Source organism: Trichogramma pretiosum, unplaced genomic scaffold, assembly GCF_000599845.2.
Source record: "Trichogramma pretiosum strain Unisexual culture from Peru unplaced genomic scaffold, Tpre_2.0 scaffold5, whole genome shotgun sequence".
Classification (NCBI taxonomy): Eukaryota; Metazoa; Arthropoda; class Insecta; order Hymenoptera; family Trichogrammatidae; genus Trichogramma; species Trichogramma pretiosum.
In genome coordinates this window covers 434,009-503,865 of record NW_019641672.1, presented here as the reverse complement: position 1 = coordinate 503,865, position 69,857 = coordinate 434,009, and the positions used below count along the sequence as shown (strand labels likewise).

Sequence of the window (69,857 nt, the reverse complement as noted above, 5' to 3'; positions counted from 1 at the left end):
TTATCGCACATTGGCACCACATCCGCTCGAGCTCGATATATATATATAGAGCGCGCGGCACGTCTCTATAAAACATAATAACGCATGGTACGAAGGAGAGAGGAAGGGAGAAAAAAAAGGACAGAAAGATCGATATCCGATCATTAAATACATCATACCTATTCTTTTTTCTCGTGCGCTGGCGCGTCGTTATATGTGGCACGCGCGCGCGCGAGGCCTTAAGAGGAGATTTATGATGGCTTAAACTTTTCGCTAACTAAGCGCCGCCACCGCCGCCGCCGCCACTGTCACACACGCGCTTGCCTTCCGATATTTTCCCACGAGGAAACTTGCCTTCAACTCCGAACATTAATTAATTTCCTCTATCTATTTCTCGCATTTTAGAGCGGAGCTCGTCGTTACGCTGATACGTAATTCTTTCTTCTTCTTCTTCTCCTTTTTCTTCGCCGAGCATTGTAAGCGCGCCGAAACAATCGCGCAAAAACACGTCGCTCGCTCACTCGAACATGTAAGCTCGCTTATATTGTATTAGCTCGACACACACACACTCGATATAACTGCGCGATGTTTCTCGAGCAAAATCATCGAAATGCGCCGACTCGCCCTTAAGAGGGCGCAGAGTTTATTGTTCGCTTAAGACTTTCGATTGCATGTTTCTCTCTAATAAATAAGACACTCAAAAACGACTTGGCTTTTGCGTGTGCAGAGGCGCCCGCGCGCGCGCACGAGTACGTACGAGCAAAGCGTGTGTATATATAACGCATTTGTACGTGTGTAGGTGTGTCTATGTAAGCTTTCCTATATTATATAGTACACTTTGACTTTCCTCGGCAACACTCCAGCTTCTCTTCCAGCGCTGCTACCACAGTTGCTGCTGCTACTTCTCCGGGTCGAGAGCACTTGCAGAGTTTCAGAGTGTTCTCTCTCTCTCTCTCCATTTCTCCTCTCTCTCTTTCTGTTCTCTCTCTCTATCTCTCTAATCATAGATATAGATATACGTTCGTTCCGAGACGTTCTACACCTAGCTTTGTATGTATATCTTTCTTTTTTCACCTATCCCCTGCAAAGCGTGCTGAAATAAAATTTAACTTTTATATTTTCGAAGTATTATATTAAATAAAGTAAACAAGCTTGAAAATTCTCTGTATGCTATTAGTTTTATTCCCCTATACGATCTGACTCGTGAAACGTGAAACGAGGATACCATCGAATAACACCCCTAAATTCCATTTAATTTATCTCGCTCGCGAACAAAAAAGGCGAAATAAATTGAATAATAGACATCAAATCGAAAATCTATGCTGCGATCTAATACTTATCGTAATATAGCTCGTAGATGACCTTTTGGTAGCGTTTCTTTTTTTAATGCGCATCATGTCAAAGGCCTCTACATGTAACGTAAAATATAAAGCAATTCTGGGTTTTCTCTTTTTTCCCTTTCTTCTTATTTTATTTTATTTTATTTTATTTCTGACGATTTTTCGAGAATAGACACTTGGCGCGTTTATCTATAATGCGCTTTACGTAGACGACACGAGCGCGCGCCTATAAGACATAAATGAGACAGATGGTATATAGATTAAGCGACGCTCGAGCCGAATTCGAAGAAGAAAAAAAACAAACGATAAAAGGTCCATTATAAGAAACAAGAGGCCAAGGTTCTTTTTTTCCATTCAGCTACCTCCATATATACGTATAGTAAAACAAAGAGCGATAAAGATAAAGACGGGATAAATTACGTTTGGCAGCTGAGGTGGCCGAGGACTTTTATGTATATAGAGAGGTTGAATTAAGATAAGGCTCGAATTGAAGTCGCGCGCGAATGAGCAACGTCAGTCAAAACATAAGGTAATATGTATGGAAAGTCAGGCGAAAAACTTGACATTTATGGAATGGCAAGGAAAAGGAGCTTTTTCTCACCCCTGCCTGTACGCTATACCTTTTATATTATACGCAGTGGAGAAGAAAAATGAATTCGTATATGCAGCTCGATAAAAGTATGTGCGCAAGTATATAGAAAAGTCGGGCGGGACAAGAAACGGGGGTGGGAGAGGAGTTCCTTTTTTAATATGTGAGCGTTTTTTGTGACTGCGCGACCTGTATAAGCGCAATTTTCCCCCAAGCTGCTGCGCAGTGCGCCTGACACCCATATTCGCGTTATATTATTTAAAAAAATAGCGCAAAAATGGTACGCAGCGGCAGCATCGAAAAGGAACGAGGACGTATTTTTTACGCGCCGAGGGGAGAGCCGAGACGAGAGCTCGAGACGCCCCCGAATCGAAAAGTGGCCGGCTTCGCGTCTCCTCCCTCTATATAATAAGGTGTGCAGTTGGAATATATTGGTATAACAGGGCGCACGTTGCGACAAGCTCGACGCGTTATATAACGATTATAATTAATTCTACGCACCGGTGTGTGCGGAGCCGAGACTTGGTAATATACGATCGGCCACTTGGAGCCTCGGCTTTTATGTCATTTATCGTGATTGATCGTGGTTCTGCTTTATTAACGACTGGTTTTTTTTCTTGCTACTATAATCGCTGTGTGTATGTGCTTCGTGGAATTATTTATTCATTGATCAAAAAGAGCCTCATAATAAATAATTAATAATAAACTATAAGCATAGTCGATCTAATTTAGCTCCTACCTTTGGGTAAGTGCATATAGTTTCATCGAAACGCACCTCACGACTTTGATCGACTTTTCAATTAATACGGCGCACTGTACACAAATATGTACACTAGAATGCCAAAGAAAGCTCCAAGCTTATAACCTATACCGCCTAATTTCCTCGTGCATTATTATAATACGCAACGTATGCAGGCGCGCGCGGCATATTCGTCTTTGTGGGCCAGCAGTAGCAGCAGTATTATGAAATATTTTACGCCGGTAGCAGTACACTGTCGTGGCGCGACTCGCTGTATATAATACTAATTCAAGCGCGCATTAATAGGAAAATATTTAGCAGCGTTTGCGCGTGACCTCTCTCGAATTCAATCTCATTAGTTAGAACGAATTATGCGCGGCTGCATCCACTGCGTGTATATGTGTATGTGTGTACCCTCGTTGCGCTGCGCCCTATACACTCTACTGTAGCCAGGTGCCATGTTTGTCTGTGTGTGTGCTTGTGCGCGCCTCGTTGTTGCATATATACAAGCTGAATACGCAGTCGCAAAGTGTGCGGCAGTTTCGTATAGCGATCGCAATAAATAAAGTCCGCTGCTGCACCCCTTGCTCCGCCGCCGCCGCCGCCACTACGCTGCAGCCATGCAACGTTGCCGCCGTATACGCAACCGTCAGACTTGCAAATATCAATATAATAAATATCAAGCCGGGCCCCCCCGAAAAAGGAAAGGAGAGTAAAGGGGTGAGGAGGCGGTGAGGGAAAAAAAAAACACATCGACCCAGCTACGCCACAGCTGTTGCGAAATTTTCGCTCGCTTATGAAGCTCAACCAGAAAACAAAACTTATGTATATAATATACGTATACGGCCTCGAGTGGCGTGAAGATAATTAAATTTACGTAAAATAGCAAGCTTTATAGCGATACCTATATCTATGTACGCGCGCGCGCGCGCGCGATGCAGGTAGACGTGTGTTTTCGTACTGGCTGCAGCGCACTTTTTTGTGCGCGTTAAGTCGTCGGAACTTTAAACGCGAATGATATATCTGAAAAGTAGCTCCATCTCTCCCTCCCTCTCTCTCCCTCTTTCCGTCTAGAGCTGTAGCCCCCGCGTGTACCAGAAAGATGGCACGGTGATATAATTAATCTAGCAACTATCAAGGAAGGCGCGATGCTACTTTCTCTTTCTCTTCGTATCTGCGAAACACGTACGTACGCGTGCGTGTGTGTGAGATAGTATACGTGCCTGTATGTGTGCGCGCGCAATGCTAACAAAGTTTCAAAATTCTATTTCCCCGAGCTTAGCCATTCTCGCTCGCACACGTTTACACACGGCTGTATATAGAGTTCCACTTCATCTACACGACTTGTATAATGCACGTGAACACACGTATTCACTGGGGCTGCTGCTGCTGTGTGCGCACTAGCGCACAGTGGTAGGCAGCTCGAGCTTACTATAGATATACATAAATTCCATTCTCATCGCTCTCTCTCTCTCTCTCTCTCTCTCTTTCGGTCTTTTGGCAAAAGTGTGCGCTAGATTCGCAGCCCCGGAACTTTCTTCCTCGCTCGCCTCTGCTACTCTCTGCTCTCTGTGCATTACTATATGATGCTGCTGCTGTTACTGCTACTGATGCTGTGGCAAAGAGTTGGGACAGATAATTAGCTGGCAAAAAACTCCCTCTTTTCAGCTGCTCGAGAATTTATAAACATAACCCACCTAACTCTTTCTCTCTCTCTTACTCTCGTCATACCTTCTTGTCCTCGTGCGCGTCTTCCTACTCTCCTCTTTCTCTCCTGTTTTTTTTTCTCGTCTCTTTCTTCTTTCCTCTTCATGCTAATTATCTCTATACCGACAGAAAAATCGTGCAACTACCTCAAGCAGAAATGGTATTGCAGACCATGGTGTAGCAGCAGCAATGCCAGCAGCATGCCACGGCAGAGCTTTATGTAGTTGTAGGAAAGTAAGAGTACAAGTAGTAGTGCGCGTTTGCTCACGGTAAATTTACACACTTAACAGACCACCATTTTTATTATATTCTGGACTTTTCGCTCAATTACCTTGGTGCAATCATTTACAGTCCTCGCCCTCTCCTCGAGGAAAAAGAGAAAGAGGAGGAGGAAAATGAGAAAGAAAATAAAGAGGGGATACAGAAGGTATACAACGCACTGCATAAATAAATGTATACTTTTTGTGCTGCGAGCTGAGCGAGCTTGCGAGGGGGAGCTAAAAGTCAGTGATGCGACTCGGCCTTCGGTCAACCATTAGACTTTATACTCTCTGACAGCACGCCGACGTCAGTCATTCAATTATAAATACCCGAGTGCAAAATTTATCCAAAAGTACAGGCCGACACACACATACACAGCGGCAACAGCAGCAGCATGAGCTCGTATAAGCAGTAGCCCGTTTATGACTATGTAAATTTTCAATTTCATTCTAGTTAGAGACGCTAAGCTTTGTTTTGTGCCGAGGCCAAAAGTTGCTCTAAGCGCGCGCGCGATACCTATATCCCGTGTACGTATACGTACGCACGAGCTTTATACACGACGCTGTTCGTGCAGCACACACACACGACTACACGATGTTCGCTCGTATTGTAATTTCGACTGCGCGCGGGGTAATTTTACGCGGCGTACACACACAGCAGCAGCGCGCGTCACACAAAATGTCCGAACCCCGCCAAGCGGCCCCCCGAGCGCCGCGCCCTCGAGAGCTAAGTCAGAGCCCCGACACATTGGCCAGCCAGAGCATACATAGCCCGGCTGCATACGAACAAAAAGTTGATGCAGCCACTGTACTGCGCGTATTCGCTTGTGCCGTGTGTGAATATAAGCTGAATTACACGGTTGCATTACGTACTATACGTCGAGGCTCGAACTCGAGCATTATCGCGTTAGGTACGAAATGTGTCATTTATCCCCGTTGTGCGGCGATTATAATCGACTCTGTAGGATCTATTTTTACGGTCGCAACGCGAAATCGTAACGACACCGTCACGCGCCTCGCGACAAAGGAATCACTTTTACTCAGGCCTTTGCGCTATAACTGCACCTACATGTACGGCATACAAAGCTCGATTTTTCATCGGTATTATATAATGTACACGCTCGTATTCTCATTCGGTCCTTTCAACGCACAATACCGTGCGCGTGCAGGCGCGAAAAAAGGGGGGAGGGATGCACGACCATCACGAATGAACGCAGATAGGCGAGTCCTCGCGAGCAATTCCATTCGAGCCACAAAAATACATACACGTACGTGGGTGCATTTTTGTGTGCCTATATAACGCGCGATGATTCAAAGACCCCCGCGCGCGAACAATACGCGGCTTGTCATTGCCAATTAGCTCGTGCACGCGCGCCCGATAATTGTTTGACAGTGCGTTGAGTTCGGCCGGGCTCGCTCGTACTGCGGCGCTCGTTTTTCATTTCCAGCCGCGTATAATACAGCATTTTTGAGCCCATTTATGACTTATTATTCGCTCGCCGCGCTGCGCCCGTACCGTCCGTACATACAGTATATATAGGCCGGGGGTAGTATATATATGCATCTTTTGTCGGCCATACTGCCACGCGTGTACTCGCGGAAAAATAAAGCTCTCGCTCGCCACTCTTTTTCAAAGCTTATGTTTATTAAAAGCATTGTTACGTCCTGTACAGCGTGTACGTACATGCACGCACTCACGCTGATTTCTTTCGGTCGAGCTTTGTTTCTTTTATTATCGAATTATAACATTCGAATGTATACGCGAATCGCCGAGGACGTGTATTTTTTTAATGCGAGGGGAAAAAAATAACCTCGCTCTCGCCCGTAAAATTATTGTTAAAAATATAATTACCTTCTGCCGAACACTTTTGCCTGCGAATCGTATTCGTTCGACAAAAAAAGAAGCAAACGATTCATATACGATTCGATACGCGAACGATTAATGTCCCTCGACCGTAATTCATCGTATCGTTCTCACGTTAATTATACATTTTTATAATTAATAAAAATATGACCCAATTACCAGTTCCGCAATCGGTTGATCATTTAGTTTGGGCGAATTAGCTCATGCTGCTGCTGTCGCTCGGCCCTGCGAACGACGTACAAATGTACACACGCACACATCGGAATATTTCGATCGAGCCGCTCGGGCGTACAACTACTGGAGGGCTGGGGAAACTCGAGTTCGTTTCATTATCTCGTGCTCAGCGCCGGGCTACACACACACACATACACGTGCACAGATTTGTTATTGCATTTATATATTCGGCGCTGGGCGCTTTTCGTTATTTTATTTAGCCGCCTGCGTCGAGAGCGCAGCCGTACATATATACATTTAAGATATACGCGTATAGATATTCCTATATATTCATGCATATGCGCGCTTTAACGAAAAAGCAGAATTTATCGAAGCACAGGCTGAGCTGTGAGCGTGTACGTATATGTATCTGTATATGCATTTATCCGCGTTTAATTGTAAAACTGCGCAAAAGTTCCCTGGGAATTGTTTTATCCGTATATAAATACGTACGTATAGTTCGAGGGATGGAAGGGGAGGAGGAGGGCTACACTGCATTTCTATCAAACTATGTATATAGTTATATAGGCGTATACATCGTGTATTATACGTTATTCGCGAAACGACGCCGCTATGATTTTTTCCCAGAAAATGCCACGGCAACAGCGAGAAATAACTCGGAGCAAATAGTTTCGTGGAACAAAACATGAAAAATGGTATTTGTTGCGTTGTTTTTTTATTTTTTCCCGTCTTGTTTTCGTCGTCCTCGTCGTCGCTGTTGTTGTTTTTTATTTTCATTTTTTTCGAGCATAGCTACTAAATGCCTATGCATCTCCGTCTCTCTGCTGCACTCGCAAACTGCGTGATAGATAAAGAGGGTATAGCGTGGCTCGGTATTTTACAACTGAATTGCCTTGGCGGGAGGGAGTTTATATACTAACCCCGCATCCACAAAATACATATTTCTAATCCAAGGCTTTCTCTCTCTTGTGTTGTTACAGGCGACAAGATGGCAGCGATTTTACGACGAAAAACAGCCGGTGGAACGATGCCGAGAGGATCGCAGCTGCTGATGCTTCTGCTGCTGTTGGCGCTGACGACGACGCCTCGCGCTCTGCTGTCATCGTCGTCTTGGTCGTCGTCGTCGCCGTCGTCGAGTCTGCTGCAGCTGCACTGATGATGATGCGGCGACGGCGGCGGGTCTCTCCTCCCTCTTACGTCCTAAAACATATGATAATATAAATAATGAAATAACGACGACGGAGTCGCTGGCACGCAGCCTTACGCCCACGCAGTCGAGGACACGTACGCCGGGGTGCAGCGCGACGTAGCGCACGGGAGCTGCAGCGGCCACCGGATTATATCGATATATCCTCTCATAAAAAAATGTTATATATGAATAAACTATAAAACAGACTCGTAAACATACACACACACACACATACACACAGACAAATATACACGCAAACATACATGGACGAGGAAAAAAAAACACGATGCGTTATTGCGTACAAGCTGGCTCGGAGTAAAATAAGTCGGCGCGTGTACGTGTACTCGAGCGTATATGAAGAAAAAGAAAATTATATATATGTACACCGACAAAAGATGTCTACCTCTCCTATCTCCTTATAAGAAAAAAAAATATATCATAAAAAAAGAAAAACTATACTTGTAACTTCGATGTCATACTCTTCGCTAATATCTTTCTTCCAGCTCCCCGTGTACCCAGCCCCCCGATTTAGATCTCTTTATCTCTCTCACACATACACACTCGTGCACACTTATGCAGCTCACACACGTAGGCGTAAGCGCGCAGCTGCAAGCTCTCTCTCTCTCTCTCTCTCGATTCTCTCGTGTAATTTTTCGACATCATCCGTTCGCTAATGTAGGCCGCACGAATGTGCCTCGGCTGCTGTAATTTGTTGCTCTCTCTCTACTTTCCCTCTCTCGATCATTGCACATCGCGCGTAAATATTTTTCGCGTCACGATTAAATGTGCGTGACTTTCGGCCAGCTCGGAGTAGTAAAAAGGAAGAAAAATATATCGTCTCATTTTTATAGTTTCAGCAGCGAGAGCAGGAAAAAAAGAGGAATTGCTCGGCTATTTATATTTGTACGTACGTGCATCAGCTGTATAATTTATACGCGCGTGCACTAGTCGACGCGAATACATGTATGTATATGTTTGTGGGTGGGTGTGTGTGTGTGCTCCATAAAATGCGTGTGCGTGTGCGTGCTGCAAGGACGACTACCGCGCTGTACTACTGCCTGCGTGCCACGTAGATATACGTTGGATTTTACGTGCAGCTTGTAAATGTTAGCCGCGAGCGAGCGCGCGAGGGACCGAGACGAGAGAGAGTTATGTGTGCCTGCGCTGTTTTCTCTCTCTCTCACTCGATGTTTTTTTTGCATTGTTGCGTGTCCAAGAGAGAGAAAGGGAGAGAAACTGAGAGAGAGAGAGGATTGTCGTCGTGCGCGCTATGCTTTCGCCATGGAAATGCGCGATATACAGCCAGGGGATGCGAGTATAAGTGTGTATATTATACATTGCACGAGCGCGCGCATAATGTATCACACGCCCGCTATGCGCTGAGAAAAAGAGAGGGAGAGAGAGAGAGAGAGAGAGACTTTGAATAACGGATGCTTCTTTTCTTTTACAATGGCGTGTACGAATAAAACAACAACAACGACAAAAAACAACCCGAACCCCGTAAAAAGCTAGACGATATTTGTCGTAATAAGCGCATAGTGCATTGTCGCTGTTATGGTACTGTGTTTTTGGTCCGACATACTGCACGACTGAGTGCCCTGTGTGTTCCCGCCCGAGCAAAACAGAAAAATCCATTTTTTATTCTACACACACGTATGATATAAATTGTTGTGATATATATTTCATTGATCTTTGTTCTCTCTCTCTCTCTCGCTCGTGTTCTCTGCGCCGCTCTCTGCTCGTGACAAAATATCAGCCCCAGCACGTGCGAGATGAGCTATTGGCATTTTTACGTCTCGCTTTTACACACTCTCGCACCTGTATACACGCAGGCGCACATACGCCTATAAAAAAAAAAAAAAAACACGAATATGCGCAAGTAGTTGTGCAGTTGTGCCATGGGTGTGTGTCTGTCTGTATATATTTTCACGTTTTCCCTATAAAACAAACATATCGACACGCCGACCACTACCGCGTACGAGCCATCCCCGCAGAAAATAGTAATTTATACTTCGGAGTATATATTGTACATTCGTTTCTTTTGTCGCTGCCTACTACCGCTGCAGCTGTTTTATTTTTTGTCGTTCGGCCGCCTTCGGCACAGCGGCAAACTCTTTTTTTTTTCCTGACCCATGCGCGCTCGAACTTTTGTCCTCGGGGGGTTGCGCGCTCGCGGCCAATATGCTTCGAGTCGAAATAAATGAATTCGCTTAATTCGTCCTCTCGCGCGCGCACTCTGCGTTCGCGATACACGCATGTATGCCGCACAACCCGATGATCAGATTGTAGCTGGTATACCGCGATCACACGCGAGCGCTACGAATTCGCGGAGGTAAATTGAACGCGCGGAATCGATCGGCCGGCCGCATACGCTAAAAGCCTACGTATATGCCGGGCTTGCGAGCACACAACGACATATATACTATGCTACATCGCAGTCGAATTGAAAGAAGATAATTCGAATTAAGCGCCTCGATGGGAGCTTCCAATCGTGCGACATATATATCATATACCGCGCACACGAGTGCGATACACCGAACGCGTGTATATGTGCGCACGGTTGATCGCTCGCTGCCGAGCTTGCAAGCGCATTATTCACAACGGCGCGACCAAATCGAAGGATATCTAACGTTGGCGGAAAAACGCGTCGTTATGTAAAAACAGACATGCAAAGCCATATAGAAAGGAGTTGCCGAGAGTCTCTTTGGCTCGGCGTAAATTATTCTCTACGCTGCAACAAAGCAACGAAAATAAAGCCCGACTTTTTGAGCGAGCTTGCGGAACGCGTGCACGCGCACTACGTCTGTACATATGGACTTACAACAAAAGAAAAACCTCCGCGCTTACTTGGTATATAGTGATATTTTTTCAAAGCTCGAAACGAAAACACGGTCTATAGGGGTGGGTATGCATAGCGACTGCGTGTGTATACGTGTACGTTTGCATGCGTTCGCGCACACAGCACCCAGAAATAAATAATTGGTTTCCGCGAGAGAGTCTGTTTATTAATTGCTTGCGCGCGTAAGTAAAGCCAAGACGAGAAAATGGGAAAGAGAGAGAGAGAAGGAGAGATAAAAAGTCTAAAAGTCTTTCATTGCCAACGCGCGACGGTATATAGTACGAAGCGCCTTTATAAACGCTGAACGGTAAATAATATCAAAGAGTCACGCGTTGCCGAGAATACGGGATAAATAAGAAAACAAAGGCGCAAGATGGACGACGCATGTATAATAAATCGAGACTATCTCGCCAGCCCCCGATGGTCAAGCTCGCTCAAAATGGAAAGTCGCGCGTGGCAGACGACCCGACGAGCTTTTTGCTGCATATTATACATCTCGCCCGAGTCATGGCTCAGCTCTTCTCGCTCGCTCTATTCTTTTTCCTTCTTTTTTTTTGTCACTCCCAAGCGATATAGCTCATCTCGCGCGTCACGGGCTGTTTTTTCGGCCCTATAAATACATTCCTTCGTAAGACGCGAACATATGCGTTCGGCATTATGATTATCATTACGTATGTATACATTAACAATATATATTGTACAGACACTCTCGTATACAGTTACACAGGTATAAGATGAAAAAATTTTCGTATAACGATTCGTGATATTAACTGCCCGAAAAACCAACCCCTATACTCGTGTACCCTTGCTCCAAAAATGAGGTCAATTTTTCTGTTAATTACGACTTTCGTGAAATATTGTGTCGTTACGTATATAAACCGATAAATACTTTTAAACGCGAGATCCACTACGATTAAACGAAAATGTTATATGCGACGTAATTGTTACATATGCCGTAACGAACAAACGATTTGTGATTTTTCGTGTATTTATAAATATTATAAATATAATATGTACATGTATATTATAACGCACCATTGAAAACTTGTAAACTTTGCGTTGAGCATTATCGATTGTATTTTAAGTCTTTATACAATATTAATTAATCGTACTTGTGTGAGAAAATGAAGAAAGTGTAAATGTGCCGAGAACGTGTGTCTACCGACGGGAAATCTGGAGAGTACCAACATACCGACGTTGTTACTTTGTAATTATTACGTATACATAACATATTATTTCGTTGAGAGAGGGTAAGAACAATTACGTATTATATAAATGAAGCAGAAACACGAAATTTATTTATTACAACTATCTTCGAGTGTAATAAGCACAATACACAAAATTGATTATATATTTGCGAAAGAGAGAAACGATGACCGGAAATATTCGACTGTACGACGACTAAACGCCGACTAAAAATTTTCCTTTTGTTTTGGTAAAAAATAAAAGAAAGGAGATGAGGTTTTTCTATTGCGTATATACATATATACATAAAATATACATATGAATATAAAAAAAAAGAAATATATAAATATGATGGTGAAGATAATGCTGGTGATGATGATATACATACTACGTAACACAGAAATATATTATACCATCCGCCGATTAATTATTATACACAATTAATTATAAAGAACATAGAACCTATGGTATATGTATAAATATTCAACGGCAAATACGAGGATGAAACGTGTGATTGTTGAGAGAAAAAAAGTGTAATTTCGAGAACGAGTGTAAATTATTAATTAATAAAGTAGGCGTTGATTGACTCGACGATCGATGGAAATTCATTGAATTGGGATTTTTTTCTCTATTTGCTGGGATGCCAGAGCGAATGAGATGATACATATATTATATTATCGCGAGTACGAGAGTAAACATGTGTTAAAGAGATGAATGCGTCGGATATAGCGAGATATTAGACGTGCGCACAGCACGACGGTCTTTATCAATCCCGGAGCGATCGAGCGCCGCAACGAGATGGCATTCCGATGCACGCGAGTCGCGGCCCAAGACACACACACATACACACAGTACCGAGATGCAGAAAAAGAAGAATAAAAGCTGACGATTGTGCTGTGCGCACGATAAGAAACCTTTTACCGATTTAGTCTATACATTCGTAGGGTCTGTTAATATTAAGGTTAAGAGCGGATTAAGAATGACGATTATATGATAACGAAAACTGAGAGAAAATAAAAACGATGATTATACGATGAAATTTCAATGAACAAAAAATGGAACAAAAATTTTAAACGGTGAATAAGTGAAGAGCCTCCATAAGATAAAAAAAAACTTGCAACTTTATGAATTTCTCAAGTATATGTCTGCAATCATGTATTATAGAATGAAATATTCAATTCGATTCAATAAAACTATAATGCGATAGCATAAATTTAAAACGATTTCATTTTATTTTACCTATACTTGTCTGCCACTTTTGAATCTATAAACCTTTTCCCTTTCAAAAATGGCCTTTAAACTTTAAAGATGCTTTAGTCGATTTTTGATTTTAAAAATAACGAAAATGATTCCGTGGTAATAAAGACGTGAAAAGCTTTAATTTACAAATGTCAAGTTTGTTTATTACATCCTAACAATGAAAACATTACAATATTTAATAATAGATTACTATAAAGTATTTAAAGTCTTAAGATTATTTTTTTTACATGGATAGCTTTTAATTTACATATGACAATAGTTATAAAGAATCATTGAGAATAAACAACAGATAAAAAGATTTTTAAATGCTTTTTAAAAATATTATAAATTTCACCACTTGATCAATATTAGAGTTACTATTATGCAAATGCGCGTTTACATGCACGTGCAGCATAAATTGTGTGAAAGTCTTTCTTTTGATAATAAAAAAGCTACATTTATAATTATTTTTTTACAGCTTCAAAAAATTATGTAGAAAACGCATTCACTTTCTGACCAATTATTTACGACGAATACATTTAATTATATTATTATATTTAATAGCTAACTTTTCATTCAGCGCGCTGAAGCGGCATAGAATAACAAAAAATATATTTTACAATATCAGAATATTGTAATCTGTTAAATACATCGTTATTTGCATACATTTTCTTTGATAAATAAAAATTAATTACTTTCTTTACTCGTTCTGGAGAACAGATAAACATTTTTTGAGCATTTCAGCGTGAGCCTGAAAGTAATAGATGGTATTAAATATTAAAAATATCTGAGTACCTTTCAATAACAAGTTTACTTTAATTAGCTACATTTACCTTGGCATGTTTAATTTCAAATTCAGAAAGGTCTATCAAATTTTTTCTAAATGCCGTTACTCGCCTTTGCTTAAAATCCACAAGTTCTGCAAATGAAAAATAATTTTAATTATGCATCGAAAAATTGTAAAACACTGATTTCAATAATATTTACCTTCTCTCCCTTTTTCGGACATCTGTTCATATTTAGCGCAGGCTTCGGTTTGAGCTTGTTCAGCCTAAGAAAAATGAACATAAATTGAGATAATTCGGATATTTTAAAGTAGTTACGGTTATATATTTAATCCCAAAGAAATTTTAAAGCAAAATTTCAAATTAATGAAGCTCACACCATGCAATTAATTTACCTAAGTTTCATGCTCAGTTAATTGGCATTAAAATCCTAGTGCAAAAATTAAATCGCACAAGTACTAAATTCGACATCATTTTCAACAAATTAATAATTCAATACTTATAAAGAATCATCTAATAAAATTACAAACAATAATTAATCTTTGCACATAATAAAAATTGCATGTATGCATATAAAAAAGGGACACACCTCAGCGACCTCCTGGGCCTTCAGGATCAAGAAAAGTAAAATTAGTATTTCACAAGAATTAGATGTTATATCAAGTAAAATTTACCAGTTGAAAGTTTAGTTTAATTTTAATACAATTTCATTGTTTGCAGTCAAAGGGTACAGATAGCACATCCTGATTACAACAACGTTATTTACGTGTATTTTCACTAACTTAATATAAATATCTAGAATAGATTTCCAAAGAATATCAGGAGCTTCGTATAAGAAAAAGAATGAACTACATTCTTATTATATCTGTATAATCTTTTACCAACATAGGCGTTTATAGCGCTATCATATAAGTAGAGAGCTGAACAATCAATATTTCACACAGCGAAAATTAAATTGAGTGTGCAAAATGAAATTAATACCCAGAAGAAAATGGTTTTAGCAACGAATTTACGAAAGGGACTTGAGACAAAAATATCAGTTTTTGAATGTTGAAAAATTTACAATAGGTAAATCGATTAAAAAAGCAACTTCCAGCTTAAATTAGAAATATTTTAAATTAGAAATAAAAGTTCTAGCGATTTGGAAATCCGCTTTCGATATTCAAATTAAATTACACGTAAATTTAACGTGGTGTTATCATGTCACTTTTAGCTACATAAATCTTTTAGGACCCTGGACTGTTCACGATTCATTTATATTAATCCAATTCAAAAGTTTTTGAATACTTACTGCGTGAACATCTTTATTTTTGGCTCGTGCTTTTTCCAAAGCTCTATTTGCTGTTTCGTAATTGTGCAAAGCTTTCAATCTCCTTATTAATAGTCTTTTTCCTGCATGAGTGTCTCTCATATAATATCGTAAAGTATCAGATAATTTTAAATCTTCGTCCGATGCTACGCGTCCTTCGACTTTCTGTAAATATTATTTTATTAACAACATTAGAAAATATTAAAATTTTATAAAATGAACATTTAGAGCAATTGCTTACTCGTAATTTTTCAAAAGTTTCAGCAATTTTCGTCATGAATTTTTCAAGTTTTCCTGTGTCTGTTGTAGCTAGTTGCAAAAGGTTAGTTGAAATTTTTATATATGAATCAGCCACATCCTTGTGTTTTGCTGTTTGTCTATCAGACCGAGAAGTGGCTTCTTTCAAGTTCTGATGATATTGTGTCAAGAATGTCATTTCTTGGTCAAAAAAGTCATTGACATCTTTCACAGTTGCAGATAAATAATATTCATCTTTTGTTTTTGAAAATGACTTCATGAGTCCACCAAACATTTCTATTTTATTTTTGCCTGAAATATAATACAATTTATTATAACTTTATCGAGCAAACTAAAACAGTAATGCACTGGATTTCTAAAGCTTACCTCGAACACAAAGATCTTGATCATATTCTAAAAATACTCTAAGATTATGGTCATTTCGGAAAACTGGATGTTGTGCAAGACGAGTTAGAAACATTTCATGCATAGCAACAGTTTTTTTGAAAGTAGCCAAATACTCCCTAAAACAGAATTAGCCATAAAAATTATATTTGATATTATCTTTTTAAATTTTAAATAAAAAATTTACTAACGCTTCAAGTTCTTGCTTCATTTTCATGAACTCTTCTCTTGTCATACTGCCCTCACCCTCTCCCAGTTTCTGCAGCTTTTCCCTTGAAGCATCGAAATCAGGTCGTGGTGGACATGGAGGAATCTACATAATGAATAACAGATTATAAAAATATTCTATGATTTATGGTCACCATACATTATCATACATCATAAAACGCACAATGTAACCAGCATATTCATCATTTTCTTCGAAGCGATCATGAAGCCAGACAAACTCCTCATGCTGTCTCACAACAAAGAACTCCGACTTTTGGAAATCAGGCAAGGAGGTCTTGGTGTGGACGGTAAATTTGACCTTGTCTTTTTCACTGAGCGCATCAGATATGTCAACTTGTAATGCCTTTTCAGTTTGATCCAACGATGACTCATTGGAAATGGTCTAGCAAAAAAAATATTTTTTAATTAGTCATCAAGATTATGAGGAAAAAAGCAAGCATTCATTTTGCGACACGTCACTCACGGGCGTAACGAGAGCCTAATGCAGTAAAAAAACCAACTTATAAGACATGCAAAATACTTATTAATGTACCTTTTTGGCAGGACCATTGTTGATGATCTCGTTGGTTTCACATATACCGTCCTGCAACATATTGCACAGTTAAGATAAACAAGTCAGTCCCGCTTCACGATAGATAAATATTTAACAAGTATTAGAAACAGAGGGAAGGAGCTAATGTACAGCAGTCGTTTATGCGGTCAATTATACTGGCCGGTTGAATGATAACAGGTTCCACCTACCATCATGGCGTCTGATTTGCGACGCTCCTTGTCTCGCCAATAACAATATTCGCACTCGTCGCTCCGAAACGCCGACTATCGTCGTATATACATAAACACACACGGATGACCGAAGGCAAGACAGGCAGCAGGCAGTGTCACGAAAGGCAATGATCTTCTTTGCGCAAAGAGCAGACAGGCCCCGCAACTCTTTGGCTTTGCAGATATACTGACTCGTTATTTCTCCTACTTGTTCCCTCGTTGCATCAGCGAACGATGATCATGATCGGCCAAGACGAGTTAAGAAAATCAGAACTACTTTGGTATAGATGTGTGCAGAGGATGGCACAATCAAAGCACTCACATTTATCTTATTCAGGCATGTGTACACGGCGAGAATACAAGCCAAGGCGCAGCAGCAGCAGTCAACGATATGTTTTGTAAATATGGCACATATACACAAGTGCAGAAGAGAAGATGGTGTTGAGCGAGCCTCATAACCTCCCCTTATAAACAACGACGACTTTTACGGTTGTTCGATTATCCTCGTAATTCATATCAATGAACGACTAGTAGTTGTTTTTACGAAATCCGAGGGCCTAGATCGTATGTTCAAGTGTCCCACACTCGCGCACTTTGCCTATCGCGTTTATGACTATTCGCGAGGCTCGCCTTTATCCTCGCATCCCATAAACTGATTGTCATACGTCCACGTAGTATTTGCAAGTTCAACGCGCGCGTATGAACATTTTGCTGTCTTTCAGGGGGATTTTTAAAAGCGTAGAACGCGGTCGCGCCGACTACTCGTCACTCGTCAGCTGCGGCGAATTAAAATGAAGCGGCGGCGATCGCTCGATTCGCGTGAAAAAAAGACAATAATTAACCGATGCTGCTGCACGCCCATCGAGCGATGCGTCGCTTAGGCGCACAAGCATAATAATACGGGTGAAAGACAGCTCGAATTTCATCCCTCCCTGAGCTCTGTTCGCGTCACCTACTTGTAAGTGCATTTGCCGTTTTTATATAGGTCGCCGATAAGTGGATGTATCGAGTTTCTTTTACCGACAAATTGTTCGCTGTGTACCTGCATAAAATTGAAAAACATCAATTGAACTCGAGACCGAGATCAAAGAAAGCATTAAGAAATGAAAACTCGCGTCGCGAATTTAAAAAGCTCCACATTCGACGATAAAAGCTCGGTAATAAAAATCGATTTGTTTGAAGATGAATTTTATTTTTTTGTTTTTTTTTTTCATTACATATAATTATCTTCTTGCGAGCGCAGTTAACTAGCGGCCTTTATTTTTTATGCTATAATCTGTTCAAAATTCCATTTCATATACTCAATGTACAAAGGTATATAAATTATCATTACGATCCTACTCGATTGGCGCATAATCTTCAAGCAGTTATTTTTCGATAAATTAGTTCAATAAGTCCTGGCAAAGGTGGCGATTTTTTTTTTGCTAGATCCAAGCCAAGTGGAAACGCACTGCGCGCATAAGCATCATTACTGAATTAAGTTGTGATAATGAATATTATATTTATTTTCAAATGTACTTAAGTTTACATATTAATATAATTTTTTTCCATACATTTTGACGAAACGATTTTTCGATTAAGATGACTAGTTAATTTATTACAGTAGTTACATGTGAATCAAATGAGAACTCCATCATGATTTTATATTGTAAAAATGTCGCCGATTAGTAATTTGCGTTTACAGGTGATTTTTTGTTTAAAAATATTCCTCATGCAGCGCCAAATACTCAACAACAAACGTTAACTCGTATTTATGCAAAATAATGTACAAAGTGTTTTGGCGATTTTTTGATGTAAGAAAAGTAGTAAACGTCTCTTAAAAACATTGTCTACATATACCGATTGACTTTTCTGGTTTAAAATTTCAAACAAACTTCATATCATCATCACAAACGTTTTTCAATAGTTCACAGCAAAGATCGGGCATAACATCGACAAGAAACCAAAAGCAGCTTACGTATTCTTGATCAGTCAATGTTTAATCTTCTATTTTGTTGTTTATAATGCTATATAATTAAAAAGTACTCTGTTATGGTGCAATTTTTTCATGATATTTTGTACTTAACCTTTCTATTCAAAATCACTAAAGTAAAGAACAAAAGTCATTTTGGTATAATAATAACATACTCATATTTAAATATCCTTACGTAATTAGCACAAATTATAATTCTGCAATTCAATATAATGCTTAAAGCATCATGTAAAAAATCATAAAAATGTGTATTTCATAAACTATTGAATAAATAATATTTAAGTCGATATCATTTGTAACAATACATTCAAAAATTCACATACAAATTTAATGAATGAAGTTGAACTAATCTCGCGAATCCTTTACCTGAAAAATTCAGGGTCATGCCACTGTTGTCAACAAAAGTATACATTTAAAGGCTTCATTTGACCTGTGTCATGATGTTTATGATTTTGCCCTAAATTATTCATCTAATCATTAGTTATAAACGTTGTTCAAAATTATAATATATATTTATATTATATAAATTCATCACCTATATCACTCATCTTAAAATTGATTAAGATTAATACAGTGTAAACGTTATAGGCGCTTCCCTGTAAAAACAAAGTGCAGGAATGAGATTATCAGTTCATATTGTTGAAGGATGATGTTTCGGACAAATGAAGTCCAGCCCCTAGCAGCATCCACCACCCTGTGAACTGCCTTGACCACCAGTTCCTGCTATTCCTCCTGGACTACTTGGAGAATGTGATGGTCCAATCTTGATACCATTGGCCTTTGAAATAATAAAATAATTCAATAAATACTCTATCAAAGTACAAACAATTTTTTCAAATAATTTATTTAAATATACCTCGTTATTGATATCAAATACGCCTTCTTGGATTTTTTCATATATTTCCTTAGCAGTATTAATGAAAGCTTCTTCTACATTAGCAGCTGTCTTTGCACTGGTTTCCATGAATACCAATCCATGCTCTCTGGCAAAAGCTTCTCCTTCTTCTCTTTTGACTTCTCTTCGAGCATCAAGATCACTTTTGTTGCCAATCAACATGATAACCATATTGGAGTTGGAGTGTTGTCTGGCATCTTCTAACCACGTTGTCAAATGGTTAAAAGTCTCTCTGCGTGTGATGTCATATACAAGTAAGGCTCCAGCAGCACCACGATAATAGGATCGTGTAATGGATCGGAAAGCTTCTTGACCGGCCTATGCATGAAATAAAAATTTAGTTATTTTCGAACTTCATTAATAAGAGAGTGGGTTATAATAATTGAAATATTACAGTATCCCAAATCTGCAGCTTGATTTGTTTGCCATCAATGGTGATCATACGAGCACCAAATTCAACTCCAATAGTGAGATCGTGAACTGGCTGGAATCTTTTGTCTGTGAATTGCAGCAGTAGACATGACTTTCCCACACCTGTATAGTAAAATAATCAAATATAAGTCAAGATCAGCTGACTATGAAAAGTCAGAGCAGTTGAAAAATAAACAAAGAACAATGCGAGAATATAAATACGCAGCTAATATGTGTGCGTGTGAACGCCGTAAGTAATCATTTCTGCTAAAAACCGAAAAAATGAGTCGATAATCATTAGCAAGCTAGCAAAAAAAATAAGGCAGCATCCATTAGATTCGCTAAGAGTGCGCAGATATCTCTGAATTCTCGTTATATATGACGAAAAAAACGCAGCATCGCTGTCATCACAACAATGTCTGCTCCGTGCACGTATGCACATTTACACATACACAAACACACCGAGTCTCGGAAATCAGCTCGTACGCACGACAGGTGCAGCGTAGATGCAAATTTCTGCATACATGTTTATATATGCGGGTTGGACGTTATATATGAAAGACGTATAGAATCTAGCCACTCACCAGTATCCCCAATGATGATGTACTTGAAGAGATAAGCGTACGACATGTTGCTGCTGTTGGACTGGCTGACGTTTATTGAACGTATGTTAATGTGTGCGCCTTTACAACAATTTCAACTAGCCCAATATAGGTGTGTGTACACGAGTATACGGCACTGCAAAACAAAGAGACGTCTTTTTCCACTGCTGCTGCTGCCGTTGGCTGTTGCTGCTACTGCTGCTGCTGCTGCTGAGACTGCAAGGCGTAAACGAAACGAGGGGCCGATATAGGTATACAAAGTCCAATCGACTCTCTAACAAAACTCAAGGGGGAAGAAAAAGTCAACTAATCGCGCTTACGTGTTGCGAGACTTGGGTTGTGTAGGATATAGGAGCATGGAATAGATCACGTATGTTTGCCGGAGTCGCCCCTGTCCTGCCTGCCAAGAGTCTCTCTCTCTCTCTATCTATATCAACTTTTTTTCCGCACTGTCTCTTATCGTCGTCCACTTATTTCGTTTCTGCGTGTTGTAGAGGTATATAGTAGATTGTATATAGGACAATATAGCTGCTGCGCGATGTCGCTTTCTGCTGCTGCTGCTTTAGCTCACACACACACACATATAATGCGTTATAGAGACTATTGCATATGACGTCACGACGAAACTCGTGCGCCTGTTTTACCTTAGCAGTCGGCGGCGCTGCTGTACACACCTATATAGATACAACGTTCTACGTATCCGCGCACTACAAAAAATAGTTACAATGATAACAACAATAATAATAATCATAATAAAAAAAAAAATAAAAAATATGAACAGATGCGATCGCGCTCGATTAGGGTTTGCAATCGGTTAAATACGGCTATAAATAATACGTAATCGCGGCAGACTCGTGACTAGCGTGGCCCAGTCTGTTTTCGTACTATATACAGCAACTTACATTTCTATAATCGTAATTATGGATTTTTCGCTTATTCCGAATTCGCCCCCACACCACAAAAGGGGATACAAGCTTCGCCAGATGTTGTCGAGATTATATCGATGGGGAATTTTCGGGCGATGCGAGGTTTGTCATCGTCTCGAACACGTGAGTGCGCGCGCGTGGCTTTTTGTACTAAATAAAATGAGCTACGTTTTATATCGATGAAGTAATGAAATATACAAATTATTATTAAACGATTGACGGGATGGAGATGTCAAATTACGATGCGACAAGTTGCGCTGTCATTATTAGTATGAAATTCGATTACTTCGTTGTTCTTACACGTTTATTTCTTTTTATTTACATAAAGGCAATTATTAAATAATCAGCGAAAACGTATATAATTATCGATTCGCAGCTGACAATAACCGATCGATCTCTCCCGGTTAATATTTTTCTCTCTCTCTCGGTCAAGACTTGATGGACGTGAGCAGTATGTTGCGAGGCGATAATCTCGGATCGAATCGGGCCTTGAGCTCGGGCTCCAAGCCGAGCTCCGACAGGTAGAGAAATCGATCGTAGAGCAGGAGCGACTCGACCAGCGGGGCCAGCAGCAGACGCAGCGATCCGAAGGCCAGCACTCGTTTCCAGTCCAGCAGCATGTCCAGCACGTCGCCGCGCCGGCAGTCGTCATCGCTCGGCCGATGCGACTCGCGCAGATCGGCCGTCGCGGCTTGGCAGTATCTATATAATAAGGATACAACATCGGTAATCGTGTATTCAAATTACGCACCGGCTATCGAGACGCATCGCGCAAAATCCGATACTCAACTGTTGGAAAGTGAGGCCGTGGGACTTGAGGCTTTTCACTTGGCAGCGTCGCAGCTGCGGACTCTTGCCGGCCAGCAGATACTCCAAGGCGGCCCGATAGGCGTGAACGATGAGATCGTCGTAGTCGTTTCTCACGAGCTTGTCGCAGTGATTCTCTGAGGCGTGACAGGACACCTCGAGGGCGTTGTAGCTCATCTCCACGGTCTCGCTCGTGGGTAGTCGCTTCACGAACTCGCTCATGGGGTAGCCGGCCTCGCTGCTTCCTCTGAAACGATCGATCGATGATTTAATTGATATTTGCACGCATTCGGATCGTCGTTGCGTATATATTCATCTGCACGCGTACCCCTGACTGAGCTTCATGTAGCAGCAGCCGACGACGCAGATGAATCTGTTCCTGGGCTCGGTCGCGTACAGCTTCAACAGCGTGGGCCCGAGATCGCCGCACGGGTGAAGCCCCACCAAACCGTAGCCGAGCTCGTCCCGCGAGCCCTCGAGATCGAAATTCGCCCGCAAAGTTCGCGCGAGCTCGCACGACTTTTCGACGCTCACCCACATCGACGCGTGATGCGGCGATCTCGTCTCGCTGAGATCGTTGCCGCGTTTCCTCAATGTCAGCTCCAACTGGTCGTCCCATTTTCTGCGAATTAGCGCGATTGTGCATTTACGTGAAAAGGAGTCATTTTTTTATTTTATTTACCTGGCACGCTCGATGAGGTCTGGATTCTGCTCGACGCAGAGCAAGCACAAGCCGTACTTGTAGGCGAGTGCCCGGGCCAAGTGACCGATACCCGAGCCAATGTCGACGACGCACTTGCATTTAGCTTTCGATGCGCAATTCGCTACCACCTGCAAATTTTAATTGATATTTAAGTATATTTTTGTTACGTACCGAAGAAATATTTCGTTGTCATTCGCAAGGGTCATAATCAAGTCGATCACCTCTGACATAACAGGTATTTCGTATCTTTTCTTCTCTTTGACATGTTTCATGATCAGCTTGTCCAACTTCTCGTCATTGAGTAATTTATTATTCTTCGGAACATCGTCGGTTCGATCGCGCTCAGCGCGAATCTCGACTTCTGTGCGCGAGACACACTTGAAGGAAGCGTCCTTCCGCTCTTGATCCCGACATATTTCTACCTTCTCGATGAAACTTCGCAGGGCTATGAGCGATAAAGGATAAACTTGGCGGCTGAAAATTAATTGATAGCTTATTTGAGAAACTCGTGCTTTTCTTATGGGAAATCGCTCGTTATACCTTCCATTTGTCTGTCTAAGGATCCATTTCCCAAGTTCGTCAGGCTGAATCTGATCCAAGAGTGTTTTCCAACTTGAAGGTAATTTAGACCAATGATCTTCCAAATAAAAATCCTGAAAATTACGTATTATTCGTACTGGGTATTCATGACAATTCAAATAAAACGCAAGATTCAAAAACTAATCGTTAGATGGCGTTGAACGACAGAAAAGCCTCGACGAGTCGTCTTGCCTTATGCCTATCGTCGTGCTTGTCGCTTTCTATACGATTTACAATTGACGTCGACAACTCAATGCATATTGAAAATAATTGACGATAGCTCACCACGATGTATGAGTCCAGCATCCATCCGTAGATCTTCAACGCTGAAAATATATCGGTGATGTTTCTTCGAATTTTGGAGCAATCGCTGCAGTCGCACGTTCGAGGCATTATCGTGTTGTTTTGGATGCGTGCGCGGCCATTTTTAAAAGGCCTCGGCTTCTCTTTCACCACCACGATCTGCTCTTTCAGTTTTAACTCGATGCGGCTTGACGTCAATCGAAATTAACTTTAAAATGGGCCTTGTTAAAAAATGTCACTTTTCAACGTATCTGAAGAATGTGAAGGATTATTGTAAAAACTACTTTATGTATAAATTCCATGCCTTCGAATATTTTAATTTATCGTGATTTATAATAAGGTATTAAAACTATCGGTTTATTCAAATTATTATCTGGATAAATGTATCATTTCATTACAACTTTTTTTTCAATAATATAATATACCCAGAATTTTATAAACATATGGCGGTTTTTTGACAGATAAACTTGATATGATTTTCAAATTCTCGCGCTTAATAGAAGCAGTTGCCCCGACCTTCAACAGAGGACTCTTCAACCTGTGAAACACATGCATGTTAGTTTTGTGCATCACGCGTGTGTTTGAATCGAACCAACCATAAAATAAAACTTAAATTTTGAATCAAATCAACCATTAAATAAACCATAAAAATGGAGAAACCCACCGTTTTGGCTCGTGTAATTAAAGTTTTGGGACGCACTGGATCCCAGGGTCAGTGTACCCAAGTCAAGGTCGAATTCCTCGGAGAGGAAAACAGACAGATCATCCGGAATGTAAAGGGTCCAGTTCGCGAGGGAGATCTCCTAACTCTCCTCGAGTCTGAACGTGAAGCCAGAAGGCTCAGATAGATCTGCTATTCAAAGTAAGTTTCTATTTTTTATCTATGTTTGTAAAAAATAGGTATCTAGCTTCGGATTAAAAATTTGTAAATTTAGTTGAAGTGTGTCGGGACAATACACGTGAACTTCCTACAGATCAAAGATACTATAAGTGGAAATTCGTCTGCTTGCCCGGTTGCATTCATTAATGATCTATCCTAATAATAATAGTAAATGAGTTTGTACACCTGTTTGCATAGATAACAAATAACTTAAATAATAAATTATAGGATAATATTATAATTTAATTAATGAATTCTTTTTCATTTTTCAGATAAATATGAAATTATCTACAATTGTTGTTACTGACAAATAAATAATTATTTTGTATGGAACCCACTGATTGAGATCCAAAGATACAGTTTTAAAAAACTTAGTCTTTATTGAATTAAATAAACGTTTGTTGGTAGCCCATTCAGTTTATTTTTCAATGTTTTTTGATCTATTTAAAACTGTTATTTTCATATGTATTTTAAGTCAATGATATATGTTGTATTATAATAATAAATTTTGTATTATATAATCACTAACTTGCATCATTTAAAAACCATTCAACTATTTTGAATAGTATTGAAGAAATCATAGCAAACATTTTGTAGCCGAAATTAATTCAAATTGATATTCTAGATGAAATTCGCACTGTAATTGATCGTCATAGCAATACTCGGTAGAGTATACTCGTTTAGTATTATGCCTTAATGCAAATTTTAAAGCACGCTAAATTGATTTATCATGTATCATACTCATTTGTATGCTGCGAAAACTGAATGTAATCCTGAAAATGGTAATTTCACGATTTGTAGAAACAAGCTGCCCGGTCCTTTTTTCTATAAAAAAAAGTTGTTTTTTTTTCAAAATTGCCCATTATGATTAAATCGACGCATTGTACTGTAGCTAATGAAGTAACGTAGAAGAATTCTTATCCTGAAAATAAAGACTGAGCGAAAAAAGTCATTAGATTGTTCATCGGGATTAGTTACAATTTATTTGATCTTACAATTTATACTTTTATAAGTTTATTTATAATGAGTAAATAATGCGGCATTTCGATGTAGACTTTAAGACTAATTTTTTGTCCGAATGTTTTACCACATTTATGTACCGCATTCATGTGAAGATTGAGATTACCTCCACTATGAAATCTTATAAAATTTTTTACAAAAATACATTTGAAAGGTAAAAGAAATTCGATTTAAAAAATTGAATAAATTTTGTTCAATTTCAGGGTTTCTTTGAGCTTTTAAAAGCGTCATTTTTTAAACGTTACTAATACATTTTTCTATTTATTATCATTTAAACCAATAATTAAATATTTCATGAGTACTGACGTAATTTTTGTACATTTCACGATTACATTATATCTAGAGCAGTCAAAATTGTACAACATATCAAATTCAAAATAATTTGCGTAGTACAATACTTTTGTAGATAAGGCAAAAAGTAAAAGTAAAAATCCCATTCCTTGAAAGTACTTCATTGTATTCAGTTGTAAAATTTTAATCACGGCGTGCAAAAAAACTACAACACGGGCAGATTTCCTACTGGCATATTCTTACGAGCGTAGCGGAATCCAAGCAGAAAATTTGCCGTTCTTATGTCGGCCTCGCAGCAGTGGCACACCGCTTACAATAGTAGAAACATCTCGTCGTATACTCGAGCGAGTGCAGAAAAAAAATGCGCGTAATAATCGGCGCAGTTTGGTTTTTACCGATCTCGCATCCGATGCTCGCATTCGAGTATTTTATATACGGCAGAGATTTTGTCCAAGTCCGAGCTTATTTCCTTTTGACCCAGTTGAGCGCGTTATACTGGTACACATTATATACATGGCGGTGCAGCGGTTGGCCTGCACCGCTCTCGGTTGCATATTACAGGATAAGTATATATGTACGTGTGTACGCTGGCGAGTGCGCAGCATGTGCAGCAACGCGCCGTTCGGCAGAAGCTCCGTTCTTCGGAAGAGAGACGAATTTACTTTCACTCTTTGGGAGCTGCAGCAACGAGGCAAAAACGAGCCCACGAAGTGGTGCGTGCGTCTGGTGGACTGCGTTATGGTATTCCTTAAACGTTGCTTATATATTCGAGTACGTGCGCGTACCTATATAAAATATATTAGCAGCTAATAACAGGAGTGCGTGTTTTACGATCGTTAACGCGAGATACACGTGCACAGTACTCTAAAAGTTTATTTTTGTCAAGTGTCCGGCTGGAATCGGTCGTATGTTTCGCTCGTTGGGGGATGCTCGCTCGTAGCAGATACATAAGCGATTTTTTGTCCTCGTTATAGAGAAGCGTAACGGGGTAAAAAATGTACACCGATGCAAGATTGTAATACGTGCTCTCTCGACTTCGTCTACCGCATCTCGTAAATTATGCGTGTTATATATAATATATAATGAGAGATTCTAACGCAACGATTATTAGAAGCCTAAATGGACTAGACGTCTCGAGTTGAGCAATTGGACATGCCGCGAGCTCGTTTTGTCGATGAAAACAGGCTAACGTATAAAAATAATACAAAAAGTAATTTTCGAATCGACGCAACAACAAGAACAACAACACGAGTACGAGCGTATAACGAGGCTCAAGCATCCTCTCGAAACTGCACTCGCCTGCAGATATACATGCAAAAATATAGCCGCGTGTCTACAGTCCGGACCACACGATTCTTCGGGAGAGCTGCATATAAAATTTGCGCAATTCTTCGCGATTACTTATATTGTATGTAGGATATATATACGGTAATGTGGCATGCTGTGTGTAAGGAGGTCCTGTTTCACGCGCCAAGCCAAGCCGCACACGGAATGCGATCAAGGATCTCTCGAGAGCCGCACAAAAACGAGCACATCGACCGACGGCTATAGGCACTCGAAATTCGTACATTACATACATTACAATACACTCGTATACGCACGCATATAATAAAGACGATAATTTGAGTGCAGTACAAATTGAATTATGTGCTTATACCTATAATAAGGATGGCTCGTGTGCATTATAATATGCCCGAGAGAGCCGCGCGCGGCGCGTCAAGAGAGAGAGAGAAAGACTTTCTCCAAGGTGAACGCGCCAACTCACTATGTAGGAAGACCCTGCGCGCGCGCGTCACTCTTCATGGCAAGTGCCGACGTATCAATGTAATAGCGCACACGATTCGCGTTAATACTTATCGCTCCAAATATCTGCGCGCGTGAAATTATCGTCGATCCGCAATAGCGCAAAATTATACCGAAGTAACTTTTTGCGTTTAGCTCGGAACGTGTATACGTTGTACGTGTATAGTAAGTGTGTAAGTGTGTAAGCGTGCGCCGGCTTTTAATCTTTGATTAATCGAACTGGGCCAAACGTTATGCAACTCGACGCGGCTACTTCAACAACAAGGCACACGTATATTATAATATATAAATAATCCTTGTTAGTACAGAGTCGACGTTTTGCCACCGACAACAATGAGGAGGGAAAAAAAAAAGAAAAAGATCGAAAGGCCCAATAACGAGAAGTTACATTATTATTTATATTGCGACGCGGGCTCGTAACGAGAAATCGATTTAAAATTGATTATATTCTCGTCGAGCGATCGCAATTTCCAATCGTATTATGGAGAACAAAAAAAAATGTGCTGCGTATGCGTTGCGTACGCGTTAAAGTACGCACTAGCTTTGAATACGTACATTTCGAGTCGGAGAGCTCGCGCGCGCGCGAATACCTCGCATTGTTATTATATTCATAATTTCGATCCCAGAGCGTAAGAAGCTCAAAACTCTCCTTTCGGCCCGCCAACGTAAATATCGCGTTCGAGCGAAAAGTATTTTCTTTCGGAGAATCCCTTCTTATGTATTTATATTATATGCACATGCACGAGTGTGAGTGTATTGCACCGAGAAGGCGAGCATTGTAAAAAAAAGGTAAAATAATAAGAGCGCGTAAATTTTGCAGCGCTCGCGGATAATTTGCATGTTGTCTTGTATTTATAGCGCGAGGAACAAAAGCTCAAGAGCTCGCGCGCGAGTCTCATTATTATATATTACGCAAGGCCCGGGCATATATGTACGTATGCATTGCGTTGTTGATCCTGCTGCACTTTGCGTTTATTTTTATTGTTATATTCCTCTGTTTTCTCGCTTGGCCTTTCTTTCTGTTAAGAGAGGACGAAATATCAACGACGAGGAGGCTAATGTTATACGCGTGTGCAACGAATTGTTATTGTCATGAATGTGCAGTCGAACACTGCATTGCATTTACAGCGCGATATGTATATTCATAATATTATACACTGCAGGTCGGTAACGGAAAAAGAGGAAAAAAAAAATCCAGCGCCGATTGTTTAGGCACACTGTATAATAATGGGCATTTCTCGTCTGTATACATTTAGTTATTCGACCGACGAGTCGCTAAACTTTCAAAAACGTACTACATGTAGACTCGATGGTGTTGCGGTGCATGGTAGCAGAATTTATATCGCGTAAATAATGTAACAGCTCGAGCGAGAATGACCAAAATTGCGGTAAAAAAAGGAAGGCATAATAGTAATTCCACATAGCTGGAGTACTGCAGCGTCGTCGAGCTGGCGCCTCGCGCACGCGGACTCGAGTTACACGCGGAAATGAACTTATATGTGTATAAAATAAACGCGGATGTATATAGCTTGCATTAAGCGAGTGCAGCGTCACGGCGTTGCACCTCGCGCGCACACACATACAGACAGCTTGTATCCATATAATGCAGTTGCGCATTATATTATTATATTATAGTGTTATACAGCCATGTATACGCGTGTCGGTTGGTAAATAGCCGCGGAAAAGCCATTTTTCCGCGAGTATAATATCGCTGCCATGTGCGTGTGTGTGTGTGTGTGTACCGCCACCACGTGCAGCTACCATGTTCTACATAATGCTCGGACTGCATCGTCGCGTCGTTCTATGCATATGCGCTTTTACGGCGATCTTATGTGCTGCTCAGCCACTACTCGCACACATGTACACGTGTATACGTTCGCGAGTTCATTTGCTTCTCCGCATAACGCAGTGCAAACACAGATCGCAGCGCGCTTATCTATATCCCCGTAATAAAACGCGCGAAACTCCTTTGGAAAGTCGGTGCGTTGGCTTCTTTTCGCGCTGAGGACGATCGCTGCAGACGAGAGCCCGATGCACCGCGCAATGTACGCGCTGCACGCAGCTCGTATAAGCCATGCTCCCCACACTGCGACGCGCAGCGGCGAACGCGTATATGAGCCGTTCCGCGACTCAACTGCCAAATTTTTGGCCGAGGACACGTCCAATTTTTGTTTTATTCTTTGGAGGCTTGCAATGAACATTGGTTATTGTTCTTTGAGGTTTTGGGAAGCTCTCCCTTCGACTTTTTGACGCGAAAAACCGGATACCATTTGCATAAATGACATTCTAATGGTACCAAACTTTTTCTGTCCCCATTTTCATTGCATTTTCCAAAACTCCAAAATGTTGATTATTCACTGAGATACAGCTGTTTCCATGAGCTTTTTTCGTATACCCTACGTGTTACACTTTTTCGTCTTTTGCCTTTTCTTGACTTTTACGTTTTTGCAAAATGCATTTCACTCGCCGTAACATTCAGAGTAAACCGTTGAAGCTACAGCACCAGGGTCGCTTCAGATCACCAATGGTCGAATTATGTTGGTTTCATTTTTTGTACAACGACAATTACGTAAGCTGTATAGCTTCGAAGAGAGTCGTGCTGCTTAGTTCGATTGAGTCCAACAGGGGTTAAAAGAAGGAAATGACAAAATATAAACAAATATTTTGTCTTTTCTGCCTTTATTGTAAACAGTATAAACGTAAACAATCTCGATATGGTTCCTCGTAGACTGATTATGTTATAAAGTAAAAACAAACTAGTACGAGTATTGTCTTCATCAGTGAAACAAGACTTAACGACAAAAAATCAATTTTACTCTTTCAATTTCTGTATTGCGAAAAAGAAGTATTCATTGTTATATTTTGGTAGAAAAATGAATAAAAGTGAGAAAAAATCTAAGCAAGTTTCAAAATATAACTTGGGTGTGCGCAATATTAATGATTCAACGGACGAAAACCTCGTTTACGACGTTTGTAAGTCAAAATTAACAGAAAAATCAAGCATAATAAAACAAGAAAACCTAAATCAAAATGAAGAAAAAGATTACTCATGCGACAAGTGCGAGAATACATTTGAAAAAAAATCAAAATTAATTAGACACCAAAAGTTAGTTCATGAAGATCGTAAAGATTTTGCATGCGATAATTGCAAAAAGGTATTAGGTACAAAAACGACTTTGTTCAGACACCAAAAGTTAGTTCATGAAGGTCGCAAAGATTACGCATGCGATAATTGCAAAAAGGTATTTGGTACAAAATGGACTTTGTTAAGACACCAAAAGACAGTCCATGAAGGTCGTAAAGATTATGCATGTGACCAATGTGAGAAGAAATTTGGGGAACTAGGCAATTTAATCCAACATACAAAAAAAGTCCACGAAGGTCGCAAAGATTTTGCATGCGACAAGTGCGAGAAGAAGTTTGGGCGTCGACACTATTTGAGAAAACACCAAAAATCAGTTCATCAAAGTCACAAAGACTACGCATGCGACCATTGCAAAAAGGTATTTGGAAAGAAATCGAATTTAATTTCCCATCTAAAGACATTTCACGAAAGTTGCAAAGACTTTGCATGCGACAATGGCAAGCAGAAATTTGAGCAAAAAGTGCATTTGCTTTGGCACCAACAAGAATCTCACGAAAGTCGAAAAAACTATGCATGCAACAATTGCGAGAGGATATTTGGGCTTGAAAGTAATTTGAGAACACACCAAAAATCAGTACACGAGGGTCGCGAAGAATACGTACTCGAAAAATGCGAGGAGAAATTTGTACCAAAGTCGAGTGTACTCTCCGATCTAGAGCTAGTTCTCGAATATTGTAAAGATTACACACGCAAAAAGTGTGAAAAAAAATCTGAAAATTCATGGAATCCGAGGAAACCCGAAGAAACAGTCCATACAATTCCAATTTATAACCTATTGGACAAAAGCGATGATTTGTACAGACAAGTGCCCAATTTTCTCACTCTCCCACAAAATATTTTCGCAGATGAGAAACTATGAAGATTACTATTTAATACTAGAAGTTAATTTTAGAATACTTTTATCTTGAAGTATTTTATTTGTTGCATCATCAAACTATCGAACGTGAGTAGGGAAATACATTATTTTAAATACTTGACCAATTTTAAAGAAAGGCTTATAATTATCAAAATTTTCTAAATCATTTTTTTATAATATATTTTATATATTCGCCAATTTTAAATATACATTAATACTGTATAATTGTTAAAACATTTTTTCCCCAAAAGTTTATTATTTTTTAAAAAGAAAAAATATAGATTCTATTTTCTTAAATTTTATTTGAACCTTCAAAAAAAAAAAAAAAAACAACATAATTTAAAAGCAAGAAACATGATTTTCAAGTGGCTCGCATTACCTACGCCCTAAAGTATTTCGTTTGTTAGGTATTTAAATATTTTCTCTAATTTTAAATGACTAAAATTTATGATCAGCAGTATCTAGACACTCATTTCGAAGGCCGGATTGAAGGTTTTAACTCTTACGTTTTTTAATTAATATTAATAATTGAAGAAAATTTTTGCTGCTTTTTATGTGTAAAATAAGATTGTAAGCAAAACTTGTGACAGCGCTCGCTTTCGGCTCGTGCTTCAACCCCTCATTTTTCAGAAAAAAAATGTTCACACCCGTTGCAATAAGTACAATAATTTCGTCGGGCAGTACCGTTTGGATATGATTAATGCGAATGATATATGATTTTTCACGTAAAAAAGTCGAGAAGAGAATGAAGACAGACGAACACTACAACGTCAAAAGATATAGAAACAGGCATTAAAAAATACTTGTTAAAATTTTGATTTTTCACGAATTTCTCTATAAGCGTCCAATGAAAAAATTAAATTAGATTCATTTTTAGTCAGAAATTTGTCAGGTAAAGTATGGAATCGCTCATATGCATAATACACGATGTACAGTATAATATAAATGTTACACACTCTGCAGCAGAGTCGGTCGCGATTACGATACTTTCATCTCACGTCGTCGTCGTCGTCGTCGTTGTCGTTGTGCAGCATACGTATACGGTATGTTATTATAAGAGCGGAGCGTGGAAAATGTGAATACATTTTTGAATGCACGACATTGTAACGAAGCCGCTGCTACACACGTCGCCGGTGTACATATACGTACGTAACGCAAGAGATTTCCGAGCCAAAGATTATTTCCTTTTACGTTTGGCAATGAGCGTTTCCGCGCCCGCGCAAATGTCGCTCGGCCCCAGCTCTGTATTTTGCTCGTACGCCTCATGTCGAAATTTCGATATAATTTATGTGACGTTCCGGGGATGCGATTAAATCGTGTGGGCGAGGAGTATTTTTGCCCGTATATAATAACCGGCGTGTGACCAGACACGGTCCGCTCTTGTATTTATCGTTATCGCATTTATATTTTTTTAATTCGACAACATATCGGAAGTATGATATCCGCGTAAAGAGACAAAACGAGCTATTCCATTGGCATTCCTCGACGCGCGCTCGTTATATTCGTACACAAACACATCGATCCTCGTGCTGTTTATTCAGCAAGTGACTTATATACACGCGGTAGTCGCGCTCTCTCGAGACGGGCACATCGAGTCGCGAGCGCAAAAAACTTTCCATTAAAAAATTTTCGTGAATCCTCGGGCTCGATGCGCCGTGTATACACCTTTTCTCTTGGCTCTCTTTTGTCTTGGCGCGCGCGCACACACAGCTACCACCGAATTGCGCAAGGAAAGTGTATATTTTGTATGTATCTATATGCGGCGATGAATCGCCAATTCGCCGAGTCGCACTTTCTTTCCGCGCGCACCAACGAGCGAACGAACGAACGAACGACTAAGGCAGATCGATCGATATATACATCCATGTACGCAGACGCACTCACACACACTTACACACACACACACACACAAGTATCGATCCCGACGGCCGATTGAGTCGTCTATAATAAGCACGTATAACATTTTCGGACGAATCAGTTCCGATCGTGCGAAACTCCCCGACGATCTCGACGCGCTGAGCTGCATATAAAAAAAAAAATCGGCACAGCTGCACACTCTGTAGCTGCCGATCGTATATCGAGATCGGCTCTCCTCGTGGCGTCGATATCTCACTTTCGGCGTTTTCTACTCGCTCCGTCGTGTATAATATCTCAATATCTCATTCGCATACTCGTGTAAACACCCACGTTCGCGGATGCGTAATCAACAGCGATATTCGATAAAAAATACATTTACACTCACTCCGGTAGAAATGCTCCATATTAATAATGAACCGATGACCAAAAAGCATTAATTATAATTTTTTTTAAATTCACACAAATAAAAGACCTATAGTGATAATTGCTATGCTCACTGGGAAAGGTGCCTCCGAGCCGCACTATCGTGTTTTTCTATTCGAAAATATAGTCATTTTTACTGTACTCTATTAGCAAAATTGTTATAACTATAGAAAAAATTACTATATTTTCGAATAGAAAAACGCGATAGTGTGGCTCAAAAGCATCTTTTCCAGTGACACATAGCAATTTTCCCAATACGCCTTCTCTCCATCATTTGGACCATTTTGGATTGTTGGTTATAATTATTGAGTGCATTTTAGATTACTTAAAAGTAACGAGTTAATTGTTTGAAAAAAAAGAAAAAGAAAAATTATTATTTTTCAACCACTTTGAGTACACCATGTATTATATTCCTTATACTTCAAGCCTACACCACTAGATGGCAAGTACCTTTATCTATAAATCTGCAAGTGGCAAAGTCCAAATAATTGTATAAGTATAGTAAAAGCGTTCAAATTTTAGCCAATCTATTTTTGAAGTGTTTGTGATCATAAACTAATGAACATGAAATGTTGAGAATTTCTGACAGGTCGGCTTATATTCACTTTTTTCCGCTATCTCGTACTCGAGCCTACGCCGATTCTTCTCTCGCTGTCGGACAAGGAGAAAGAGAAAGATAAACACTACACATTGCATAGACCGCGTGCTGCGCGTACGTACGCATCGGAGAAAAATGTCTTATGCAAATTACGCAGTAGATAGTGGCCAGACTCGGCTCCGTCGCGGTGCCGTCGACGCTGGTATTACGCGTACGCCGCGGCACTCGAGTTTCTGCGCGTGTTTACGTACTTCTATAGGCCGCATATACGCGCATGTAACCGCATAAACGCGCGATTCATTCGATTTAATAAAGCTGCGATTGCGCGCGAAGGTTTGTATACACAACATCCAGGCGCGTATAGCACAACAACAAACACAGACACCGCATTCGCAATTGCCCTTATATAATCGAGATTATTATACCGACCATACAGAGGCGCAAAAAGGAGCTAAGCTCCCGAGACAGAGAGCGAGAAATAGTTGGAAATGCCTACGCGTAAATGGTCAATCGGGCGCGCGCGTTTAAAAAGCTCTTACATGTATGTCGAGCATAAAAGACTGGGCGCACGTTCGACCGCCGACGTTATTATATACATTATATACGATATATATCGCGTCGCTATTATCACTTTGAAAACGACGACGAGCTCGAGATCGCGGGCAGTTTTGGCGCGCTGGGCTTTTGCGCCACACACGACGCATTATATCCGCGTTATATGTACCTTCATACATATTATAAGAATATGTATTCAAGCAACGTAATGAGCGCATGTATACATTTTGAGAGGATATACACACGTACAGCAGCAGACGCTCTCATATATAGAGCGCCTCGCGAGTGTGTGTAATGGGCCTCTATATACGAACAATACTCGACTCGCGTCGAGCGGCGTTGAATCTCTACGCTCGGCACTGCGCGCGTGGGCTCGTTTCCCTGCGAATTGCGTATATAGCACTTGCTATGGTACACGTTGCCGCCCGCGCGCGCGTATATGAATTCGTGTACTCGTCGGAATGACAGATTGAGGGAAAAAAATGCCGAGACGAGCTATAACAGCTCACGTAATCGCGTACTTGTAAGCTTCGCTGCTCTATATTTATTTATTATCATTGTAAGCCGTACGCGTATTGTGACTCGAAGCGAAAGTACAGGTGAAAATTTGGTAATGACTTCGATAAATGAATCGCAAATTTAAATTACGCGTATTATAGGTATTTATTGAATATATAGGTATCAAACGACCGCTTGTAATACCACTTGATGTACTACATTGTAGTTATGTTGTTTTTATTTGAATTATGTGTGACATTGAATGGGAGAACGTGAGACATTATGGAAGGTGAATGACTTTTTTATTAGGACCTTTCGACACATGCTCGAGTCCCCGCATAAATGTCGCGCGCCATTGACGTTGCTTCGATACTTTCGAGTATAACGACCTCGATGGTGCTTAAATACACCGAGGCACCGGTATTATAAGGTTGCTCGTGACACAAGAGCTGCTCTGTCAAAGTTCACGCTACAATCGGATAAGCGAGAAAATTAATAATACAAATAAAGCAACTACTCGGCTTCCTACAACTCTCTTCTTCGGCTCATGTATAATCACCGACAAATTAGACGGATGATTTAAATAAAGTGTACTTTGAATTAAGTGCGCGGATCAGTACGTATAATAGACTACGTGCGGTATACGTAATGAGGGTCGCCGATTTTCCGCAGGGATAACGAGTCGAAAAAATTACAGGCAAATTGTTTTTGCGTATCAACATCGCATTGCGATGGGCTATTCTCTTTAAGCGATTGCGTAATGTACTACCGAGCTGACGGCCACATTCGAAATCGGCAGCATATATAATTTATATATAAAGAAAGACGGAGTCCATAGCGATCGCGGTACACCTAATTGCAGCACGTACGATTTCAATTAGCGCACTGCAAAAAGCTGGCGCACGTCGCTCAAGCTCAAGCTCGAGCAAGCCAATATTAATCATCCACGCAGACGCGCTTCGTAAGCGAGAAGCAGTTTATAATTTTCCAGGGTTATCGATCGCAGCTCAGCTCGTTGGTGTTACGATATTATTGTGTACAGATTTGGACCACGAGCTACCGCGCAATTATGCTTTTCGTAATCGATATTGCTGAAAATTTGATTAATGATGTGCTTCGATACATCACGATTACAATCACGAATTTGAAAAGTAGTCTTTTTAACGATTATATGTACTCTTTGTCCGATCTTGACTCGGATTCCAGTTTTTCCAGCACGCAAAGTACTAAACGCGCGATTGCGTGCGGATAAATGTCACGCGTGTCTCTGGACTCGGTGTATGTGTGTATATGTTATTAGATGCGCAATTACGCAAGCTATATGTATGATACTCGGTAGGGGCCACCGTAACGTCGTCATTGTCGCAATTGTTCCGCTCGTGCGCGATATATGTATGGACTCTACGAGGTGTATATACGCGACGACGATCGTATACAAAAAGTGAAATTTTCCAAATAACTCAGATCGTCTTTCCGATCGGCGCGTATGATAATTCATCGTGTTATGTACGGGTGAAAATGAAGTTACGAATAGAAAAAAATAAGAAGCAAAAGAAAAGGAAAATATAATAAGTCGAAATTTGAGCTTGTGTCGAGCGACGATAATCGCGCGTCGAGTGCATTACAAAGCTCTTATACAGTGTGCCCATACTATACAGACTAGGAGAAACCTTATCGAATCTCATCGATGATTAAGGCGCGAGCTCGGCTCTAGGCACTATATGCACAATATCTACATACATACATGATACATACACGAGATGCGTGTAAATGCAAGTCTTTGGCGCGCTCGTACTTGCAGCGCGGGAAATTTTGCCGCCACTGCCGGTGCAGCAGCAGCAGCATATAATGCGTCGTCGTGCGGCATGAATGGGTAATAGAACAACGGCGTCGGCGACGGCGACGAACGGGCCTCTCGGTCGTGGAGCGACGATGCGAATTATTCATTCTCGCGCTGCGGCGCGATGTATGTATAGTTAGTCGCGAACCTGCCGCATCGGAGAGCCATTATCTATTATCCTATACACCCGTGTACATACATGCGTGTATATATGTGTGTTGTAAATTATATTCGTGCAGTGTGTGTAGCTGCACGAGCACATACTCCTCCGGGGCAGCTTAAAGCTTGTCCCCTCCTTACCCTCTTTTATCCACACACACACACACAAGCACGTTAGGTACAAACGCGTAGTTAAGAACTTATCATTATCACAACGGAGAGTCGTCTGTGTGTATGTGTGTCTACGTAAAATATACATACACACAAATCTCACGGGTGAAAGTTACAACATACCACGAGCGCAAAATAACAAGTAGGCCGCTATACGTGTTGGAGAAGAGTCGCTCCTCGTCGTAGTCGCTGCGGCGACTGCTGAATACCGTGATTGGACCTTCGCCAAAGTGCACTCGCACACACACACATGTGGCAGAACATACACTGCAGCTCGATCGCTAACACACGCACGATATTCGATACACATACGTGCTGTATAGCCGAAAAATATCCACGGCTTTCGAAACGAGAGCGACGTGAGAGGGTCGTATATTATAAATATATATACGCGCGGCCGAGAGAGTACTTTGGCTCTCATCCTTGTCGTCGTCGTCATCGGCGGGGCCCGTGCCGCGCAAACCTGCAATTTCATAGTGTATTTATACGACGACGACGACGACGATGTATTGTAAACGCGAAAGATCCCACGATTAAATATGAATAGCGAGCTAGATATATTATATGCGGGGAGCGAAAGGGTCTCTCGGATACGTATCTATAGCATGTGCGCGAGCGATAAACATCCCGCCCGCTCTCGATTATTATGACATTGTGAAAATATATAAATACACAATTTCACTTTCGGTTCGGAGCTGCAGAGACGAGCCTCTATGTTATATGCTTACCTATTGTACCTACATAGTCGGGGGCTCCGTTAAATAGCTGCGACTTCGACGATCGCCGATACTTTATGTTTATACAAGCGCCAATAAGCGACGCGACGGCTGATGCACATTCTTCTCTGTCCCAGCAGTTCTCTATCCCCTCCTGCTCCGAAAAAAGCCCGTTAATAAACTTTCCTGACAATCCAATGGATTAATCCATTACACTTGCGGACGTTCGGCACCGGCGCTATTTGCTGTATATGCGCTGCTGCTGCTGCTGCTGCGGTATAATCGAAGAGGATAAAAATGAATAATGAATTTCGGTCGAGTCGCTTGCTTGCTTCCTCCGCTCGTGTATGTGTGCACTGCACAGCTACATAGCTGCACGTGTATTATATTAACGTACACATCGTGAAAGCGACTCTGCATCGGCACGTTTAAAAATCCCAGAGCCGAAAGAGACGTCAATAATTGCGATCCGTGTGCTGCACCGTGTTCGCCGCTATATACACATCCGAGGCATCGAGATCTCTCTTTCTCTCTGTCTCTCTCATGGAGTCTCGGGGGGCGCCGATCGCGCGAGATTTAAAGCACACGAGCGCGACGACCGACCGGAGTTCGATGACTTTTCTTATAAGCCCACGCGTTGCTCTCGATCCCTCGAAAGTTTCTTCCTCTTCTTATGCCAATTTAAACTGCAGCATATATCATTGCGATGCCAGGGAGATTTTGGCAAGGTCGCCACGCGCCGGGCCTATACCACACGTTTACGATCGTTTTTGCGACGATATATTCGACTTCCTGCTCTCGTGGGGACGGCCGCGGCTTATGATTCATTATTATCCACGCACGAATTTTCAAATTGCGCGACTACGTCGTGTTTCATCTTTGCGCGTCGAGCTCCATTATCGCAAATGTATAAGAGCCGCAACAGTATTATAAACGTAAAGGACGTAATACTTTTCGTCCTATATGTGTAGTACGTTACATCGCGTAATATACTTTTTATTTTATAGCGTGTATTAAGAATTCATTAAAATGATTAACGCGTGCGGCGCGCATCGCATCTCGCGTATACCTACTACAAGTGAAAGTGACGAAAGTTTGATTTACAATATATGACGAATTAATAACTCGCGCACGCGGCTGTAATACATAACGATGAGTATATATACCGAAAGGAGGATGAAAAAAAAAATCAGCCGAGGGTATTATTAGGTGCACTTGTGAGCGCGTCGCGTGCCACTGTCTTTTTTTTTATTGTCTGGGTCGCCACTCGCCGTCGTCGTCGTCATACACGTGCTCGAGGACTTTTTGCGCAAGTCAACGCGCAATTACCCGCTTTTTTCGCGGGTAAGGAAAATCTTTTCGCGAATGGACTTTTATTGGCAATATTTTGTGTCCGCAGCCAATAATAGCGCAAAAAAGTACCAGAACAGGTACACGTGCATGTATAACAGGAGACTCGCGGCTACACATTGCGCCACGCGACCAACGGTGATTGCCTCTTTCTCTCTCTTGTCATATTATTCATGCGTGCTGCAGTGTGTATATAAATTACCTAACGTCTTATGTGCGCTCGTAGTCGTCGTCTCTCGCGCGTCTTTATGTGTATTATGTGCATGCGCGGCTCGCCAAACAACGAGAAAATCCCTCTTTTCTGTGTGCGGCAACATCGATTCGCACACTAGAAGCGCGCGTACTCGCCTTTGTGTGCATATAATCGCGCAATGCTGCACATCGTTACTTTACTGGAAAATATGATCGAGCAGATGCCGGAAGTCGAGCCCGCGCGCCGATAATCCTATATAGCCATCATAAAGCTCCGTAGCAGATATGTAGGCTCCCAACGTAGCTCGCAATATTATACATAATATACATTTTATGAAATGGCGCGCTTCTCGCGTCAAGAGTTATTTCATCGTTTATCAAACTTCTTTTTACCTACCTTACGCGCATAAATACACCTGCAGCAAAGTTACGCACTCGAGAAAAAAGTATTTCGAGATCCCTCGAGTGTATAATAAATATAAATTATTGTGGCGCGCAGCTGACCGATGCTATTTAAGTGCGCATTTAAGAAAAGAAGGCGGTGAAGAGTTAGCTGCCGCGTGCCATAAAAATGTTTCCAATTCCGCTACCGAAAGTAGCAGCGTTAATGAGTGCGAACGGCTTGTAACGCGCCCGCGCGCGTATGTGTACAAACCAAAAAGTAATTATTAAAGAATCATCGTCGATTCTTCATTCTCGCGCGGCATCGATCAAATCCTGCGAGTTGTACTTTTTCGCTGTGGGATACAGCTATCGTCATCATAGGCGCCGGCCTGTATTTATAAGAATTTCTCCCGCGTGCTTACACATACAATATTGGCATCGCGCGTTTATGTGTATTCGCACAGGTGATATTAGCGAAAAAACCTCAATGGAATTGTGTGGAATTTTCTCTATTCCGATGCATCTGACCATTTGCAGCTTGATAACGACGACGATTGCGACGACTGTACGGCGACGAGGATCCCGAGAAGAAGAAAGTTACGTTTCGCACGGTCAAGACAGACTCGCGTACATGTGGCATCGTCGTACGTGTGCTATCTATACAGCTGCATTGTTTTTTCAGTTCATCAGAAGTGCGCGTCCATCCTCCAATAGTCGATCGAACTAGAGAGCTTGGCGGCTCTTTCGCTCATTGCTATTCAATGCGCGTCTCCTTTTTCTCTCTTTTTCAATTGCAACGCGCTGCCGCTGCTGGCCTATACACATGTATAGCATTCATATATACGTAGTTTTTATTTTCCCGCATAAAGAAAAGCCCGATACATACTATAAATATAAATATAGGAAAAATGCACCGCGAAAGACGTGGAATTATTACAGCGATCATCCGGTGCAGTTTGCGAATTTTGATTTACCGCTGCGCTGAGCACCTTGATCGATCGCGAACATATTATATTATTATACGCGATGTTATATAGCACGTGCTTTTAATGGAAAAAAGGCGCCCGCGGCGGCCTCCTCGGCATCGACGGCGATCGGTAATTCGAGTGATTCCGTAGTTTCTCGAGTCGAGACGTAGCTCGAGCTCGCGGAGTGCAATTTCACCTGAGCTGGCCGCCTGAGTTCTCCAGCGCACCGAGAGCTACCGTGTAATTATTATCCATCCAATTTTTTTTCTTTTTATCTTAATCCTTGGCGCTCAACGTCTATGATCCACTTTTTCGCTCTGACGCGTGCACCTAGCTTTAACTCACGTTCGATAATCTCGACGCGCTCGCACACACACACACACACACACACGAACTCGAGACTGAATGAGCGACGCTTGGTATACTTGAACTTGAACTGCATTCGTCGCAATCGCTCTCGCAACTCGACTTCGAACCTTCGGTACACAGTCTATTATAAATCGGACTCGCAAAGTCCTACATATAGACGTATGGGAAATAGTACCTTGGAGTCGAGCGAGGTCGTATATAATACAAAATCGAAATTGGTACAGCTCGCGATTATAGCCGCGAGAGAGAAAGATATAAACCGTTGGAGCGAGGCAGTGCTGCTGCACTCTCGTATTATATACGAAGCTGCATGCGCGTCACAGCCTCAACCGAGAGACAAGTTCAAAGTTTCACTTTCTATCGTGCGGTGCACGCGCGTCAACTGTATATGTATGTATGTATGTATGTATGAATGTATGTGTACGCGCTATTTGCGCTCTGGACTCGAACTCTTGCTCTCTCTCTAGCGAGGAGGACTCGCGTATACAAGTATCCTAGTATGTACGCGCTATAAAAGATGAGCCGCCGCCGCCGCCGCGCTCTCGATGATCCGCAAAAATTCAACTGCAACTTTCATAAATTACACGTAAGCAAAGTGCAGATATGTATCTTCGATCGCTCGTGTGCGTATGCGTGTGTGTGTGAGAATAAGCCGGCGTGCGAGGCGCGGGACTGTCACCTTGTATCGCGGGCGGCGCGAGCCGTATACAAAAATTGTAATCCGCACATTTTATATATAGCCCGTATTCACGCGCGTATACACCTGGTGAGTACTTACACACACACGTACTTGGCTTTTGCACACGCACACACGTTCACATGTATACTTTATATATATAGAGGAGAGAAAGGCGACGATGATCGCTAAAGAGCAGGAGGAGGTGGAGGAAAAGAACCCGAAACATCTTCCTCTCTCTCGCGCGCGCTGTGTGTGTGTGTGTTATAAGCTCCCTGTGGCCGCGCGGGAATCTCCCTTCTACCTCCGGTGCCTCCGCTTCTGCTGCTGCTGTATACTACCACTTCATAGCCGTTCCCGCGCTGATATTAGAGTGAGGGACTTTTGGTGGATCTCTGAAATATAATTCTGCTCGCGAAGGAAGCGCACATCTACGCGCAGAACAGTCACGGCTCCCGATCGAGCACCAGGTGTAAGCACGCGGTGTGTGTCTGTGCATAGTGCGTAGGCAATTTTCATATGTGCACCGGGTCTTGAGAGTTTTTTTTTTTTTTTTTTTATTCGTTCGCGTACTTTTTCGCGATAAGAAGGAAGAGCTGTGCGAGCGGGTGCAGTTCTCTCTGCATGACGACGACGACCTATACTGCCCCGACAGTGTAATTGCGGATACAAGAGATCGCATCGCCCAAGGAGGGTATATCGCGAGTGCGCGAGTGCCTTTTTTCTTCCGTTTACCGTACGACATGACGGTTTGACTTCGTTCGATCGATCATCGACGACGGAGGTGCAGATTTTCCTTTTTTTTCCCGCTCGCTGCGAAGTATCCCGAAAGACCGCAGCGCAGGACCTTTCGTTCGGTGCGTTCGAGAAATTCAGTGACCGAGGAAGAACCAAAGTGTCAGAGCCATGCAGTATCTCAAATTGGTAAACACATATTTCTTAAAGGACGACTAATCGCCTTCACGAAAACTCGCTTATTAGAATAGAAAAAAAGAAATCGGCTAATGTTCTCGCGTTAGTGCGAAGAGCCTTTATTGCTTTTCAAAAGCACCGCGTGAATCGTGAATTACCCTGATTAGAATATGCTGCACGAACTTGATTCGAGATGCGCGTGAAATTCAGGAGCATAGGCAAGTTTTTTTTCATTTAATTTTACTTGAAGGTGAATCGTTTTGGAGAATATTTTACGAAAAATCATAAAAAAACAATCGAATTACTTATTTTACAAAAATTATTCGATAATAGTCCTTCTTTTTTTTTTTAATTTTTTAAATACTTGTTTCATTTTAGTGCGCTCGTTACTTTTTCGAATAATGTATGTGAATTATAAATTCATTGAAACACTCGACGCACTTAATGGTTATCAATCCGATTAACCTTGCGAAACGCGTTAAAGATTCCTGTATAAATGGGCCATTTAATATAATTGTTTCTGTAGAAAAATATTTAAAAATAAAATTCGAAATACATTTTGTTATCTTAAAAATTTTGACATGAGCATTAAAAAAAATTGCAAAATCATGCACCCTGTAACCGTTTAAATGTAATGAACTCATTACCGATTCGGATCCGAGTAAATCGAGGAGACTCGCCCACGAGCAAACGTTGTGCCTATTTGGAAAATCGTTTTGCACGCTTGCAAACTCTCAATTCGATCGGATGGTCTTGTGCCAAATCTAACGGGTTGAGCCTCGCTTTAGACAAATATTGAATTGGCAAACGGTTTTTCGCTGACCATTTCTGAAATAGAATTTTCATGCGCATCCCGTGCCGTTATGCGCCAAGCATACTTGTTTCTTCGCTTTTCCTATAACAATTTTGTTCCATTAAAGCTTAAAAAAATAGTCTGATGCTAATATGGCCTAATGTTACCAATACTTCTTCCGCTTGACTCAGCTTTCGCATAGACTCTCAGGCTTTAACAGGTAGCTGAATAATTTAAATGATATTTCCATACGACATAGCCAATAAAACGATATATGCTGGATGTAAAATTTGCATAATGTTTCATCGAGACATGCTCATAATCGTATTTAGCTAAACGAGCTGACATGAGATTAAAAGCTCAAGTTTTCGTTCGGGATCTATCCGAATTGATCGAAAAGTTTTATCTCTCGGATAAATTGACCAATCGATAAACTTATTTCGTAATTTTTCAACACGAAAAAAAAAAAATAAAAAAAAACAGACGAAAGAATGTATCTTCAACTCATTGATCAAATTGTTGCCTGAAACTATACGGTGACTTACGCTCATTATAGCTCATGAATATATTAGGTATTCATTTGACTGTTTAAGAAGATCGAAACAAATCAGCGTTAATAAATAAAATTGATTGCAGTAGCCAAGAAATATTTGTATTTGTAATTGTGAAAGTATCGCGTGCGACCATCGACGGTCATCCAAATATTTAATCCGTTTTTTGTAAATAAAAAAAAAGAAGAAGAAAAATGAGCAAAAGAAAAAGAAAGATAAAAAAGCGATGCGATATTTTAGAAAGGTCCATGCGACTGTTAACGCGCGAGCCAGTGCAATTAGCGGGCACGAAAGAAAAAAAAAACGAGATAAAAAAAAAGACGCCGAGGCGCATCGTCGTCGTCTTTGAGCATTACCTAACTTCGACTGGCGATGCGCGCCACGGGCAGAATATCGCGAATGACGACCGGTTGCTGCTGCTGCTGCACATCCACACGTATACATACATTAAGCGCGCGTATATACCCGGAACATCTTCGAACCAATCAAAGAGAACGTCCGCGAGAACATCGCCTCGACTCTCACTCGAGATTTTCTCTCCGCAGCCGTAATATACTTTGTCGTGGTGTGTACGTACGTACGTGTGTGCGTCTGTCTGTCTGTATGCAATGCAGTATGTATGCGAAGAATCGCATTCATGCGAATGCACGTAAATGTATGCATACGTACTTGCGTACGCGGAGATCGGCATGGGAGCACCTGACGATGGCCCATGGGATAATAAAGAGCGTATAAACGAGCGAGGACGATGCGGCCGATGATGCTGCGCGGAATGCCAAAACCTCCGGCCTGCATGTGTTTGTATGTGTGTGTGTGTGTTTATAAGTGTGCACGTGCGGAGAATCGGGTCACTCGGTTACCGATCGCTCCTGCTGCTACTGCTGCCGCTGCTGCTGCCGCTGCTTTTGCTCTTTTCTCTCGCTTCGCGCTATATATCTATACGAGCTTGATAGCAAGCGCCTGGCGAACTCGTTATGTGTTTTTATATCTATATGTGTGTATCTATACGCATGGACGCCACACGGGTGCAGATAATATGGTAGTAGTAGTACTACTACTACTACGGGCAAATAATCCTGATCCACTCGCTCGCGAGCTCGTGCGGAAGCACCGACTCGGTAATGCTTTTTTTTTTGTGTCCGCTTCTTTTTGTTTTTCAAAAGGTGAACGAGCTCAACCTGAACAAGTGTGAGTGTATAACTTATAGACGATCTTGTTGCGGATGGAGCAAAACGATTTTCGTTACTGGCTTTCACGTTTCTCCGCGCGTCAATCAAAATTTATGGATTTTGTATCCTCTCTAAGCTTTTTACCTATTTGTAGAATTTAATGCTTATTTCAGCTGCAACTCAGCTCGCGTAGAATCATATATGGCAAATTTATACTCGTCGCTAAACCGAACTGTTTTTTTCTATTTTTTTTTCTTTTCTTTTCTCTCTCCGATGCATGTAGACGGTGTTGCTGGTGTGCGCCATTAGCGCCCTGGCCCTGGCCAAGACGACCGACGGCGATGCAGCAGCCCGCAAGAAGCGCCAGCACCACCTGGGCTTCCAGACGCGACGCTCCGGACGCCCGCCGCCCTACGCCGTGCAGATGGAGCCGATCGCCCACTACTCGCCGCGCGACCCCCTCTACAATCCGCTGGCCGAGTCGAAGAGCGACGTGCCCCAGTACTACGAGGACTCGCCCTACAACTACTACCCGACCGAGCCCGAGCCCATCATCGAGATCATCATCAAGGAGTCGAACGAGACTCTGCCACCCCAGCCACCGATCCATCTGCCTGCGCCAAGTAAACCCAAGAAGGAGCCCATCCAGGTGTTCTACGTCAAGTACGAGAAGAAGCAGGAGCACGGCGAGGAGCACCCGAGGGTAGTCTACGATACGCCGGTGCCGGCCCTCGTGCCCGTCGAGGAGCACGAGGAGCTGCACCCGGACGAGCCCGCGGCCCCAGCCCCGGTGGTCCCGGTGACGCCCGCCCCTCCGGTCTCCACGACCACCCTGAGAGCCATCATCAGGCCCGACAGCGAGACCTACCACGCCCCGACGGGTAGCGGTCTCAGGGTCACCTTCGGCAACGACCAGCTGCCACCGAATCAGCACAACAAGAGGAGCGACCAGGTCTCCTCGCCCCGTCGGCAACACGGTCCCTTCGCCCCCGTGCAGTCGGGAGCGTCGCAGCGACCGGCCTTCTCGCAGCCCCTGGGACCCATCGTTCAAGCGCCCCAGCCCAACTTCGCTCTTCAGCCTCAGCTGCACCAGCAGCAGCCGCTGCTTTCACAACGTCCCGTTTCCCCGCTCTCGCCGATCGCCCCGATCGCCAGACCCTCTCGTCCGGCTCCTTCGCCCATCCAGGGACTGCCTGAGCACCAGCAGCGTCAGCCGTTCGTGAACCGACCGCAGCCCGGCGGACTGTCCCATCAAAATGTACAGCTGCAGAACTACGTGCACCAGCAGCAACTGCCGCACCCGGCCCCGGTGGGCTTCAACTTCGATCCCCAGGCCGGACAGATAAAGCAGCGTCAGCAGCAGCAGGACAAGCAGCGCTACTTCGAGCAGCAGCAGCGCCTGGCCGAGCAGAAGCGTCAGCAGGAGCAGGCGCGCATTCAGGAGCAGCAGAGACGCAAGCAGGAGCAGGACCAGAAGCGTCAGCTACACTATCAACACGAGCAAGACCAGAACCGTCTTCAGCAGCAGCAGTTCCAGCACCAGCAGTATCAACAGCAGCACTTCAAGTACGTCCAGCAAGGCCAAAAACAGCAGCAGCAACAACCGCAGGTCGCTCAGCAGCAGCCCCAACAAGTAGGTGGAGAGATTCTTCGCTCGATTCCGAAACTGGAGCAGCACTACGCCATCAGGGAAAATCCCCTGCACCCGGGGCCCTTCCCACCAAACCCTCAGTATGCCGATATTCCTTCGGCTTCTTTCAACGCTGCTTCCCATCAATACTCCCAGCAATCCAATCTGGTGCATCAAGCTCAGCCACAGTTACCCGTTCAAAGTCAAAATGTAAAAGTAGGTCCAGCTAAACATCAGCTGTTGAAACAACAGCACATTCAGCAGCAACAATTGCAACAACAGCAACAGCAACAAAGTCAGCAACAGCAACAGCAGCTGCAGAACCATCAGAACCGACAGCATCAACAACAGCAGAGCCAACAACAGCAGCAACAGGTACAAAGTCATCAGCAGAGACAGCAGCAACAGCAACAACATCAGCAACAGCAACATCAGCAACAGCAACATCATCAACAGCAGCAGCACCAACAACAACAGCACCATCAACAGCAGCAACAGCAGCAGCAGCAACAACATCAGCAGCAGCAACACCATCAACAGCAACAGCAGCAATACCAACAAAACCAGCAACAGCAGCACCAATTGCAGTACACGAGGCAGCCATCGACGCCACAAGATAGTCAGCAATTTTTCTTGAAAAATTTACCATCGCCACAGCAGTTGAGGCCTCAACAAGAGATCCAGTACCAGCAGCAACAACAGTTGTCGCTGCAACAGGCCCAGCCCCAGCCACAGCCACAAGCCCAGAACAACGCCATCTCGTCGATCTGGGGTAGACAGCCCATTTTCCGAAACTCGAACGAGAAAATCTTCGCCACTCCAGTGACGAAGATCCAGTATCCCACGAGCCCATCGCCCACAACGACGCCCAGACCTTACACCACGGCAGCCGCCACCACGGCAGCACCTGCGGTCCTGACGACGACGAGCTCGCCGAAGCACGACGCCCGCATCAAGGCCAACATCGAGCGACTGCCCGACGAGGTACCCGACGACATTCGCGAGCAGCTGCTGTCCTCGGGCATCCTCGGCAACGCCGACATCCAGATCCTGGACTACGACAAGGTCGGGGGCGTGAACATCGGTGACCTGCCACCCGAGGCGCTGGCCCAGTTCTACGGAGCCGGAGGCGCGGCGGGTGCAGCGAGCGAGCCCAAGCCACGACTGGCCAAGCGTCCCAAGCTGGCCGAGGACGAGCTCCAGGAGACGGCGGCGTCGACCAGCGGCGTCGAGATGAAGGTCGTGCGCTTCGACCCGCGCACGATGCAGGGCCAGAAGCTGGCCGAGGGTGTGCTGAAGGAGAACGCCACCCAACTGAGCGCCGTTCAGCTCGGAAGCAGCAATAGCAACGACGCCCAGTACAACCGCTACCTGCCCCTGAAGGTGAGTGGGGCGAGCTTCCCTATACCGAGCGCGGCCGAGCTCGAGGGCAGGCGGATCTCGTCGGTGGTGGTGCTGGCCCCGGTCGACGGTCTGCAGCAGCCGACTCAACGCAACGGCAGGAAGGTCGCCGCCAGTCAGGAGGAGCAGCTGCAGTCGATGCGCTTCTTCGGCGGCGAGAGCCTGAAGCAGCTGGTGCGCAAGCCCACGGCCGACAATTACAAGCGCTGGCTCGAGCACGAGCGTCGCAGCCCCCTCGAGAAACAGGCCATCGTGCTGCTAGTCACCAAGTGAGTATATAGTTATTCCGTTCATCGATCGACATTTTTTTATTCCTACGCGATTTGTGTCGTAAGCTCTGTACTCGCGATCGCTTAAAATCAAGTAACTCGTGTCGCATTTTTTCGTTGAACATCGGGCTCCGTACTTATTCGTTCTCTTGAGAGATATAGTCTTGCGAAAAATCTTGTCTTCTCCGGTACATCTGCAGTATAGCGGTACATTGTGTACGCGCGTTGTCGGGGCTTTTTCGCAGTCGGCTGCTAAAATTAGAAGAGGAAAAAAAAGTGAACGATGGGAAATTAACGCGCTTCGCGAAGCGAATCTCTCTCGTCGATCGGTTCATCAGATAGGCCGTGCGCGCGACTGTGTGTATAGTCTGTACACACACACATTATGCAGCACGTTTTTATCCTGCCTAAATTAAGTTTAGCTCTGCACACACACACAAGAACAACGCATTACGCGCTCGATTTCGCGTGCACACAGAAATTTCGCTCTCGTTCGTCTCGGGGCTTTTATCTAAACGGAGCGCATAATACACGAGGCTCGCTCGACGTACTTGCATTTCGTAAGGCCTATTAAAAGCTGCGCAATCCCGATATATCCGCGGCGAGTGGCGCTCATTATCGAGCCGCTTCTATATGTGTTATATATATAATACGTGCGACGAATTAAGCGAATAAGCCGAGCGTAATTGTAATAATTGCCCCCGGAGCGCATAAAGAACGGAGTCAAGTCGCTGCTGCATTAGCTGCGTCTTTTGCGCGGGGACGTCGTCGTCGTCGCGCGGATGCCGCACACGTCCAGAGCGCCGCGCGGCACGTACATACATTTAAGTACCGCAGATATGCGCGCAGTCGACGCGCGAAGGTGAAAGTCACTCGAGAGCTCGGTGTATGTACGAGGCTCGCGGCGCGTTAACGCCACACTGCCAGAGCCACTCGCGCCAGCAAATAAGTTTTAATAATATAAAAATGGAAAATCGTGTGATTTCACTTGCAGCGCATGAAGCGGCGGCGGCCAAAAATAATACCTGCATTAGCGCGCGGCCAGTTTTTTTGCGCGATGAGCGAGGAGGAATTTCCTATGTTATATACGGGCGCGCTATAATTTGATATAACACTTGTATCGCTGCGCCTGCTGCAGTACGCGAATTCAGCCGTGTTATATAGGATGTTATAGCTCGCGCGCCATGGTGGTGGTCGCGTGCGGATATGTATTTGAGCGAGCTGTGCAGTGCCTCGCTGCTGACGCATACCTATCCTATGTACTGCGCCGTCGTGGCAATTGCAAACTTTCACGGTCATTTTTATAACGTCGAGCTAACCAGCGGTTCTCTGTAAAATATTTTAATAGCGAGCCTAGTGGTAGGTAGGTAGGTAGGTACAGGTAGTCCTCGTGCACCGCGCGAGGTCGTTCATACCGCGCGTACATTAGGATAGCGCCGCGCCGTAAACGCTTGACGTTCCTTCGCGGAATTATGTAAAACCTTCCTTTTTTTTTATCTCGCTCACGGGGTTAACAAGAAAATAAAATAAAAAATAAAGAGAAAGAACGACCGCGAGAAGGTGATCCGGGCGCACAAATATATGTTATACTTATGCATAAAATGATGAAATGAAAACCAGATGTATCGGATTCGTCTCGCAGTAATTACGAAATTTAATGTATTTGGTGGATACTCCGGTCGGTCGGCTTCTCTCCTCCGATCTTTTGTTTCTCTTCCCTCGATCTTTTTTTTTCCTTTTTTATTTTTTTTTTTTCACATTATATACTCGTTTTTCGAAGCGATCGCTCTTCGACCGTCCTTGGGATACTTTTCGGCGAATAAATTTAGGACGAAATTTCAAGATTATTGCGAAAGTTTGGACACAATTATTTATGCGCGCATTTTTCTCCTCATGTGTTTCAGGCCACGCGAGAGCCCTGCTGGCAGCCAAGCCGATCAAGCGATCTTCATGTACGACGTGACGTCCGAGAGCGTGAGCCAGCTCGAAGGCGATTTGACACCGTCCTTCTACGACGCCGCCGAGAGCAATGTTAACGACACCGCCAGCTCGCGATCGATTTAAAGAAATAAACAAAAAAAAAAGAAAGAAAGAAAGAGAGATAGAAAAGGAGAAAAAGAAGAAGACCCACTGATGAGAACGTGATATACGAGCCATCAATAACCACGGGAGCTTTACCTCCTTCTTTTTTTCCTTTTTTTAATAATTAATTTTTAAAAGAGAGTGATAATTACGATGACGATAATGATGATGATGCTGATGATTGCGAACGTTTGAGCTTTTATTCTCTTTCATTTTTGTTGATTTTTTTTTTGTCTTTTGTACCATTTATAATTTTAATTAACTCAAGTGTGCCAACGACCAATATTGTACATCAACTAGGACAGCGATCTATGGAGGCTAATCGATGTCGATGTCGAGATTAATCATTACACATTACGAGCAAGATCGTAATAGAAAATCCGAAAGCTTTAATTTCAAAATAATTGTTTTTTATTAGTATATGGTAGCGATGAACAAGACAGATCCTCGCGATTTGGCTATTCTGTGCCTCGTTGATATCGTGCAACGAGAATTTCAAAATTGCCGTTTCTTCATTTTAATATGAAAATGTTTCGTATCAAAAGTTGTACGCTTGTTTTTTTATAATTATCGATTAGCAACAAGTCTCGGAATTACTTATAAATAGCCTCGAGTTGTAGATATTTTATAGCGATGTATTCTGTATTGTGTATATACGTTTTTTTATACGAATTTTTGTACGATGTTTTTTTGTATGATTAAAAAAGATTTTTTATATAACATGTATATGGCATTTGATTTTTACATGATTCATTCGATTATTTTTCAAGATGTACAAACAGCATTGATAAAAAATCTATTTCAGTTTTTCCATTAATTATTTACAAGATGTATTTGAAAATTGGAGTTACTGTCTTAGGATGATACTCCACCACTATACAGAACCAATTCAATCAACTTATTTCAACCCTATTTCTGTTTTTAAATATGGTATTCTCTCATACTCTGGCATTGACTGCCACAATTCTTCGGATACTTTGACCACTTTGTAGGACATAGCTTCCAATGATCGAAGACTCAGCAAAACAGACGCTCGTAAGACTTTAATATTTCGTCCAAATAACTCAGTCGGCTGAATCATAATTGCGACCCTGTGATATATATAAAAATATTTAGTGATTGAAATTCAAAATAATTTTTTCGTGCTATTTTTTCTGATGAACGCACCTGGTACAGTCTTCTGGAATTATCAGATCTTGTATCCTTGGAGATTCTCCTGAATCTGTAGATGTGGAATTTATGGCAATAGGCTTGTCATTTTGTAAAATCACAAGGTGATCTATAGAAGAAATATATTTCATTACTTCAAGTGTTGAATTTTTAAGTTATTTACAATCTACAGAAGTAAATATAATGTTTTACCTATGTTATGCCCTAATTCAGTCTTTACATTGTTTTTTATACAATTTGGTGTTCCCACGATGTGTTGAAGTAATGGTAGTAGTAAATTCTGCTTTGTTTCGTTAGAAGAAAATATTGTCTTGAATGAATCAATTAATTTATTTTCTGGCCATGGACCTGTATATTCAGGATACAAAGTCTTTACGCTTTGGTAAAGAGTAGCAAGTGTTTTGTGATATGTTGGAGATAAAAATCTAGGAATTTGATGTATAGCAAAAATATGACTGATTAATTTTGAGTCAAAACAATCTAGTGCCAACAAGTGCAGAGCACAGTAAGCTAAAGTCACATCATTTGGTAACAGATAGATATGTTCTAATGAAACTTTTTGCAATTTTTTCCATGAAGATGGTTTATAATTAGCATTAGATAAACCATGCAGGAGAGTTGAAACATTCAGTGGATGTGTATTGAGTAATGGTGGATTCTCACAACAAATATGTGATAAATATTCTAATAAATGTTGATTAATATGGTGCAGCTTATTCAAAGAATTTAAAATGTACATCGCTGGTTTATAATCCAAATCTTCTTGAATGCAATGCTTCAATAAATTATCTATGAGTATTGGATTATAAAATTCTTCTTTTCTAAAAATAAATATTGATAATTTAGTTTCAATATTTGGAATGAAAAGTACAGTCAATACACGAATTATTAATATGAATAAATGTTGATATATTAAATACTTGCCCAGATGCAACCATTTTCAATGTTTCAATTACAATACACACTTTTTCATGTGTTTTAAACATTTCACAGTTATCCAAAATTAAATTTTGAGCAGCAATAACAATATCCATGTGTTTAGGTGATATTGGTTCCAAAGAGCACATGGATAAATAAATATGTTTGGCTGCAATTGGATTTAAATTTGTTTTATGCTTTTCGAGACCATCAAAAATGTAATTTAAAATTTGTTCATTTTGTATTTTTTCCTCAGTCATGTACCAAAGTGCACTTTTTAATTCATTAACATGATCTCTGTCTACTTTTAGCATAACCTGAGCTTTGAAAACTTCTGGCAAAGCAGTTCTTATTGCTTCACTTAAAAAAGTTGGATTCATAGTTTTTAATCTATTATTTAAAGAATAAATGTGATTTAATTCCAATTCATTAATGGAATTTCTTATTAGTTGTAGAATTGATTGAAATATGTTAGAATTGCTTTGAACTTTGAAGAATTGCAGTACTCTAAAAGTTTGCACAACTTGAGGTAAACTCAACCTAGTCATATTCTTTTCTAAAATCATCAGCATTTTGTTGAAGTGAATACTTTTTTTAACTTCTTCAAAAGTAATATGTCTATTTTCCTTGTAGAATTGCTGCATGCTTTTCAGGGCTGTAACAATATGTTGCCCTTCAACAAGATCCATGTTAGACTGAATGTTTTGAAGAAGCCTATCTGGATCGTTGTCAGTGACAAGAATTTCTAACAATTCACTCTGAGACATGATTGATTTCATTGGGACTTCCACTGGAGCAGCTCCTATAAATTATCAAAATAAATTATGTCAATAATAAAAATATTGAGCTTTACTGATTTGTTAAAGTTAAATTTCATGAAATAATTACTCAATGTCAGTCTAGGATTAAATTTCAGGGACGACGTAGAAAATCTATAAGTGGGAATTCTTATGTGGTCCTTATGCTTAGTAACTGCGAACGATCTCAACAAAAAGATGAATCTTCTCCCAATTAACGACTTTGTCGTCATAATCATTTTCATTCAAACCGAACTGAGCGAAATAACAAGTCAGCTGTTTCACGCATTGATATTTCACAAGGCACAGACTATAATCGCGAGTACGCCACTCGATGACATGTTATATCAGTAAATTACTTATGATTTTTTCGGAGCACTTGTATTATTTTTGAATTGATAGAAAAAAATCGCTCTAAGGTTAAGGTATACCGTGCGTGTACAATTGAATTTTCGAAGCTTGCACGATCAACGATGGCACACTGCACACACGTTTGCACACGATTTCACATTATTATCGTCTACTATATTGCTTTGCAGCTGAGTAAGTGCAGTGGAGGGGAACCACTGTAAACATCATGCACGAACCCGCCACTAGTTCGATTTCGAACATAGTTTTACATACTATATATAATTGTGATGCGCACGACAGGTAAATATATTTGTGCATGCAGAGCAGAAGAATTAAACAATATGTCCTTGCGCAAATGAGAATGATCGCCTGATCGTTTAAAAAGTTTTATAATATTGCAAAGGTAAACGATAAGTTCGGGTTGATTGACCTGTTGTAGTTTAGTACTCTCTAAATTATGCCCCACTTAGCTCCTAACCAAAATGCAGAAAATTAAAATTTTAACAAATTGGGTTTTATTAGCAAATGACTAAGACTTAGATATTATAGAAGCTTTCTTCTTAATACAGAAATTACATTAATTCATAAACATGTTGTTAATAGTTGAAAATTTATTCAAAAAGAATTGTAGTCATGGAGATTACCAAACTTTATAGGCTTCAAATTTAAAAAAAAATTGACTTCACCCTTGGCTGAACTCTTACCAAAAAAGAATATTATGTAATGATCTAAAACAAGCTCTTATGAAGCTTAAATGAAATAAAAAAGTAACTGATAAATTCATAGGAATATATCAAGGAATAAAATGTGTGTCATTTTTATAAAATTGGTTAATTTATTTTTTGTTTTCATCTAACTACTTATAGATATATTTACAAATTTACAAGTCATAAGACAGCTAGTGTTGATAAGTCATCAGAAAGTGATTATTCATCAGAATCAGAATCCATATCTATGGATTGATCAGATTCATCGTCTTCATCATCATCGTCCTCATCATCTTCATCATCCTCCTCATCATCATCTTCGTCTTCATCATCATCATCATCATCATCATCATCATCATCATCTTCATCGTCATCGTCCTCATTCTCAACCTGATCAGAATCATCCAAATCATCGGAATCAATATCTAGAGATTCATCGTCCTCATTGGAATCCTCAGACATACAATCATCTTCTTCATCTAATTTATTGGCACTTGCTTTTTCATTTTTTTTAGCTTCACTTTCATTGGTTTTCTTTTCATTTTCTTTTTTCAGGACCATACATGTACCATCAGGTGCGACCAAAACTTTTACATTTGATTTATAAGTTGACAATTCTCCTTCAACTTCTTTATAATTCTTTGGTCGTTTAGGCTCTATTACAGGTACTGGTACATCATTTTTATTTTCTGAAAACAAATAATTAGTTTCAAAATTAGTGGTTTTGTTAATATAAACTTCAATTTGAGTGTATATGTTAAAAAATACATACTTAATGACATATAAATAGGAATAGACAAACTCAGAGGAGTTTTTATTCTCAGAGCACTAATATTTTCCCAACCACCAGGGAAATGTTTAGCCAAATCATCAGCTACTGCCAATATATTTTGAATGATTTGTTTAGGGCTCATTGCAGTATGACCAATTTCAACAGTACTGGAATTTCCAACAGCATGAATTTGCAAGGTTGTTTTATGCAAGGCCCTATTGATTTCTTCTTTTACTGATTTATCAAAATGGATTGGCACTGGACATTTTCTTTTTAGCCTAAATTGTTTACCTAACAAATGAGACATATGTCCAGCAATTCGGCCATCAACCAAAAAGAAATCATGGGAGTGTACAAGTTTTCGCCTTAATTCAAATTCTCTGAACTCAGTTTTCACTTGATTAATTGAATAAACTGCAATAGGACGTTCAACACCTTGTGCTTTCAAGAAATCTTGAGCATGGTCAATACTATCTTTAACCGGTCTTTTTCGTCCACGATTCAAATCTGCTACAAATAATGCAACATCATCAGTTGATGTGACCAAACTGTTAGGTAGTGTACTGAAAAAATACATTTTTTCTATTAGGATAGTAATAATATACTTAAATTATGATTAATATTAAGAAATAATGCTTCATAATAAAGATATAATCAAGTAATCTCATAAGGATCCATTGGTATTTTTAAGAAAATAATCATGTGAAAATAATACAATTATAGCTAATAAAAATATTTAAAGATAATAAAACTTACATTCTGTGTTGATGAAGTGGGACTTTTGGTACTTTGATACTAACAATTTGAAGATGAATTTTTGATGCTTCGTCTTGGAATAAATTTTTCTTTTGTTCTTCAGCACTTGATGAAACTTTTAGAAGTGCTTGAACACATTTCAAAAGCATTTTTTTATTTAATAGACTATCAGATTGAGACTCTTCAGAAGTACAGCTTGTCAGAATTTCTTCTGTTGCTACTTTATCAGCTTTTGGTACTGATGCAGCATTTTTTGGTGCTGATTTTTTCTGTTTCTTTTTCCCAACATTAGTTATTTTGTTTTCTATTACCTCAATTTTTTTAATGACAGGTTTTGAGGTATCTTTTTTCTCAACATTCTTTGCCTCACCCATTTGTTTCTTTGATTGGCTTTTAAGCTGAGGTCCTTTTGAAATAGAACTGGCAATATTTTTTGCTAACATTTCCTGTTTCTTGTTTAGAACATTTGATGATTTGTTTTTGGTTTTCTCAATCTTCGTAGCTACACCTTTTAAGACATCTTTTTTCTCAACACCATTTGTTTTAGCCATTTTCTTATTTGAAAGGCTTTTGGTTTGAGACCCATTTGAAGCAGAGCTTGTAGAAGTTTTTCCAGTTGCTACTTGACTTTTCTTTTCCTTTTCTGCTTTCGTTACTGGTGCTACAACTTTTGTTGGTAATTTTTGTTGTTTATTACTCGTAACATTGGTTTTCTTGTTTGTTTTATTTGTTTCTTGAATGACAGGTTTTGAGACATCATTTTTCTCAATACCGTTTGATTTTTTTTTATTCAATTTAACTTTAGGTTGAAATGCTTTTGAAACTAAGCTCTTTGGAGTTTTCTCTTTTCCTATGTCTTCTACCTCTGGTAATCGTATAAAATTTTTGGACAGAACCTTTTTCTGCTTCTTACTCATAGCATTTTGCAATTTGTTTTTTGTTTTTTCAACTTTCTCAACTACGCTTTTTGAGACGATCTTTTTCTCTGTAGTTTCTTTTTTAGCAAGACGCACCATGTTTGATATGTGAACTGGAAAAATGAATATCATTTGTTTAATTTCAAATTACTTACTATAATTAAGATTGGTGTTAAACAAGTAAGGCTTCATAATAAAATTTATAATCAAGGTATCTCATAAGGATCCATTGGTATTTTCAAGATAATAATCATGTGAAGTTCTTTGATAAAATTGAATCATTTTCTTACGATTAAAAAAATATTGCATACAACAGATAAAAGTTTAATTAATTTTGTAAATTCTAAGAGTTGCTTTTAAATTAATTGAATGATTTTTCGAGTGCTGAATGATTTAAATTTAACCTTAAATCGATTGAGGAGTAGCACGTGCACTTTACCTCGAGTCGACAATTGCTCGTAAAGAAATAGCTTCAATTTTAATAACTCAATTTTATCGCTAGGAATAACAATGTTAAATAATAATTTGAATACTTGTCACTTACCACTGAAAAGTGTTAAAAATTTCAACAAATTAACGTATCTTCACTGTACAACACGTAGATAGCTTGCTAGCACGTGTAGAAATACGCGGTAGAGAAGGCACAAGGCAGTGCTGCAGCTTGGGCCGGTGGCGGCGGGACGTGTCGACCGTTACACGAGCGAGACTAGCTCCACCGAGCGAGTGCACCGGCAGACATATACATCTCGATTGATCACGATTCTTGAGTCGATAAAAAAGGTCGTCGTTCTACTCGTTTGTACGCGCGCGACGGTTCAACCGCCGATGCCATTGATTTTTTCCATAAAATTATAGAGCGTGAAGTCGTATTAATGAAAAGTGACATTACAAGTTTGAACAATGCGTGAGTCGTGACACAGACCCGCGCGATGATGTAACAAATTTATCGATATAGTCCTAGAATAATCTCGCCAAATTCGTTCAGTTGTTTTATCATATTTACCCGCGATAGACACCAGTGGTTTAATTTTCAATAACTATAACTAATAAAAATCATGTCATCGGTAACCTCAAAATTATTCGTAAACATTTTCATCTCGAAAAAATAGTACTTGGATCGCGTGGGCGAGAGATGCCAAGCGTGGAATAATCGGAATCCATTTGACGCGCGAGATGTAAAACTCAATCCTACCTCGATGACGGGAATACTCGGAAGACTTTTCGGCGTATCACTGCAGAACGAGCTTCTCATCATGACGCTGCTGGGACTAGTGTGGCAATTTTATTCCCTGGCATATTTCATTTTATCGTCTATTTATTTACGTTCAAAAAAACATCAATTCGAACTCGTCAGGCCAACAGCACGCTGCATTGGAAACCGTTCGAGCTCATGTTGAGGCTGAACTCCATCAAGGACCTGGCGATCTCGGTGAACGGCGTCGAGCTCAGCGATGGATTCGCCAATAGCATGAAAAAACGTCGGTATATTGGCATTTTGAAATTCGAAACATGCAGCAAAACTGATGGTCGTTCGTTTTTGTGTTAACGCAGTGCTCGGCTTCATCGTGATAGTCAACTTCTCGTGCGGCATGATAAATCCGGCGACCTACCTGCTGAAGCTGTATCCGGTAATCACGTGGAGAGGCTCGGGTCTGCTGGTGCCGTGGCTCGTCACCCACGCGATCAACACCGTCCTGCCCAAGCTCATGACGATCACCGTCGCCTTCGTCTTTTACTCGGCTCGCGTCATATCGACGGCGTCGCTTACGGAATTTCTCGTCGTCGAGTCCATTAATATTCGTAAGCAATCTACGGAGTGCCATTTTTTTTTCAATTTTATTACTCGTGAACTCGTGGAGCCTTATAATTGCACTTATTTTCAGTGTTTGCCTGGTACCACTGGTACATGTTCTTGATGTTCTACATCGATCTGCGCGACATCGAGAACTCGAGGCTGCGTATCGCACACGGAGCCTTACCCAGAAGATCGAAATTACATTCGAGCAATCCCGATCTTCACAATTACTTGCAAGAATTTATCAACTCCGATTCGGTTTTGCAAAAACTGAAACGGGCCAAGTCGCTAGAATCCCTGACGACGGAGATCGCGAATCGAGTCAATGAGATCGACGACAATTCTACAACCAGTGACTCTGTTTACCTGACACCGGCAGAGAAATCGATGATAATACTCAATTTGACCAAGCAAGAAGTGGAAGAAGCTCGAAAACAAAAATCAGAATCGAGAATGTGCAGCAACTCCATTAACGACAGTACTTTGACTAACAGAAGCTTGGAAAGTGACTCTGAAAGCTCGAGTGTGTCAGAGCAAAATAAATGTTTGGTTGTTCCGCCCAATTCCGTAGATCAGATGGCAGAGAAGAAATCTTGCGATTGTAGCGCTCCAAGTTCCGATTCGGAGCGAGAGAGCGAAGACTTGGTCCTTTCCGTTTCGAAAAAAATAACGCGTCAAAGTGACGACCGGGAGGAGTTGGCTAGCAAACCAATTATATCGATAGAAACTAATATCCAAGCGAATTTTTTCCAAGTGAACAACTGCACCAGCTCTCGGAATCGTATGTTGGAGAATATTCTACCTGCGGTGATAGTCGCCGATCTTTCTACTCATTACGCTTTTAATAACGATGGCACGCAGGACTTGCAAACGTTGATGAAGGAAAATGCCGGTTTTTTGGAAAAGCTCTATGCTAATATGAACTACAATGATCGACCGCCGCAGAAATGCAGAGGAAGAAACTCGCTTCTCAACGATCAACCCAGTACCTCGAAAATGAATGACGATGAAAAGCATCTTGAAGATTTCAAGAATGACAGCGACGAAGAAAGTCCTACAAGACCAAGAATGTCGTTGCCCGAGGGCGATCGACAGGACCAATTAGGTTTTAACAATAGGACAAATCATAAAACAAGTCGATCCCACAGTTCAGTAGCGAATTTTCCCGAATCGATGAATCAATCGAAAAATGGTCAGAAACAACAAGCAATGGCTCTCAAATCGCACGATGATCTGAATAACGAATTAAGTAAGGCCGAAACATCGCAAAAGAGAAAAAAATCGATGATAACGAATTACACTAATAACGGCCTTTCGTTGAACAAGCCGAAAATTAGCCCATTTGAAAAGTTGCCGGAAAGTCATGAGGAATTTTTGCCAAGTAGTAGCGAGTCGTTTGAAATTGACACAGATAGTTCTACCATGTTATTTTTTGTGGACGATAGAAGCGATCACAATTGCGATGTCAACTGGTTGAAATGGAATCAGGGCAAAGCTCCGACAAACAATCAATCTCAGCAAGCCGATTTTCTCGCGGGTTCAAGCACAGACGAAGATGAATTCGATCGTCCCCGAAAGAGTGAATTTCGTAATACTGTTGAGCAAATCGATTTTTCCTTGGAACCACAAACGTCCAACTCGAACAAAAGCAGTCCAGTATTTCCGAGTTCGAACAGCAGCCACGTTCCGGAGACACGAGTATTAACCGACAGCGATACGCTATATATGTTGCAAAGTGCATTTTCATTTTGTGACGATAGCAAGCGCGGTTTCCAGATGGGCCCGGAGGCTAACGAGCCCTACCCAATTTTCCAGAGCGTAAGCTTAACCATCGATGAAGTGTTTAAAGCCAGTGATTGGCGCAATTTAGCTGAGATTCGTCCTCAACAGAATTCGGAGCCTGATTTTAGCGACGATGGTTTTTACCTTTTTGGTAACGACGAACCTTTACTGATGGGTGGCGGTGATACGAGAAATTTTTCGCAGGCAACTGCTGAAGTGCGAACCGAGCACACCGATGAATTCATACGTCGCAAAAATGCCTCGGTCGATTTGCTCAAAGAATTACAGGATTTAATAGATTCCTCGAAGCAGACTCTCGATGTCATCACCGGATCAAGCTCCCAACAATTGGCGACCAATATAGCCGATTACAAGGCCTCCTTAGATGATCTGAAGAAAAAGAGCGATAAGATTTACAGAGAAATGAAAAATCTTGAAGACGATTTCGGTGATGCTGGGACCAGCAATTTGAATCAATTACAAACAAGCAATGGAAAGAACGACAAAGAAAATCTGCTGTCAAAGTACATATCATTGATCGATAAGGACGATAGCGAAGACAGTGATGAGTTTGATCGAGCATTCAATTTCAAGCCGAGCGATAAAACTCTTAGGGACGCGCAAAAACATAAAAAAACATCAAAATTCGACGAGCTGGAAATGAAGAAGTTCATGCGTGAGCCAAAAATTGTTATGATGACGAACCATATTAGCCACGACGGGGCTCGTAATTTCGATAGCTGTTGCTCACATCAATCTCCAGTACCAGATGCTGCACCAGCTTCACGAGTGGAGAAGGTTCGACAGACCCCGATTTTGCCGACATTCCGCGCCAGAACGACTCGTTCTCAAGAGAAATTGGAAGAACATCGACAGTATTTGGAATCATCGGAAAGCATTGACAGGACAATACAAAATTGGAATAAAGACAGCGAGGAAAGTTTAAACACCGTACAAGAAGATTACGGTTATGGAAGAAAAAAATTACCAGCATCCGTCTCCAACAGTGATATGGAGGATTTTCCAGCGATTTGATTTTTCAGTAAGCTCTGTAATTATATTTAATTTTTTTTACAAAAAAATGTTTATTATAACAACGTACATTAGATGGCAACAATTATTGCAAAACTTACTTAACTTACATATTATAAATACGTTTGAGGTTTGATCTCGGTCAATCTTACGGGCTATAATACAATTAAGTACATCGTTGTCATTACAGGTACATAGATAACTAATACATGATAGTTTATTTTTTCATCTATAATGTAAGTAAAATACGAAATATTCATATTTTCATCGACCGCAAGATGAAAAATCGTTTTGTACCGATTGTCGTGTAGCAGGTCGTTTTAATGAATAGCTCGCGAATTGAGTAATTATAATATAGTGCTTAGCAGGTGACATCGAGGCTAGGCAATGAATCTGGCACGATGTAATTGGGGTCGCACACCGTATTCTTCACAGCTTCCTTGGCACTGGCTTTGAGAATTCGGAAATTAACTTCGTTCTTGTTCAAGTAGCCGTACAGGTACATGGGCAGTCGGTTGGACAGCACCCAGAGATTCTGATCCTCCTCGTGGTCCATTCGTATGTCGTTGGGAAAGACGAGAGAGATGTTGCTGGCCCCCACGACGCCCAGATTCTGGGGTATGTACTCCTTTCTCGTGTCCCAGCACCAGACCGAGTCCCTCGTGACCATGTTGAAGAACATGACGCCGTTGCGATCGATCGTCGAGCCCGACGAGTGTCCGTAGTCCTTGGCGCGCGGCTTGCCGACGGGCACGAACTTGTCCGAGCTGTTCTCGGCGGTTCTCTGATCTCGCAGAGCCGACAGGGGTACGGCGAATTCGCGAAAACTCGACATAGGGTGGAAGAACATGGTCTTTTCGTAGTTGACGTCGACAGGGGTCAGGGCCAGGCCAAAGAGGCCGTCGGTCCATTGGAATTCGAGTCCGTGCAAATTGAACTTGGACGACAGTGGGTCGGGGAAGAAGTAATGATGCTGAAGGCGATAGGACGAGTCGTTGAAAAAGTCGTAGACCACGAGACCGAATCGCCAAACGTCGGCGGCGTAGGCAACGGCTCGCTCGCACTCGTCGTTTTTCACGTCGACTATGATGTTCGAGTAGAGCGAGTCTTCTTTTATCTGGTCGGGTGGCAATGTGTAAGCTTTGATCAATTCGTCGGTGTACAAGTCGAATACAAAGATGGTCGGTGGACAGATCTGTTTGGGTTCGGTAGTGATGTCTATTTTACCCGAATCCAATACCCACAAACGGTCGCAGTCGTCTATTTGCATTCTGAAGACAGATGTCAAACCCTGGCAGTTACCTGCGGATATTCAATTATTTGTTTTTATTATCAAATTTTTCTCAAGTTTTTAACAATTCGGTATGTGAGTATACCTAGATGGTGCCATCTCCAGTCTGGGTACGGTTTTAGTTTTGGGCTCCTGTCATCAGAATTGGTCGATATAGTCGCTAAAGTAGCAGGTATTCCCTTCTTCCACCTCGGCAAACTCACGAAAATTCGGTCTTTGGAAATCTCAAGACCCAGAGGTAGATTGTTTTCGGGGATGAACGTACCCGCGTACAGTAGACTTCGACGGTCTTCGTCGTTGTCGAATTCGTAGTCGACTGTTTTCCAATAATAAGCCTTCGAAAGCAAAAAATCCCAACGAGGTTAGCCTGTAACGAAGAAAAAAATTTAAAAAAACTCCTCGGCTTACCAATTCCATGGCTGGTCCGGCATATTCGTCTTTAAATCCACTATCCTTCGGAGGCTTGAAAGAGTGACTGGGATTGTAAAACCTTTCACTTTGATTCAAGCGATTGCTGTTCTTGGGAGTTTGAACGATGCTGTTGGAGTTGACTCCCTTTTGATTGTCCAAGTTGCGCTCCTTCTTCTTCGTGTCGAGGTGATTCGATTGGGTAGAGGAAAAATTCGGATCTATCTGAAAGCCGTGCGGCCTCTTGGTTATCTTGGAGCCCTCGACGTTATCGTAATTGTGGTTGCTCGGAAAGTCGCAATCCGAGTGGGCCGGCGGCTCCTCCTGCCCAAACGCCGGATCGTCGAAGGATGCAGTCGTTGGCTTGAGGAAATTTCATCAATGTATTTATTGATCCTTGACTCGGTATACGGCGATATCGATCATAAATCGGAACTTTTTTCGGCTCGCGTATCTTATGATACATCGGGAGAGAAGCTATACAAGTCCAACGACGATGCGAACACAAAGAGCGCAAGATCAAAAACGAGATGTAAAGATATAAAGGCGATATTTACGCAACTCACGTACATCACGTTTCATATGTTCGGTGCTCGTATTATATGTTATACAGTCGGTAGACAATAGGCGAAAAAAATCACAATCCAAATGGCAGACAGCCGAATAATATGAGATCGATTTCTCCGATACGCGCAACAAGGATCACGATCGTAAAATATCCTGTCCTTAATTTTTCGTCCCGTCGCGTTTGTGTATGTATACGATGCACGTGAGCTCCTCGCCCGTTGCGGGCCAAACAATCGCTCGTAAATAGCACTCGCTCGCGTTTCTCGCATTTCGACCATTTGACTTTTGCGCCTCTTCGTCTAAATAAAATTTCAACCTTCAATGATCCGATTAAATATATTTTTTTTAGATATCGTGCGTAATTATTATATCACCGAGAGCGAGAGAAAAACAGAGAAAAAGAGAGAGAGAGAGAGAACAGTACTCACCATGACAAAATCAGTGACGGGAGACGACGTGATGGACGGCAACGGCGGTGCCTCCAGCTCCTGCGATATTTGAGAATTCGGCCGGCTCGTGGTATCGGCCAGATCCTGAAAGCCCAGAAGCGACAGCGTCACCAGCCACGGCACTATGTTGTTTGCCATCCCTGCAATTCCAGAAGGGAACGGCAATGCGTTAATTGTGTATGTGGGAGGAAAAAAATTACAACCCGCACCGTTGACGTATAATAAACGCGTTATATCGGTTCGTTTCAGTCGTTGAATTTCACCAGCACTGTGTCAAAAATTGTATAACGTCGACACGCGATAATAATTAATTAATTATATTAAAAATAGGACGAACGAGACGTACTCGATTATGTATGCGTATATCGAATGAAATCGGTGCACTTTGAACTCGATGGGTGATAAAATGTATCGGGCGCGCGCGTACGTGTGCAGCCGCGGTGATCGCGCGATTCGGATGTGCCGAATACTCGTTTAGGAATGGCACTAAGGTGGTGCGCCGCTGCGCGTGAGAGACGACGACGACGACGACGACGAGACGTTTGTGTTTCGTTGGCGTGTGCCGCCGGTCCGCGTGCAAACTTTCTTCTATCCTGCACCGAGCTGCTCGTGCGGGATATATATAAAAGCACTCGAGTTTCGCGCGCGCAGCGGCTCCGCGGATGAACCTCTCGCGCATATAGAAATCGTGAGTGTAGTGTCTATCGCGTCTAGAGGATTCCTCTCTCTCTCTCTCAATCTGTCTTCTCTGTCTCGACTCTTGGCTACATAGACGAACTATCGGGGATAGGGCAACGCGAGACGGAGAGAGTCCTCTCGGCGAGCGCGAGCAATATATCTATACGTATCCTAATGCGAAAACAAGATTTTCGCGGGTCGCCCTTCTTTCCTATACTCTCTCTCTCTCTCTCCGCTCTTACTCGGGCTACAGGCAGCTATTCTTTAGATATATTCTATGTATGCGCGCATCCTTGCGGCTGACGATGCTCTGCACTGTGTGTGCAGCTCATTTAGCGATGGGTCATTGGCAATGTACCTCCTCAATGGGAAAGCGTTTGGCGCACGCAATCTGTTCGACGTTGTGCTGCATTATACGGAGCACGTAGTACGTGTAGCACGAATATTTATCGCTCGGATGTGTCATTCGGCGAGCTGCTTCGCCATCGAAAAGACCTCCAGTCTTACAGTGAGAAGTTTCTCATTCAGAAAGTTTCGCTCGCGATCCTTTAGAATTAAAACCTACTTAGTGCCATCTCGCCATTGAACGAGAACGAAGTAAAAAAAAAAAGAAGAGTAGACTTGTATCGCGACGCCATAATATATAGGAAAATAATAGCCGAGTCCTGCCGTCGCTTTTCTATTCAATTTTCACTTGCATAATAACCATCAGAGAGGCGCGCGCGCGCGAGATGAGTCTGCTGCAGCTGCACGCGGCACATTATTATACGGCGCGACCGATTACTTTCGGATGTGCAGAGGAAGAGAGGAAGATAAAAAAGCGGCACCGCACGACAATCTCATTTTCGACTATAGTCTCTCAATTATCGATAAATTTTCGCCGTAATTACCAAGTGCAGGCGAGCGTCCCCCTCAAGAGAGTAGATGTAGCATGGAATTATAAAGCAATCTGGACTGCGTTTTGTGTATCTATCGCGGGGCTGCTACGTTCACTTTTACTTTTTGTATACATTATATGTACACGCGGTAATTATTGTTAGGTACCGCGTCGTACACATAATGTATACATTGTTTAAAATTGAAACTTCACGGCGGTAAAACGACGTTTTTTTTTAATATTTATTGCGCTGCACAGATGCGCGTAAATTATCGCAAGGATGATTTACTACTCACATGGCTTCGGTGGATAGTTCCACGGCTGAGCGCCGTAATACTTGTCGACAAAGTCCTGATGATATCGGTAGATCGGATCCGGATCGGAGTGCCAGAGATTCGCGACGTGGGCAGAGTCCAGTTCGCTCTCGAGTTTCCGTCTTACTCTGTCGCTGCTGCTACTCCTCGACGTCGTCGTCGGTGTTCGGATCCGGTGCTTGCGACTTCTTCCGTGCGTTTTTCTTCGATATTTCTGAAACATGATCGCGCATGCTCTCGGCCAGAAGATACCTTTTCACCCGCGCACACTCAAATTTTGATTCATAGGTTCATTATTATTTAGATTTTTTTATGTATCGCAAGAACCACAAAAACGATATCTACACTGCAACGAGGTACACCTGTGCATTAGAGAGCAGAGAGCTCGTATCGAGCAGCAGTGCACCCGACGAATGAAAACCAAAAAAAAAAAAACCACACGCGCGATATTCCAGTCCGGCATCCGACGCGAAACTACGAGAATTTGTTCGCGTTATAGACCGCACAGGCCATATGCATTGTGTGTAGCAGCGCACTTACGTGTGCAGTGCGAATAGGCGAACGATGTCTAGATGTATGCGTTACGCTACGTTCGCGCCCAATAGAAAATAGCCCAAGTATGGCCAACGCGATATGCATGCATTATATTGCATTGTAGTGTGTCCAGAGGCTGGGCACTCGAGCGCGAAAGTTCAATTATAATAAGCCGTGCGTGTAGGAAAGAAACCAGAAGAAAGGAGTAAAAAATTATCAAAGTCTATATATAACGTTGTATGTTGTTACGCGGGTGCACGAAAAAAAAGGCGCGTAGGCAGTAGTAGTGTCGCGAACGTCTTGACCAGTACCGAGCGACTGAGACAATTACATTATCGCGCCTACCAAACTCGACGCTCGTAACCCAGTTTTACGGGGCCTCTCTCGCTGCTGCTGCTGCTGCTGCAGGTACTGCACATATATAAAATCGCACGACACACTCGCGTATATATCGTTATGTACATATACATATATAGGCACACATGTAGTACTTGTATAGAATGCTCGTGTGCATGCTCGCTGCGCTGGCGTGTACGCGATTTCACGGCGCCTCGGAAGTGGAATCTTTTTTTACATCTCGATGCACTCTCTCGCCTTCGCTCGTCTTATAAAACTTCGTATATGTACGCTCTTATAATATAGCTATATATATATGTCTGTGTGTGTGTCTGTGTGCTGTGTGTATATGTAGAGGCACCCAAGAGCTGCAGAATATAACACGTACGATGCATTTAGTATTTTTCCGCGCGGCGAACATCGGTCGCGCGCCGTGATCGTTGCTTCTGCCTCTCCTGCTGTATGTATGTGGCGATATGTTGTTTCTGCCGTAGCTGTTGCCGTTGCTGTTGTTGTTGTTGTTGTTGTTGTTCGCCTTCCGCCGCAGCCGCGCGGACTTTTCTCCCTTTCCTCCCGGATGGAAAGTCAGGTAGCGTTCGTTTTATGCGCTCGGTACGTATTTAATGTAGGATATATGCCGATGCTGCTACACCGTACACGTCGCGCAACACACGATGCACCGCTGCCGATCGCGCCGAGCGAGCCGCGGCGGCCTACGTGCAATTATAAATTTATATTATACTCATGTAGAGGTGCGCGGCTACCGAATAATCACAAGTATAAGTAAATTGAAGCTATACAATAACGCCGAGCTGGCGCACTATAATATATCACTTAGGAGAAGAGATTTAAATTACACGCTGGGATAGGCACGAGAATAGTAGATAGAGCCGCCACATCGACGATTCATCTTCGCACTCGAGTTCAATTTCTCATCACTTCCGATCGGATAAGATAGTCTTGGCAGAATGCGTTCACGAGCGCGTGGAAAAATTAACTTTTCTTCTCTCATTCGCGAAACTCCGTCACTGACAACGACGACGACGACGACAACGAAGGCAGTGCAAAGCGTCCGAGTCTCGTCTCGAAACTGAGTGAAAGCCTCGGGCGAGAAAGAGAGAGATGATAAGAACGAGCCGTAGCCGATACGCTAAACGCGTATTCCCAGATTATGCCAGGCGGCCAGCAAGACAGCTGCTCGATATAATAAAAAGCCAATGTCTTTATTGTTGTCGCCTGTCTACGTGTATTAGCCTGCGTTGCCTAATTTGCCATAATCGTTACGCCGAGTCCCCCGGCTGGACAATGAAATCGGATGCGGTGATATAATGCGGCGTCGCGGCTACGTCGCGCCTCATCGAGCTCTATTTATATAAATATCGGAGTGACTTTTTTTCTTACGAGCAAAGCGAATCTGAGCGCGAAGAGGAGCCGAATCGCTGCTTGCATTTTCCCGTGCATCGATCACATTTGAACGCATTGCTAATGCGTAGTAGGGTAACAGTGTGACGATATAAGTTTTCGAAAGCATCTCGAGTCACGAGAGGGTGCAAAAATCATTATAATACCGATCCGCACCCATTGAAACGTATATTACGTATCTTTTACACATACACATAGACGCATCTGCTCAAATGGAATGGTACACGCTCGTTTGCGCAATTGTCGCTTGTATAAAATATCTGACACGAGACGCTCTCGAAGAAGACGAGGAATAAGCTAATGAAAAAAAAGTATTGAAAAAAAGACAACGACAAAGTTAACTAGCTGACTCGCGAAACACGAGAATCGTGTGCTACCATGTGTGTGTGTGTGTGTAC

General features: G+C 41.9%; 9 protein-coding genes across 10 annotated transcripts in view; 3 read left to right on the top strand and 6 right to left on the bottom strand.

Annotated features, from left to right (window-relative positions):
* The window catches only part of LOC106650587 (zwei Ig domain protein zig-8-like), a 142,500-nt gene extending 133,484 nt beyond the window's left edge, over positions 1-9,016 (top strand). Inside the window, exon 7 of the mRNA XM_014368696.2 lies at positions 7,633-9,016. Within this exon, the coding sequence (XP_014224182.1) occupies positions 7,633-7,808 (176 nt within the window). The 3' untranslated portion in view covers positions 7,809-9,016. The remainder of the gene's footprint in view (positions 1-7,632) is intronic.
* A 4,225-nt stretch (positions 9,017-13,241) lies between these two features.
* LOC106650586 (sorting nexin-6) lies at positions 13,242-17,653 on the bottom strand. Of its 2 annotated transcripts, XM_023460530.1 has the most exons (10): positions 16,810-17,653; positions 16,601-16,651; positions 16,232-16,450; positions 16,032-16,153; positions 15,823-15,959; positions 15,440-15,747; positions 15,181-15,363; positions 14,092-14,155; positions 13,938-14,023; positions 13,242-13,855 (listed from the first exon to the last, which is right to left on the bottom strand). In XM_023460530.1, exons 1-10 carry the CDS (start codon positions 16,813-16,815, stop codon positions 13,805-13,807), a joined length of 1,227 nt encoding a protein of 408 aa, XP_023316298.1. In that variant the 5' UTR covers positions 16,816-17,653; the 3' UTR covers positions 13,242-13,804. The 2 variants fall into 2 exon arrangements, with proteins under 2 accessions (XP_023316298.1, XP_014224180.1); XM_014368694.2 differs by lacking the exon at positions 16,810-17,653 and having other exon boundaries at positions 16,601-16,778.
* A 348-nt stretch (positions 17,654-18,001) lies between these two features.
* LOC106650323 (ras-related protein Rab-2) lies at positions 18,002-21,293 on the bottom strand. Its single transcript, XM_014368251.2, has 5 exons — positions 21,031-21,293; positions 20,693-20,926; positions 20,092-20,231; positions 19,659-20,015; positions 18,002-19,580 (listed from the first exon to the last, which is right to left on the bottom strand). The coding sequence occupies exons 2-5, from the start codon at positions 20,736-20,738 to the stop codon at positions 19,479-19,481; spliced, it is 645 nt and encodes a 214-aa protein (XP_014223737.1). The 5' UTR covers positions 20,739-20,926; positions 21,031-21,293; the 3' UTR covers positions 18,002-19,478.
* A 647-nt stretch (positions 21,294-21,940) lies between these two features.
* On the bottom strand, positions 21,941-24,342 carry LOC106650426 (protein RRNAD1). Its single transcript, XM_014368412.2, has 7 exons — positions 24,011-24,342; positions 23,687-23,799; positions 23,368-23,620; positions 23,126-23,274; positions 22,772-23,065; positions 22,427-22,690; positions 21,941-22,338 (listed from the first exon to the last, which is right to left on the bottom strand). Exons 1-7 carry the CDS (start codon positions 24,116-24,118, stop codon positions 22,065-22,067), a joined length of 1,455 nt encoding a protein of 484 aa, XP_014223898.1. The 5' UTR covers positions 24,119-24,342; the 3' UTR covers positions 21,941-22,064.
* A 242-nt stretch (positions 24,343-24,584) lies between these two features.
* Positions 24,585-25,432, top strand: LOC106650431 (40S ribosomal protein S28). Its single transcript, XM_014368418.2, has 2 exons — positions 24,585-24,890; positions 25,181-25,432. Exon 1 carries the CDS (start codon positions 24,679-24,681, stop codon positions 24,874-24,876), a length of 198 nt encoding a protein of 65 aa, XP_014223904.1. The 5' UTR covers positions 24,585-24,678; the 3' UTR covers positions 24,877-24,890; positions 25,181-25,432.
* Positions 25,433-31,601: 6,169 nt separating this feature from the next.
* Positions 31,602-51,568, top strand: LOC106650272 (transcription initiation factor TFIID subunit 12b-like). Its single transcript, XM_014368200.1, has 4 exons — positions 31,602-31,715; positions 46,488-48,209; positions 48,375-49,504; positions 51,409-51,568. The coding sequence occupies exons 1-4, from the start codon at positions 31,602-31,604 to the stop codon at positions 51,566-51,568; spliced, it is 3,126 nt and encodes a 1,041-aa protein (XP_014223686.1).
* An 817-nt stretch (positions 51,569-52,385) lies between these two features.
* LOC106650573 lies at positions 52,386-55,194 on the bottom strand. Its single transcript, XM_014368668.2, has 5 exons — positions 54,563-55,194; positions 53,681-54,476; positions 52,949-53,577; positions 52,754-52,865; positions 52,386-52,677 (listed from the first exon to the last, which is right to left on the bottom strand). The coding sequence occupies exons 1-5, from the start codon at positions 54,714-54,716 to the stop codon at positions 52,485-52,487; spliced, it is 1,884 nt and encodes a 627-aa protein (XP_014224154.1). The 5' UTR covers positions 54,717-55,194; the 3' UTR covers positions 52,386-52,484.
* Positions 55,195-55,657: 463 nt separating this feature from the next.
* LOC106650273 (ribosomal L1 domain-containing protein CG13096-like) lies at positions 55,658-58,609 on the bottom strand. Its single transcript, XM_023460461.1, has 4 exons — positions 58,519-58,609; positions 57,058-58,087; positions 56,302-56,864; positions 55,658-56,218 (listed from the first exon to the last, which is right to left on the bottom strand). The coding sequence occupies exons 2-4, from the start codon at positions 58,071-58,073 to the stop codon at positions 55,749-55,751; spliced, it is 2,049 nt and encodes a 682-aa protein (XP_023316229.1). The 5' UTR covers positions 58,074-58,087; positions 58,519-58,609; the 3' UTR covers positions 55,658-55,748.
* Positions 58,610-62,739: 4,130 nt separating this feature from the next.
* Positions 62,740-68,043, bottom strand: LOC106650572 (protein yellow-like). The gene is made up of 5 exons (XM_014368667.2): positions 67,150-68,043; positions 65,278-65,438; positions 64,283-64,645; positions 63,960-64,209; positions 62,740-63,885 (listed from the first exon to the last, which is right to left on the bottom strand). The coding sequence occupies exons 1-5, from the start codon at positions 67,388-67,390 to the stop codon at positions 62,945-62,947; spliced, it is 1,956 nt and encodes a 651-aa protein (XP_014224153.1). The 5' UTR covers positions 67,391-68,043; the 3' UTR covers positions 62,740-62,944.
* Positions 68,044-69,857: the final 1,814 nt, after the last annotated feature.

Excerpts from the sequence above, each read along its gene's own strand:
- LOC106650586 (XM_014368694.2), bottom strand. The coding sequence starts at position 16,660 with ATGTTGCAGGACGGTATATGTGAAACCAACGAGATCATCAACAATGGT. Across the intron at positions 14,024-14,091 it reads GTCCGAAAAAGGGAGAGAAG|AACTTGTGGATTTTAAGCAA; the intron begins GTAAATATTATT and ends TTTCATTTGCAG. Across the intron at positions 13,856-13,937 it reads TTGAAATTAAACATGCCAAG|GCTCACGCTGAAATGCTCAA; the intron begins GTAAATGTAGCT and ends TATTACTTTCAG.
- LOC106650323 (XM_014368251.2), bottom strand. The coding sequence starts at position 20,738 with ATGTCGTACGCTTATCTCTTCAAGTACATCATCATTGGGGATACTG. Across the intron at positions 20,016-20,091 it reads AGCTGCAGATTTGGGATACT|GCCGGTCAAGAAGCTTTCCG; the intron begins GTAATATTTCAA and ends TTTCATGCATAG. Across the intron at positions 19,581-19,658 it reads TATTTGATATCAATAACGAG|GCCAATGGTATCAAGATTGG; the intron begins GTATATTTAAAT and ends ATTATTTCAAAG.
- LOC106650426 (XM_014368412.2), bottom strand. The coding sequence starts at position 24,118 with ATGCCTCGAACGTGCGACTGCAGCGATTGCTCCAAAATTCGAAGAAAC. Across the intron at positions 23,800-24,010 it reads TGCTGGACTCATACATCGTG|GATTTTTATTTGGAAGATCA; the intron begins GTGAGCTATCGT and ends CGTAATTTTCAG. Across the intron at positions 23,066-23,125 it reads GACCTCATCGAGCGTGCCAG|AAAATGGGACGACCAGTTGG; the intron begins GTAAATAAAATA and ends GCTAATTCGCAG.
- LOC106650431 (XM_014368418.2), top strand. The coding sequence starts at position 24,679 with ATGGAGAAACCCACCGTTTTGGCTCGTGTAATTAAAGTTTTGGGACGC.
- LOC106650272 (XM_014368200.1), top strand. The coding sequence starts at position 31,602 with ATGGCAAGCAGAAATTTGAGCAAAAAGTGCATTTGCTTTGGCACCAAC. Across the intron at positions 48,210-48,374 it reads GCCAACAACAGCAGCAACAG|CAACAGCAGCAATACCAACA; the intron begins GTACAAAGTCAT and ends CACCATCAACAG. Across the intron at positions 49,505-51,408 it reads ATCGTGCTGCTAGTCACCAA|GCCACGCGAGAGCCCTGCTG; the intron begins GTGAGTATATAG and ends CATGTGTTTCAG.
- LOC106650573 (XM_014368668.2), bottom strand. The coding sequence starts at position 54,716 with ATGAAAATGATTATGACGACAAAGTCGTTAATTGGGAGAAGATTCATC. Across the intron at positions 54,477-54,562 it reads TAATCCTAGACTGACATTGA|GAGCTGCTCCAGTGGAAGTC; the intron begins GTAATTATTTCA and ends GATAATTTATAG. Across the intron at positions 52,678-52,753 it reads ATTCCAGAAGACTGTACCAG|GGTCGCAATTATGATTCAGC; the intron begins GTGCGTTCATCA and ends TATATATCACAG.
- LOC106650273 (XM_023460461.1), bottom strand. The coding sequence starts at position 58,073 with ATGGTGCGTCTTGCTAAAAAAGAAACTACAGAGAAAAAGATCGTCTCA. Across the intron at positions 56,865-57,057 it reads CCACTTCATCAACACAGAAT|TACACTACCTAACAGTTTGG; the intron begins GTAAGTTTTATT and ends GTATTTTTTCAG. Across the intron at positions 56,219-56,301 it reads TCCTATTTATATGTCATTAA|AAAATAAAAATGATGTACCA; the intron begins GTATGTATTTTT and ends ATTTGTTTTCAG.
- LOC106650572 (XM_014368667.2), bottom strand. The coding sequence starts at position 67,390 with ATGTTTCAGAAATATCGAAGAAAAACGCACGGAAGAAGTCGCAAGCAC. Across the intron at positions 65,439-67,149 it reads GAACTATCCACCGAAGCCAT|GGATGGCAAACAACATAGTG; the intron begins GTGAGTAGTAAA and ends CTGGAATTGCAG. Across the intron at positions 64,646-65,277 it reads CCGTCACTGATTTTGTCATG|CCAACGACTGCATCCTTCGA; the intron begins GTGAGTACTGTT and ends AATTTCCTCAAG.